At 42.5% G+C, this 72,089-nt stretch overlaps 2 protein-coding genes and 1 long non-coding RNA gene across 3 annotated transcripts in view; all 3 read right to left on the reverse strand.

Moving 5' to 3' along the window:
* Positions 1-20,578: 20,578 nt before the first annotated feature.
* Positions 20,579-33,431, reverse strand: LOC140065892 (5-hydroxytryptamine receptor 3A-like). Its single transcript, XM_072113451.1, has 7 exons — positions 33,411-33,431; positions 32,787-32,896; positions 31,403-31,572; positions 28,891-29,048; positions 27,449-27,653; positions 22,460-22,687; positions 20,579-21,213 (listed from the first exon to the last, which is right to left on the reverse strand). Exons 1-7 carry the CDS (start codon positions 33,429-33,431, stop codon positions 20,945-20,947), a joined length of 1,161 nt encoding a protein of 386 aa, XP_071969552.1. The 3' UTR covers positions 20,579-20,944.
* A 1,750-nt stretch (positions 33,432-35,181) lies between these two features.
* LOC140065666 (uncharacterized) lies at positions 35,182-37,578 on the reverse strand. Its single transcript, XR_011848004.1, has 3 exons — positions 37,477-37,578; positions 37,233-37,387; positions 35,182-35,225 (listed from the first exon to the last, which is right to left on the reverse strand). It is a non-coding gene; the product is annotated as an uncharacterized lncRNA (long non-coding RNA).
* Positions 37,579-57,595: 20,017 nt separating this feature from the next.
* Positions 57,596-72,089, reverse strand: part of LOC140134976 (5-hydroxytryptamine receptor 3A-like) — a 15,367-nt gene continuing 873 nt past the window's right edge. Inside the window, exons 2-9 of the mRNA XM_072155839.1 lie at positions 69,826-69,986; positions 68,479-68,523; positions 67,690-67,799; positions 66,472-66,641; positions 64,815-64,972; positions 63,177-63,387; positions 60,308-60,535; positions 57,596-57,926 (exon numbers count right to left, since the gene is read on the reverse strand). Of these exons, the coding sequence (XP_072011940.1) occupies positions 57,658-57,926; positions 60,308-60,535; positions 63,177-63,387; positions 64,815-64,972; positions 66,472-66,641; positions 67,690-67,799; positions 68,479-68,523; positions 69,826-69,986 (1,352 nt within the window). The 3' untranslated portion in view covers positions 57,596-57,657. The remainder of the gene's footprint in view (positions 57,927-60,307; positions 60,536-63,176; positions 63,388-64,814; positions 64,973-66,471; positions 66,642-67,689; positions 67,800-68,478; positions 68,524-69,825; positions 69,987-72,089) is intronic.

Raw genomic sequence — 72,089 nt, forward strand, 5'->3', positions numbered from 1 at the left:
GCTGCCGGGAGAAGAAGAATATTATAGATTTGGGTTCCATTTGACTCAATCTATCTAACGCCTATTTAACTTTATCTGTTGATCTTGTGAACTTACAGGGACATGAAGAGTAGCAATTTACTTTATTTTATTGTTACTTTACTTGAAAGTATTTTCCAATGTCTTTTCACTCAAAATGTGCTTTTCTTTCATGCCCGGGTCTAAAAAATACATCTTACCATTGACGTTGTATATATACCGGCTGTGGCAGCAAGGTTTACCCATAAACAACTAAATGTATTAAAGAAATGGTTTTATTTGGAGGTGATGTTTCTTCATTTTACAGCTTCCACAGTGGTGGCATATCATGTTATTGTGTCTGAAAAACAATGATGCCCTAGAGGTATATCTATCAATATAAATAAGTCAGGAGGTGGCAGAGCCTGACCGATGTCTGTGATGGAAGCCTGAGCTTGCAGCTTTGTCACATAAGTGCAGAAAAGCCTCCTTTTCTGAAAAAATGTGCTTTAAGAAGCCTAATTGAAGCAGTGCGTTGGGTTGTCTGACGACGCAGGGTTAATAATAATAATACTTCATTATCCCAGAAGGGCATTTAAAGTGTCACCTCAGCAATACATAAAATTGACAAGACAGCACATATATAAAAACTCACATAAAAAGGAACACATATACAATAAGACAGAATAAGAGGTAAGATACCTGTAACACCCAAGACCTGGTAAAAATCTGGTGATGTTGAAGAAATTTGTGAAAAACACAAAAGCAAATTTAACCATGGATGGTGATAATCACACTAGAAGCTACATCCGAATACAGATAGAGACTGATAAATATTTGACTATGGAGCATATATCTGACATTATCTCATTTACGGTGTGAGGGAATGGAATCCATTTTCTTTTGTGTAACATGTATCTATACAAAGATTTTTGGCTCTATTGATAGAAAAGACTCCTATGTACCATTTCCCACCATCCCCCCGTGTACACGGATCATCTTTCAGTTACATCCTCTTGAAGGCTAATGGAATGTGGGTATGGTCAATAGGCTCCTTTGTCTCAAGAACCTATAAAAACTGTCTGCAACCTAAATAAATTGGAATTCTCTCAAACATGTGAAGGTCTGAGTGATTCACCGAGCAGCTCGTACTATACAATGATTTGGACCAACATCACATCGAGATAAAGGGATATTTCCCTGACAAAACATGGCGCCCGAACAGGGACCTGGGTTTGCATGACGCCTACCGGAGAATTTAGGGATAATCCTTTCAGGACAGACAGACCATGCAGCTGCACAAAAAGGTAAGAAGTTTTTTTCTTACAAAATTGCTCTGTCGCTCCTTGATTAGATTGATCCACGTCCGGTGAGTTGCATGCCTATATTGCCCAGTCCAAAGAATCTTGTTAGTTTATTTGAAAACTCCATGTGATGTGTGGTAGTGTATATGGATATTGTGTGAGTTTGAACATGTGTGTTTGATAGCGCTATTGTGATACTGTATTGTACTGGTTTTAAGAACGTGCTAGGAATTGCCCCTACCTAAAGAGTCTCTTAGACAAGCAGCTTTTTGGAACGTAATTCGCTTGAGACAAAGTAGACTGAGTTTGGACAGTCGGACTTTATAAATTTATTTTGTGTGGTAGGTTCCAGAGCTGCTTCATGGAAGGGGACTGCAGTCATCTCTTGACGGGCAAACGGTTTAAAAAAAAAAAAAAATTTTAGAATTAGAAGTGGTTAAAACTGCCCTAAGGAAGAGTGGGGGACTGCGAGGGTGTGCCGGCACTAGAGATATAATATAGGAAAATTATGGGAAAAATTGCTAGGTAGGATGAGAGGCAATTCAGAGGGAAAACCAGACGTACGGATCTTGAATGATAAAAAAAAAAAAAGAAGCTGTAAAATGGATGTCAGAGAATGTTGGAAAAAGGACAAGTATATCAAAAAGATGGTTGTTTGTATGTTGGTAAATGGAAAGGTTCTTAAAAGAACAAAGGCTGGTTGCATAATGATAATGATATGATGGAAATTGCAAGTGGATAGAAGAAAGTTACAGAGGAAGTGACCAGAGGAGGTTATAAAGAAACAGCCATAGGAAATTGTATGTTGTATGAATGTTATGACGATGACGGACAGAAACGTTGGACAGACAAAAGACAACATTTAGTAGAAAAAATTTCTGCCTCCACCCAAAAATGGTGGATGAATTGATGTATGGAAACAAAGAAACAGACTGGCGGAGACATGTGCATGCAATGTGGCACCTAGACCCAACCCCCACACTGGAATATATCCGGTCAAGTCTAGATTTGAAAAAGTGCGGGCTCTGCAGAGAACAAAGACGTAGTGTTCAGATGTTTGTCCTGTAGGGGGCAGATGTTTCTCACTTTGATATACTTTAGTAGACCAGTGGTATGGGTAATGATGCATTGCCTAAAGATCTTTGGATTTGCATCCCACAGTCCGCTCAGCTGTATTTAGCTGTATTTAGCTGTATTGTTGTAACTTTAGAAGACAACTAAGATATAGTACCCAGGGAATAAATGTAGGAGACTGTGCCTGCTTATCTAAGAGTCACCTCTCAGAACTACAAGGTCCAAAAACCCGGGTAGTAACATATTTGTTACGGATTTTGGTCTTCTGTGGGGAGAGCTCCTGGACGGTTGTGCAGTCCAAATTGGATTCCCTGAGCTGACCCTTGCCAGATACTGTAGATGTTCTATGAGTTTATTCCTTTATACCGTCCTGCAGATAATGGCAAAGAGATAAATATGTGTTTTGCCTATATCATGTGTAGTGCTAGTGGTATTTCATCAGTTACCAGATGTGAGGAAAGCACAGCACACAATTGTGGACAATTGTTCATTGTAGGCTTGGACCTGAGAGATCCTGTGATTTATGTTTAAAAACATCAGACATGTAGTGTAAAACTTTATAAATACACCTAAAGTGTGAAGGGTGTGGTCAAAAGTTTTAGCAATTTTGCAATTGGAGTGAACTTAGATGTTACAAATGGTGTGTTGGATTCTTTCTTTGTTCTCTTGGTATGCTGGGACACTTAGTACTACAGACACCACAGGGAGAAGGAGGGGGCTGCCTCCCCCCCTTGTCTCAGTGAACACAGGAGGGGGGGGAGGGGGAGCACATGTTGGAATGTTAAGAGAAGAAAGGAACAATGAGAATGTGTGTTCATTATTGATAACCCCATAGCAGATTTTGGGATTGATTCAGTGCAACATCTGTAATTTTAATGTTTTAACCAGGAGTAAAAGCTCCCTATGATCCCATACTATTAGTCCTATTCAGCAGCTATGACTGAGATTATTATTAGGAGCTTTTTAGGCAGAAGTTATAACACACCTAGAAGCCTCCTACGTCACTGTCTCTAGTGATGCTTCTGCCCAGTATGTGTCCCCAGTATGTGGCCCCAGTATGACTGTATAGGTTATAATAAGATCTAAGGAATTTGTATTCTGTATGGCTCCTATTATACAGCATTGATACATCGGCATTGGTCCCAAAACTGTGTTTTTTCTGGAACATATTGTTCACTTTTTATTGTTCTCATTTAAGTTTAAGCCAAGCACCTCAGAGGAGAGGACACAGGCCGGAAGCTCTGCTGATCGTGTGTCACATGACAACCTGGACCCTTCTTGGTTTTGTATCCTACTGCTGCCTGTGTATAAAAAGCTTCTGTAGTAGTTTTGGATTATCCTGTTACTATCATTTCACCTCTTCATGACTAGAAGCCTTGGTTACAATGTGCCCTCTTTATGATGTATTACATTGAATCCAGCTCCACTATTTTCGCTAGATTCAAAGGGGGGAGACATGAGGTAGACGGGTTGTATTTAAAATTTTCTATTAACTTAATGATAAATGAACCAGTTACCTTTTTGTAATGTCAGAACTGAATATCTCATTAATCTGCATTTTGAGTTTTTTGTAGATGGCTTTAGAAACCAGGAATGAGGTTAATTCTACATCAGATGTGCAGCGGTCACACAACATGAGGTAACAGCAGCAGAACCACTCCTGACCTACCTGTCTGTACAGGAGGCGGAGGTGAAGGCGCTGATGGAGGGGTGTAAAGTGGCAGAGGGGAAGAATGTGAGTCTTGTGGGATTCCTTATGATTCCTAACCTCATATAGTAAGTTTATCAACAACTATGAGACTTTGAAATAGCTGATAGAGGCCTTAGTGTTACAATGAAGGTCCATCCTAGAAGGTAAAACCTATAAAGCTCTAACACATGAAGTGACCATACTGGTTACTAGAAAGCCTAGGGGAAGGAGCCTGGATCAGTACAGTCCGTGACCCTCGCTGGCCCACTAGGGTTATCTATACTCCTGTCTATATAGAAACTGGCTTCACAGGTGAGGAAGCAAGACTGGAGTAACACTGGGACCCCATGGATGGAGGGTGGACTATGGCAAAGAGGTGACAAGCAATGTCTGCCAAGGGCCCTTTACCCTATGATGGTTCACCAGGCTAAGACTCTATATGCTCCGTGGTGGATAAGTATTGAGTATCACTTAGATTCACTTTTGCTACTGTCCAATTACACAAGTATGTTTATATATACCTAGTACAATGTAGGGAGAGTAGTGAAGACCCTCATATATACACTCCGAAGCCGCTCTACCCCTTCCAGAGGTTGCAGATTGACTATATACAGCTACCAAAGGTAAGTAGCTATGAATATGTACTTGTGTGTGTGGACCTCTTTTCTGGGTGGCCTGAAGCCTATCCTGTGACAAAAGCCACAGCAAAAAAACACAGCACAGAAGTTAATGAGGGAGCTAGTCTGTAGATTTGGGATTCCAGAGACCATAGAGAGTGATAGAGGTTCCCACTTTACAGGGGAGGTGATGAGGGAGGTAATGGGAGCACTTGGGATTGAACAGGCCTTCCATACCCCCTATCATCCACAGAGTAGTGGGAAGGTGGAGAGGTTAAATGGGACTCTTAAGTTAAAAATTCAGAAAGCCATGGAAGAGACAGGGATGAACTGGGTTGATTGTCTTCCTTTGGCCTTATTTTCTATAAGGTACACTCCCAACAGGAAAACAGGCCTCTCACCTTTTGAGATTCTCTTTGGATCTGCTCCTAGAATGGGCTTATATTTTCCACAAGTTTTACAGATGTACCATGGAGAATTGACAGGATACGTCCAAGCCCTGCAAAAACATCTAGCTATGGTGCATAAACAAGTTTTTGCTTCTATTCCAGACCATGATGCAGTAGGAGGATCACATAATCTACAACCTGGAGATTGGGTGGTCTTGAAGCGACATGTGAGAAAAAGTCTTGAGCCACGTTTTGAAGGACCATTTCAAGTCCTTCTGACCACATCTACTTCCGTGAAGTTACAAGGAAGCCTAATTGGATTCACGCCAGCCATTGCAAAAGAGTATTGAATCCAGCTGCTCATGAAGATGAATCTGTATCTCCAAATGTTAATATTACTTAAGATACTATTGATATTACCCCTTGGAAGAACTTTCAACGAGATGTTGAGTGGGGATTGGGATAACTTGCTCATTAAGCATCACCAAGTCCTTTTAAAAGATATGAGAGATGATGTATTACCCAAAGATTGTTGGATTTGCAGGTTTCCTTTCAAATGACACCTTTTTCCAACAGGAAGTGAGTGAAATCCTGAAGGTGAACATGCTAGTCCGATGGGTAGCAGAGCTTTTTAATGGCACTTTCGTTGGAGTACCGAAAAACATATATGTTGTATGTGGCCATCAGGCTTATAAATGGCTTCCTAGCAATTTTACAGGAGTTTGTACACTGGCTCGCCTTACTCCTGCCACTTTTATTGTCCCCCATACCAAATGTGAATCTTATTCCCAAGCACACATTACACAAGAGAAAAGCAGATAATCTTCCTAGACCAGACGGACGCCCACATGTGGTGGAGATGGGAACAGCTAACACAATCTTCAGCACACTTTTTATTTATCCTATGATAATGCAGATGTGGGATAAATTGGTAGAAGCCACAGATTATCTAGATCAACACATTTTTCAGATTTTGGGGGCTGTGAATAAGACAAATGTCATCCAGAGACAGTTAATTGTGGTAACCAACCAACATACATTAGTTTTAGATTACATCACTGCGTCCCAGGGTGGCATGTGTCAAGTCATAGGGCCAACATGTTGTCATTACATCGATCCTCAAGGCAACATGCAAATTAAGACGAATTTAGCAAAAATTGCTGATTTTAGAGATAGATGGCTCAAGGAGCATGATAGTAATAAGGACAGCTGGTGGTCTGACACATTCGCATCCTTAAACCCCGCCAATTGGTTTAAGGGTATTTTTGGGTGGCTCATGGGAGTTTTGCAAGCAATATTTCAAATCATTTTGTTATGTGTATTTGTTTATATCTGCATAAGAGTAGTAATCTGGCTTGTTGTAAAACTGTGGCGAAGGAAACCAAGGATTGTGCGATATCGACCTAGGTATACACCTAATTCTACAGAGGGAGTGGTTATACCTATGTACAATTTGGCCAAGAGAGTGTAGAGAACCTACCATTAATATTAGGACCGAATTCATTGTGTTGTGATATAATGTTCAGGATGCTCAGGAGGGAAGCAGGTGAAGAGGTTAGATAAGTCCTGGATGTGTGACTAGCACATGTCAATGTACCACCTGAGCAGTACCTGAAATTATTCACAAAAGGGAGGAATTGTGAGGGAATGGAATCCATTTTCTTTTGTGTAACATGTATCTATACAAAGATTTTTGGCTCTATTGATAGAAAAGACTCCTATGTACCATTTCCCACCATCCCCCCGTGTACACGGATCATCTTTCAGTTACATCCTCTTGAAGGCTAATGGAATGTGGGTATGGTCAATAGGCTCCTTTGTCTCAAGAACCTATAAAAACTGTCTGCAACCTAAATAAATTGGAATTCTCTCAAACATGTGAAGGTCTGAGTGATTCACCGAGCAGCTCGTACTATACAATGATTTGGACCAACATCACATCGAGATAAAGGGATATTTCCCTGACAACGGCTTGAATCTCAAAAAGATCTTCTATGCAAAGTGCTACTACAGGCTCTGTGACCAGTTAATGTCCTGTTGATGGACATTACAATCAGTGTCGAGCAAATATCCAAAGGAGGTTCAATAGATCTGTATGGTGGTCATTATAGCACCTTAACAGGATTGATTATTTCCAAGAATCTTCAAAAAATACAAATTTAATAATAAAACACTGAATGACAATCATGAAACCAAGATCAAGGACGATATTCTCAGCATTAAGGACCTACCTGAGTCATTTGCTTTGGAAGTACACCAAAAATTCCCCTTATACCTAATCGATGAACATTAGGGTCAATAAAATTGTAACTAAAAGTGCCTGTAGGCCCATGAAACCCAGACCTAACCCTAATGACTGACCACATGACTAAGGCCCGTTTCACATTATTCCATGATCACAGCCGTAACTAGTGCCGTGCCGGGTAAAACCACAGCATAGTGATCCATCCATGGTACAATGCTTGTCACGGCTGTGATCACGGCCTAATCACGGCCTAATCACGGCCTGATCACAAAATAATGTGAAATGGGCTTTAATCTGTTGTATTCTGTCTTAAAGAGAACCTGTCACGAGTGACCCCACCACAAACCAAACACAGTAATATTTAAATATCTTTATATGCACTCCACTGTTGAATCTATCCATGGCCATGATTCTTCAAAATAAGAAAAATAACTTTATTGATGCCCTCAGTTACAGTCCAGAGACAGGGAGCTGCAGAATACAGTGAGGCTAGCCCATCTCCTCACTGACACTGCTATTGTTAGGTAGCTAAGGTTGGCTGTAGACATCAGACTTACACGTTTCACATCCTTACTGCGGGTGCTTCATCAGGTCAATTCAAGAGTTTTGTATGAAGTAATGTACATAACTTATCCTACCAGAAACTTATGAAGTGACCTGATGAAGCTCCCACAGTAAGGGTGCGAAACGCGTTGTCTGATAGTAACATAGCTTATCCTACCGGAAACTCATGAATTGACCTGATGAAGCATCCGTGGTAACCGTGTCAATGGTGTTGTCATTTGCTCTTATCTCTTAATAATTCAGGCATCAAATAGATTCAATTTGGATAAATCTTGTAGGCAAAATAATAAAGGAAATCCAACTAATCTGTTAAAATGTCCTTTGATTTCAAGGAACTTATAATGGTTTCTGTTAAATTTAAGGGGAAACTGAAAATTGAACAAATTTTGAAAAATTTATGCAATCACATAAAAGGTGTATAACCCCCTCTATCTGTGTTTTTGAGTGCGATAGGGGCGTACAAACCAATACAGTTAACAATACCAAGACAACTGAGACACCATCAGTTCAAACCAATCCTACAAAAATTTTGGCAAAGCTTCTATGAATCCAATCTTTAATGATTTGCTCATCTCTACATTTAACTAGACTTCTTACACAGTTTTTTTACAGTTATTATTTTATAGTTTATGTAATGCTATGAAGCACCTAGTGTGATGCCCTAACATGATTAACTGTTCGATCATCATGGTTCAGCATGATCTAATGGGCAGACTATTTTGGTAGATCTGGGGTCTATGTGTTTTTTGTCAGACCTTGGCATGAAAACATAAGATGCCTGCAGATCTAGTATACTGCTACTTGTATACAGCTACTACTTTGTGTTGTACTAGCTATAGCCAATATGTAAAATGTACAGGATTGGGTGTCTATTTCACATGCTCATTCACAGGTTGAAAGTAGAGATGAGCGAACATGCTCGTCCGAGCTTGATGCTCGTTCGAGCATTAGCGTACTCGAAACTGCTCGTTGCTCGGACGAATACTTCGCCCGCTCGAGAAAATGGCAGCTCCCGCCGTTTTGCTTTTTGGCGGCCAGAAACAGAGCCAATCACAAGCCAGGAGACTCTGCACTCCACCCAGCATGACGTGGTACCCTTACACGTCGATAGCAGTGGTTGGCTGGCCAGATCAGGTGACCCTGGGATAGACTAGCCGCTGCCCGCGCTGCTCGGATCATTCTGTGTCTGGATGCCGCTAGGGAGAGAGCTGCTGCTGGTCAGGGAAAGCGTTAGGGTGTTCTATTAGCTTACTGTTAGGCAGGAGTGATTCTCCAAGAACCCAACAGCCCTTCTTAGGGCTACAATAACGTTCTACTTTTTTTTTTTTTTATTTGCATCTAGTACCATTTTGTGAGGAATTTGCAGGGGGACTTGCTACCGTTGTGTTTAGCTCTTAGTGGCACACATATCCACCTCAAACACCAAAGTGGGAAAATTTAGTAGGGGTTGGATTTCAATTAGGCACAGTCTGCCATTTTTCCTTTTTTATTTTACGTTTATTTTGTTTAATAACTCAGTGTCATCTCATCTGGCATAGTAGTGTGCTTTCATACTTGGCTAGAAAATAGCCATAGGAGAATCCAAACGGCTTACGCCTACAGTAGCGTTATATATTTGATTTCTGGTTGATCTGCTGGTGGCTGTACTTGCTGCAGTGCATCTACTAGCCAATTGTGAGCAATTTGTAGTGAGACTTGCGACCGCTGTGTTTTGCGCTTAGTGACGCACATATCCATTGCAAAGACCGAAGTGGGAAAATTTAGTAGGGGTTGGATTTCAATTAGGCACAGTCTGCCATTTGTCCTTTTTTATTTTACGTTTATTTTGTTTAATAACTCAGCGTCATCTCATCTGGCATAGTAGTGTGCTTTCATACTTGGCTAGAAAATAGCCATAGGAGAATCCAAACGGCTTACGCCTACAGTAGCGTTATATATTTGATTTCTGGTTGATCTGCTGGTGGCTGTACTTGCTGCAGTGCATCTACTAGCCAATTGTGAGCAATTTGTAGTGAGACTTGCGACCGCTGTGTTTTGCGCTTAGTGACGCACATATCCATTGCAAAGACCGAAGTGGGAAAATTTAGTAGGGGTTGGATTTCAATTAGGCACAGTCTGCCATTTGTCCTTTTTTATTTTACGTTTATTTTGTTTAATAACTCAGCGTCATCTCATCTGGCATAGTAGTGTGCTTTCATACTTGGCTAGAAAATAGCCATAGGAGAATCCAAATGGCTTACGCCTACAGTAGCGTTATATATTTGATTTCTGGTTGATCTGCTGGTGGCTGTACTTGCTGCAGTGCATCTACTAGCCAATTGTCAGCAATTTGTAGTGAGACTTGCGACCGCTGTGTTTTGCGCTTAGTGACGCACATATCCATTGCAAAGACCGAAGTGGGAAAATTTAGTAGGGGTTGGATTTCAATTAGGCACAGTCTGCCATTTGTCCTTTTTTATTTTACGTTTATTTTGTTTAATAACTCGGTGTCATCTCATCTGGCATAGTAGTGTGCTTTCATACTTGGCTAGAAAATAGCCATAGCAATAGGATAGCATTGTTTGGTTTTAAAAACTCAAAAACACAAAAAAAAAAAAAAAACACAAAAAAAAGTTTAAAAAAAATTAAAGCTATAACTCTCATTTTAAAAATGTTTAACCCGAGGGCTAGGGGTAGAGGACGAGGGCGGGGACGTGGCCGTCCAACTACTGCAGGGGTCAGAGGCCGTGGTCCTGGCCGGGGTGAGACACCACCTGCTTATGAGGGAGCAGGGGAACGCCGCAGAGCTACACTCCCTAGGTTCATGTCTGAAGTTACTGGGACTCGTGGTAGAGCACTGTTGAGGCCAGAACAGTGCGAACAGGTGATGTCGTGGATTGCTGACAATGCTTCGAGCAATTTGTCCACCAGTCAGTCTTCCACGCAGTCCACCCATGTCACCGAAATCGCCACTCCTCCAGCTCCTGCACCTCAGCCTCCTCCCCCCCAGTCTGCCCCCTCCCAGGAAAATTTGGCATTTGAACCGGCATACTCTGAGGAACTGTTTTCTGGACCCTTCCCACAGTCACAAACCACAGGTCCGGTTGCTGCTGAGCAATTTTCCGATGCCCAGGTTTTCCACCAGTCACAGTCTGTGGGTGATGATGACCTTCTTGACGTAGTGGAAGTGTGTAAAGAGGTGTCCGACGATGAGGAGACACGGTTGTCAGACAGTGGGGAAGTTGTTGTCAGGGCAGGAAGTCCGAGGGGGGAGCAGACTGAGGGATCGGAGGATGATGAGGTGACAGACCCAAGCTGGGTTGAGAGGCCGGGTGAACACAGTGCTTCTGAGACGGAGGAGAGTCCTCGACCAGAACAGGTTGGAAGAGGCAGTGGTGGGGCCAGACGGAGAGGCAGGGCCAGAGCTGGTGCATCAGCGCCAAATGTGTCAACTAGTGAAGCTCCCGTGGCGAGGGCTCTTGCGGCGAGGGCTAGATCTTCAGAAGTCTGGAGGTTCTTTAAGGAAACACCGGATGACCGACGGACTGTGGTGTGCAACATTTGCCAAACCAGGCTCAGCAGGGGTTCCACCACTACTAGCTTAACTACCACCAGTATGCGCAGGCATATGAATGCTAAACACCCCACTCAGTGGCAACAAGCCCGTTCACCTCCGGCCGTGCACACCACTGCTCCTTCCCCTGTGTCAGCTGATAGTCAGCCCCCTGCCCAGGACCCTGCCACAAAAACCCCATCGTCGCCTCCACGATCCTCCACAGCATCCACCAGCGTTCAGCTCTCCATACCCCAGACGCTGGAGCGGAAACGCAAATATAGTGCAACCCACCCGCACGCCCAAGCCCTTAATGTGCACATCTCCAGATTGCTTAGCCTGGAGATGCTGCCCTATAGGCTAGTAGAGACCGAGGCCTTTCGCAACCTCATGGCGGCGGCCGCCCCTCGGTATTCGGTCCCCAGCCGCCACTACTTTTCCCGATGTGCCGTCCCAGCCCTGCACCAGCACGTGTCAGACAACATCACCCGTGCCCTGACCAACGCCGTTTCTGACAAGGTCCACCTGACCACGGACACGTGGACGAGTGCTGCCGGGCAGGGCCACTATATATCGCTGACGGCACATTGGGTTAACTTGGTGGAGGCTGGGACCGAGTCTGACCCTGGGGCTGGTCATATACTGCCGACGCCGAGGATTGCGGGGCCTACCTCGGTCCAGGTGTTTCAGGCCTACTATGCCTCCTCCTCCTCCCACCCCTCCTCCACCTCCTCCTCCGAACTACCATCCGTGGGCACGGCGCCATCAGTCGGTAGCTCTAGGCACAGCAGCAGTGCCGTTGCTAAGCGACAGCAGGCGGTGCTCAAACTGCTGAGCCTAGGCGATAAAAGGCCCACCGCCCAAGAGCTATTACAGGGCATCACGGCGCAGACTGATCTGTGGCTGGCACCGCTGAACCTGAAGCCAGGCATGGTTGTGTGTGACAACGGCCGTAACCTGGTGGCGGCTCTGCAACTCGGCAGACTGACACATGAGCCATGCCTGGCCCATGTGTTAAATCTGATAGTTCAGCGTTTCCTCAAGACATACCCCAATCTGTCAGATTTGCTCACGAAGGTGCGCCGCATCTGTGCGCATTTCAGGAAGTCCAGCACAGATGCTGCCACTCTCAGGGCAGCGCAGCGCCGCCTCCAACTGCCCGCTCACCGACTGTTGTGCGACGTGCCCACGAGGTGGAATTCAACACTGACCATGTTATCCAGAGTTTACCAGCAGCGCCGAGCCATTGTAGACTGCCAGATGTCAACTTCCACCAGAACTGGTAGTCAGGTCAGTCAGCTTCCTCAAGTCTACAATGAGGAGTGGACGTGGATGTCTGATATCTGTCAGGTGCTGAGTAACTTTGAGGAGTCAACACAGATGGTCAGTGGCGATGCCGCCATCATCAGCCTCACCATCCCGCTGCTTGGCCTGTTGAAAAACTCTCTGATCAGCATGAAGTCGGAAGCTTTGCGCTCGTCACAAGAGACGGGGGAAGAAGATTCCCTTGTTGATAGCCAAAGCACCCTTAGGTCTGTTTCTCAGCGCATATCGGAGGAGGTGGAGGTGGAGGAGGATGAGGAGGAAGAGGAGGAGAATGTTGGCGAGACACAAGAGGGGACCATTGTTGAGTCCTTCACTGTTCAGCGTGTATGGGCAGAAGAAGAGGAGTTGGAGGAGTTGGAGGAGGAGGAAATGGACAGTCAGGCCAGTGAGGGGAGTGAATTCTTACGCGTTGGTACTCTGGCGCATATGGCAGATTTCATGCTAGGCTGCCTATCCCGTGACCCTCGCGTTCAAAGAATTTATTCCAGCACCGATTACTGGGTGTTCACTCTCCTGGACCCACGGTACAAGCAAAATCTTTCCACTCTCATCCCTGCAGAGGAAAGGAGTGTGAGAATGCATGAATACCAGCAGGCCCTGGTTCACAAGCTGAAACAGTATTTCCCTTCTGACAGCGCTAGCGGCAGAGTGCGTAGTTCTGCGGGACAAGTAGCGAGGGAGAGTAGGCGAGCAGGCAGCTTGTCCAGCACTGGCAAGGGTACGCTTTACAAGGCTTTTGCCAGCTTTATGTCACCCCAGCAAGACACTGTCACCTGTCCCCAGTCTCGGCAGAGTAGGGCTGATCTTTACAGAAAGATGGTGAGGGAGTACGTAGCTGACCATACCATCGTCCTAAATGATCACACAGCTCCCTACAACTACTGGGTTTCAAAGCTGGACATGTGGCACGAACTGGCGCTGTACGCCTTGGAGGTTCTTGCCTGCCCTGCCGCTAGCGTCTTGTCCGAGCGGGTTTTCAGTGCAGCTGGTGGCATCATCACCGATAAGCGTACACGCCTGTCGACTGACAGCGCTGACAGGCTGACGCTTATTAAGATGAATAAAGCCTGGATTTCTCATAATTTCCAATCTCCACCAGGTGAAGGAAGCTCAACCTGAATAATTGATCCACTCCTCCTCCTCCTCATTTTCCTCCTTCTCCTCCTCTTTGTACAGTAAAGCAGAGGAAACTGGCTATTTTTTGACAGGGCCCACTGGCTCTAGCTATAGTACTTTATGCATTTAATTTTTCTGGAGGGCCACCGACCCGGTCCTCTGTTTTAAACAATTTTTGGGAGTGCCACATACAAGCACTCAATCTATTCAATTTTTCTGGAGGGCCACCTACCTGCTCCTCTGGTTTGAAAACTTTTTGGGACTGCCACATACAGGCACTCAATCTATTCTATTTTTCTGGAGGGCCACCTACCTGCTCCTCTGGTTTGAAAACTTTTTGGGACTGCCACATACAGGCACTCAATCTATTCTATTTTTCTGGAGGGCCACCTACCTGCTCCTCTGGTTTGAAAAATTTTTGGGACTGCCACATACAGGCACTATCCAAATTAAATTGTCTCCATAGCAGCCTCCACACGTTGTCTCCATTGCTACCTTCAAAAGTCGTCCATATAGCTGCCTCCATACATCGTCCCTTTATCAAACGAGGTGTGTCAGGCAGAAATTTGGGTTGTTTTCATGGATTCCACATCAAAGTTGTTAACTTTGTCGCCACCCAGCTGTGTTATCCACAAAATATACTAATAAACTTTTATCATTTACCAATATTATTTCAGCGCTTCTTGCGCATCTGTTTACATTCCCCTCACCCGCCATATCCTAAACTTATAAGAACGCTACTACACTTGATCTTATACAAAAGGTTCTTAGAAGTGCTGTTTGGGGAGTAGCCTAGAGACAGGGGCTTGGATTGGCGAAAGCTCGCCTGGCAGCGGAGCGCCAACTCCATGCCAAGATCCAACTAACATAGTTTTAACTGCAGCACCTTTAATCTACTACTAGTTCACTGCCTCCATACATGGTCCCCTTATCAAACGAGCTGTGTCAGGCAGAATTTTGGGTTGTTTTCATGGCTTCCATGTTAACTTTGTCGCCACCCTGCTGTGTAATCCACAAAATATACTGGCAAACTTTTATCATGTACCGATATTATTTGAGCGCTTCTTGCTCACCTCCTTTGGTTCCTCTCTGCCACCCATTGGTTTGAAGCCTGAGTCCATTTAGGGTATGTCGCCATGCCACTCTCTAGCCTGCTGCCGCTGCCTCTGCATGCCGTCCCCTATAGTGTCAGGGTCAATTATTGCATGTTTTAGATGCTATCTAGCTTCATTCTGTCACTCTGTCATGGCCATGCTGTTGCCCATAATTTTGGCATAATGGTGCGATTAAGCAGCCTCAGAGGCATCCATGCATGCTGCCCCTGCTGTTTCCTGTCCATTTCCGTGGTGTTTCCATCCTTTTCTGAGGTTCCCAGGTGTTTGGCCAAGCTTCCCTGTGCAGAGCCTTGGTCCCCTTGAAAAATGCTCGAGTCTCCCATTGACTTCAATGGGGTTCGTTATTCGAGACGAGCACTCGAGCATCGGGAAAAGTTCGTCTCGAATAACGAGTACCCGAGCATTTTAGTGCTCGCTCATCTCTAGTTGAAAGGGTAAATGTATTTTCCAAAAGAAATGATGAGAAATCGAAATGGACACTTTGTTTTATTTGTATATCTATTCTATTTGAATAATGTCTACAAGGTTGTGGGGAATATTGAAATATTTGTGGCCTGTAGTAAATGGTTAATTAGATAAATGATTTGGGAGACATTTCCTGTGGCTTTGCATGTTATATCAAATTTCAGGTTCATGGTAATGTATCAAGAGTTTCATTTGTTTAATATTGAATGTAATATGACAATGTAAACTGTGTCAATGAAAAAGATGCTCTGGGACAAATACACATGTAGCCAAGTTAAACTTGACCCTTATCTTTTTATATTGACAGTCACCGCTATCCTATAATTGACCTTTTCCTTTAACTTCAATGGCGTTTGTTGTGTGATATGAATGTGCAGCATGTTATCTAAAGCAATGTAGGAATGGCTAAATGTGTAACTTGCAATGAGTTAGTGGCAAAAAATGTGAAGGATTCTATATAAGAAACTGAGAAATTAGCAGAAGAAGCTGGTCTACTAGAAGAAGCTGTGGTAGGAGCTAGTAGGAGAAGCTGTGGTGACAAAGAGTAGAAGTAGCTGTGGTAGGAATGACTAGAGGAAACTGATGAGAGGTAATAGAGTTCTTACAATAAACTTTGGTAGGAATTGAAATACGCTCTGGTAATAGAGTTAATAGAAGAAGCTTTGGCAGGAGTTAGAAAAAGTTTTGGTAGAAATTAGTAGAAGAAGTTGTGGTATGAGCTAGTCAGGAAGCTAGTGAAGAAGCTAATGCAGGAGTATGAAGAAACTTTGGTAGGAGTAAGGCCCCTTTCACACTTGCGTTTTTCACGTGCGTTTTCTGCGCGTGCTTTTGACGCACAGAACTTGCATTGCACTCTGACCCATTGTAATCAATGGGTTTTTTCAGACTTGCATTTTTTTTCATGCACACACGCGCGTTTTTTTTTAATGCGCGTTTAAATCTGGACATGCTCTACTTTTGCAAGTCACGCGCGTGAAAAACGCGCCATACAAGTCTATGGAGACGCATCAAAAACGCATCGCACTCTGAGACACATGCAAATCCAATGCAAGTGCAATGCGTTTTTTACGCATCAATTGCCATAGAAAAGATAGAGCTCAGTCCTGAGTCTTTTTCCCACGCATTATCTGCGCGTGAAAAACGCATTGAAATTGCATTGAAAACGCGCGTGAAAAACTGAGACACTGAACAAACTCTGACTGAAAACTGATTGCACTCTGATGCAAAATGTCAGTTTTTCACTGACCAAACCCTGATCGCAACCTGATCAAACTCTGACGTGATCTGCAACGCAAGGGTGGAAGGGGCCTTAGTTGAACAGCTATGGTACCAATGAATAGAAGAAGCTATGATAGGAGTTGGCAGAATTAACAATGACAAGAGTTGGAATTCCAGGGTCAACATCTGCAAAGAGTTTGAATGTTCGCTCCGTGTTTGCGTGGGTTTCCTCTGGTTCCTCCGGTTTCCTCCCACACTCCAAAACATACTGGTAGGTTGATTAGATTGTGAGCCCCATGGGGACAGGGACTGATTTAGAAAGCTCTGTGTAGGGCTACGTAGTCTGTAGACGCTACATAAATAAAGGAATTATTATTATTATTATTATTATTATTATTATTATTGGAATAATGTTTGGTAGGATTTAGCTATAGTATGAGCTAATAGAAGAAGGAGTTAGTAGAAAAGGCTATGGTTACTATTAATTAATTCCAGAATTGTGATTGTGAATCACCAACACACCACCATTAGCATTAGTGCAACTAGGATTAGGACAGGTGCACACCAGTTTCTTTGAAGTTTATACCATTTGCCATTTTTTACATATTAGATAGCAGTTATCAAAATTATAAGAAACTTTTGATGTAAAATGAAAATAAGAATATGTTTCAACATAAAGGTTCACAGAATCCAAATGAGACAGGATAGTCCAATATTTCCCTTGTTGCTATTTATACTTGAGTTCATCTCATAATAGCTAGAGACTCAAGATGTTGGATTAATTTGACTTTAACCACCATTGGGCACCATTCTAATAGACAGTCTATGCCTATCTCAGAGTATGGACCTCAGTAGCATTATCTACATGTATATGAAGAAACTCACATAACTCACCAGTGGAAACTAAAATTACACAAACTCCAGGACTGTTTTATTCTTGCTGCTGATTCAGATGTGTTGATCCAGAATAAGTTTTCACCATTTAAGATCTTCAAGATTACAGTCCTACACACTTCATGCCTGTATGTACACAGGGGTGATACCTCCTTCAACTCAACTCAAAGTTTGTCTACTCTTTTTGTGCACTTCCAGTATATTAGGTAGACCTGTAGGCAACTCCTCTCCTCTGTTTTAGGTGATATCACTGGTAAAGCTACAGATCGTAAAGACCTATGCCCTTCCCTTTCACCAAAAGCAAAAATCTTGTCATACATAAAATAGTTAGTACACAAATTAATAATCTTTGACTGTGTCTAAGACACCTGCGTGTGTGCGTATTTTACATTTCTTTGTGTATCATTAGTTATCTATTTAACTCATCATCTTACCTATGGTCTGAATTTAAGGCAAAAATCATGCCTTGCAATTTATGACTACTTAAGTATGTATTTTGAAGCAGAGCAGAGAGGGGCGAAAATCTACTACCATGAGTGAGGCCGTGGCTATCTCCCCAAGAACAAAAGGATTGGTCATGATTAGAGTGGTTCAAAGATTTGGCACCAAACTGGCATTTTTCAAGCACCAAATCGAATTCAAATATCTTCTAACTTGCTTAGGACGAATACTGTAAAATACTGTTGTCATCCATCCAGGATCGGCTCCAGGTTTCAGGAGGCCCCTGGGCGACAGAACCTCATGTGGCCCCTTTCCAGTAAACTCACATGGTGGCATTAAAATTCCGAAGCTAAAACAGTCTCCTGTTCCCTTAAAGATTTCCATAGTTTATTATACCAATCACCCCCTTCATAGGTATTCTATATAAAGCCCCCCCTCACCCCCATGGATTCCATATGTACAGCCTTATGTGGCCCCCCCAGAAGCCCTGGGCCCTAGCGCTTGGCCGGGTGTGCCCAGTGGTGGTGCTGACCCTGCATTCATCCAAGAACAAGAGCGGAGATAGAACTTTTTGTTAAAAATTGTAGGACAATTGGAACAACGTCAAATGTTACAAAAATTTTAGTGATGCTTCAGCGAATAAAAAAAAGAGTATAATTTGCTAATCTGGATTCAAGTTCACTAGCTTCGTCTCTCCTGTTATCTTCCACAGTGGAGAGTCAGGATAACCCCATACACAAAACCCCTAGTTACAAATGGACCTCTGGATGTTGGTAATTTACTGTACTTTAGCCCTGGGTTACAATAAACAGCTGTAACAGTTATCACAGGTGTCTGTAATGAAGCTTTATTGTTAATCCTGGTTCTTATTACAATCTTATTACAACATTTTTTAAATCCAATTGTCACAGAGAACAAAAAAATTTGGCTTGGGTTACAATGGTAAAATATACAGTTCCGACTTATATACAAACTCAACTTAATAAAAAAACCCACAGAACCTATCTACCTGTATCTATCTACCGGGGACTACCTGTAATTGGTCATGAACCGGTCCTTAGAGCAGTGATTTTCAACCAGTGTGCCGTGGCACACTAGTGTGCCGCGACACATGGTCGGGTGTGCTGCGGGGAAAGTTCCCCAAACTATGGTGCCCCCTGTGTTTTGTTTCCCGGCAATGCGCAGCGATGCGCTGTCACGGCTTCTTACAATGTAGGAGACGTGTACAATAACACATGCGCAAGCTTTGAACCTCGCGTGACAAAATGACGTCACCGAGTCCGGCGCATCATCCTGAGAGCGGAGAGACTCTCGCATTTGCCCACCGCCAAGGTAATGCCCACCAATAATGCTGACTATATGAGCTTTTGCATATAACAATGAGAAATACTATAGTCATGAGGCTGGAGTACTACAAGTACCAGCTCATATGCTGAGTATATGAGCTGGCACTTGTACTCTGGCCTCATGGCCATAGTACTTCTCATTGTACCCCTTTATTTTGCAGTATATGAGCCACATAATAATCAGCACCATATACTGTGTGTCTTTCCACCATTCCTGCCAGGATATCCCTTTTGTGTTTATCGAAACAGGCCCAGGTTTCACACTGAGTGAGTAAAATAAATGTAGAATCTATATTATTAACTATATGTATAATATGACTATTTTAGTGTCATTTTGGTTGGTGGTGTTCCCCAGGATTAAGTATAAAAAGTGTGCCGCGGCTCAAAAAAGGTTGAAAATCACTGCCTTAGAGAATACAGACACTGTATGGTGAGGTACAACTTGTCTGTTCACAGCTCACATGACAAATTATTATGTTTTTCTATACCTAAAGGAGTCTTATTAATAGGTATTAGTGATGAGCGGACCTGAACCTCTATAAATGGGTCCCCGAATCTGGACTTCAACCACAATAGGTGCCAGCAATAGGTTTATTTCAAAAACAGATTTTAAGATATTTTTAAGTGTATAGTAAAGGCTATTATTGAACAGAGATTAAATATATTTTTTACATGCATTTTATTTTATTTCTGAAATTCTTATCTACATACAACATATATTTTCACAGAAGGTAAATGTTAAAATAATAGGATATTATGCTAAAAACACCATTTTGTTGTTCTTAAAGTACAATGAGGGTGGCACGGTGGCTGAGTGAGTAGCGCTTGTGCCTTGCAGTGCTGGGGTCCTGGGTTCTAATCCCACCCAGGAAAACATCTGCAGAGAGTTTGTATGTTCTCTCCGTGTTTGTGTGGGTTTCCTCCGGGTCCTCTGGTTTCCTCCCACACTCCAATACATACTGGTAGGATGTTTAGATTGTGAGCCTCATGGGGACAGGGACCAAATTGACATGCTTTGTGCAGTTCTGCATAATCAGTGTGCGCTATATAAATAAAGAATTATTATTATAAAATACATGCCAATAACACTAAAGGTATATAGCATCTTGTCGGATTATAAGGGGCACTAGTAATATAACACAGTATGAGGACAAAACAGTAGATATTACTGTATGGAGCATAAAGGAAAAACACAGTTTTGTACATAATGTGATATTATTCATGTTATTATTAGTGAACAATTTGGAAAATGTTAACCTTTTACAGCACTTTTTGTTTGGCCTTATATCTATCAGTAAATCTGTTTGGCACTATTTTATAATGATGTAGAATTGTAGATAGAGGTGAGATATAGGTAAGGATGGAAGCCAAAGATTAATGGTCAACAAATTACACAGCGACAATTCTTGGATAGAAGAAGACATCACTGTGGTCTGAGCTTAATAGACAATAAAAGGGAAATTGATTATACTACTCATAGAAGATGTCAGATGTGAGTCAAGATCTATTAACATGTTTAAAACTGTCCCTTTACATATAAAATGATTTCCTAGTTTTCAAGGACTTGAAAACAATAAAATAATGAGTCATAAAACTTTTGTCATCATTGTGTCAAACGAGCGCTGACTGAGACCATAAAACTGTAATGGAAACCGTGTAGACAAGTACGACTATAACGTATGATCTGAAAAAGAATATATCAATGATGTATCCAACGTGGATCCAATCACTGGTGACAAATTCCTCAGCATTCTTCTTCAGTTCCTCATGGATTGACACAATTCCCTTGAGAATTTTGAGGAGCACCTCCGAGTCCTGGTTAGCTGACAATTGCTTGTCATTGTTCTTTATATTCTCAGCATTGTAGTTTGCCAGAATCGCTGCACCAAGATAAAAGACAGAAGTTTATATTGAATATAATTCCACTGATTAACCAGATCTTTGTTACACATTGGGGCACATTTACTAGAAATCGGGGGGCGTGGCTGTCAGAAAACCCGACGGATTCGGAAAAACCGCAGAATTAAAAAAAAAATTGTGTCGCTAAAATAGCACTCACATACACCGAGACGGAGGAGGTGGATTCCAGCGGACTTCAGTGCAGCAGTGACACCTGGTGGACATCGTGCGCACGACTTTAGTGAATAACCAGCAGAACCCGAATCGGCGTCGGAGAACGCGCCGCTGGATCGCGACTGGACCGGGTAAGTAAATCTGCCCCAAAGTCTGTATGAAAACTGCTACAATTAGTTGCAGGACAGTTATTGCTACCAGTTAGTATTGGTGCCATACGGTTCAAAGCCGAAAAACAAAAATGATGGACATCTTTAGGATTCCTGGTATTTTTTAAAAAAATAACCTACCATTTATTTTTATATTTGGTAATTGCCCTCCTTGGCAACACAGAAATATCAGTAAAATGCAAAAAAGAACAACCAAGACTTTGTTATATCTGGGCTCTTAAAGGGGTTGGCCACTTTACTTTAAGTGTCTTGTAATTTTTAGAGAGCAGGACAGTAGGTAGCTCACCAATGTACATATTAAAAGTTCTGCTCTTTACATTTACATTTACATTCTTGAAATGTAAAGTAAAGCCTTGGTTCAGAAATGTATTTTACAAACAGAGAGGATAATATGAACGTCCATGACCACAAAGGTGTGAGGCAGAGAATAGATGATAGGGCAGCACAATGCCTTAGTGGTTAGCATTACAGCCTTGCAGCGCTGGGGAACTGGGTTCAAGTCCCAGAGTCAACATCGGCAAAGATAGTGTGATCTCTCCGTGTTTGCGTGGGTTTCCTCCGGGTCCTCTGGTTTCTTCCCACAGTCCAAAACATACTGGTATTTTGATTAGATTGTGAGCCCCATTGGGGACAGAGACCGATTTGGCAAGCTCTGTGCGCACTATATAAATAACGGAATTATTATTATTAATTAGATGATGCTCTATACAGGGGATGCCCTGGCCTTGCATCAGTGTACTATTGCACGTTATAGCTGAAATCTATGCCAGGCCAGACCTAATGCTAATTTTATTTTGGCTATGAAATCACTAAAATGTCGGAACCTCTTAGTAAGTCTGGCATGTCCTGAGCCAGTCTTAATAAATTCCCTGCAATCACTTACCAGTGCTACTATCTTTGTGCTCTGATACATAAGATTCATCAGTGGTTAATGTAATAAAATGATCCTTATCCTTTAAGCAGAGCCACTTCGTCATCTTCTTTAGGACCAGTGTTTTAAGCCATTTAGGGACTGGTCGCTGGAAATGCTTTTCGTGAACTATTCGCACTATGAAAATGCACTCGATCACACTGATCACCAGTAGCACCATGCAAATAACAAAATATGAACCTATTAAAAATGAATTAAAAAGGTTAGGCTAATGCTGGATAATAATGACTTTATACAGAATATAAATAGGGAATATCTAATATATACAGCTGAACATCAGGAAACATCAGGGAACTTAGTCATAGACGAGGATTTTTATTTGAAATGTTACCCTTAATGCTTTCCAAAATACACTTATTAACCACCATATACAGGAGCCATTGTCTGCTGCTGTTGTGGAATTAAGCAACCAATCAGAGCTCAGCTTCTATTTTGCTACAAGTCATTAATCTGTGCTTTGATTGGTAATGGTGGTTATTTATAATTGGTTTTCCTGGCCTTTTGTGGCATAAAAAAGTCTCAAAGTAGTCACATTGAGGTTTTTTTTTGGACTATTCACTGCTAATAAGTCTCATAGGACTACATACACCTCTTTATTAATCTGGTATAAACACAGAACTACTGCTACTGCAACACCTTGCAAAGCCAGATTCATGACTTGTGACTTTTGTAAAAAGTCAAATAAAAAGTATCACAGTCACTCCAGTCCCCCGTTGGTCTGTGCTGAGACATTTTATGCATTTTGAGACTTTTTTGGGACTTTTTGAAAAAAATCTGAATGGCCTCTGAGCTCCAAATATAGACACAGAACTGTCCCAAGGAGCTGGTCTAATAATAAATAACCCCCAATGAGTATAAGATGGCTTAAGTGTGACATAATATGAAGAGAGACAGAGAGAGACAAAGTGAGAGACAGAGACCTAGAGAGACAGAGGAGAGAGAGAGAGATAAGGAGTGGCACAGAGAGAAAGAGAAATAGAGATAGGGGCAGAGAGACAAAGGGAGAGGATGGGAGAGAGAAAGAACAAGAGAGAGAGAGAGACAGAAACAGAGAGACAGGGACAGTGGGACAATGAGAAATAGAAATATGTCATAACACGTGTCATTATGGCAAAAGGTTGACCCCTTGTCCATATATTTACAATTGACACATCTGCAACAAGGAAAGCCCACATCAGAATGGACCGCACGATCCCGAACACTATGTGACCTCCAATAACAAGACTGGTAAGTTTTAAAAGTCAAGGATCAGCACTTCACATCCTGGTACTTTAGACCAGTGTTTATTGATTTCGCTATGTCATTATTCTGGTCATTAAACGTTGAATTAAATGGAATTTTAAGTTTTTTGTTTAACATTTTTAGATTTAAGTAAATCTATTCTATCAGCCTTAACTAGGTTGTTCCATGGGTAGCCCTGTTCCCTAAATTTATTTGCCATACATGATATATTATCACCCCTTCTTTCTGAGTCACTTGTAATACGGTTGACTCTCAATGGTTGGCTATAGGATAGGGACTTCACCATAGCTCTTAGATGGCTACTTTCATATCTTAAGAGAGCGTTCCTGTCTGTAGTCTTGGTATAAATATTAGTTGGCAACTTATTATCCTACAAGATTAACTTTACATCCAAAAATTGCAATTCTTGAATGGAATAAATGACAGTAAATTTAATGGTCTCATCTATGTCATGCAAGTATGCAAGAAAATTCAACAGATTCTCTTCAGCACCAGTCCAAAGGAGGAAAATGTCGTCTATGTACCTCCACCAACTCAGACAATGTTTGAAGTAAGTGGAGGCATAGACGGCATCTTCATCAAGGATGCTCATGACTATATTGGAATAGGTGGGTGCCATGTTTGCCCCTATGGCCACTCCCATTAGTTGAAAATAAAAATCATCACAAAAAGAAAATAATTATTATGCAATACCAAGTCTAGTAACACCAGAATGAAATCCGTTACCTATCAGGTGACATATCATTTATAGTCTACTTCCTTTGGTTACATGTAATTCTCTTGTGTGGTTAATAGATGTATACAATGAAACTCAAATGAAACCAAATATATTTTACAGTCAGGTGGTATACATATTTCATTCAATTTATTGATGAAATTCGTGGTATCTCGTATGGATGATGAGCCAGATATTGCTAAGTGAATTAGTACCTTATCCAGAAAGGAGACTACGTTAGCAAAAATTGAACTAGACCCTGAAACAATAGGCCTACCAGGGGGGCATCTAAGCTTTTATGGAATTTAGGTAATACATATATGATTGGTGTGATAGGATGTTTCATTGTCAAATATCTATACATATCATCATCGATAATATTACCTACTAAAGCTTTATCCAGCATACATTGTATTTTTCACGCCAACATAAACTTTGGATCTGCGTTGATCCACTTGTATACTCTAGTAGCTGCACATTGTCTGTAAATCTCTGTGAAGTATGCGCTAGTGTCCACAATGATGGCAGCCTAGCCTTGTCAGCAGGTTTTATTTTTTTTCCAAATCTGAAGTCTCTTTGGAGTGCTGCTTTTTTTTCCTTCAATATTGGTGATGGACCTGAGGCCTTCATATCTCAATAAAGAATTCTTCATCAGTCATTTGATAAATAAATCTGTGGTTAAACCAGTCCTGTTACATGCAACCAATCAAGAAATTGAATTTCATCCCTAGAAAAAACTTTTGTAAATGTAATATTTTTGTCAATTGCGTTAACATACATATTAAATGGTTCCATTTCCTAATAGAAGCAAGATATCATCTATGTATCGCCACCACTCAACAAAATCCTGAAAGTTGCGGAGCACAGAGGAACTCCTCCTTTTTTATACTTGTTTCCATATGTCCCATCGCTAATCTGTAAAGGGAACATGCTCAAATCGCCGCTTATCTTGCCGCACTGCCCATGCGCACCAGCCAAAAATGTCTTCTTCTTATGTGTAAAAAGGTGACTGGCTTGCAGGTAATCCTGTTCATAGTAATAAATGAATAGAAGGAGACTGGGGGCAGGTCATATTCCAGAAGGTGGGACCCTTAATTTTGAACTTATGATAAAATGACACTTTGCACCCACTTCTATACATATATTATCACTATGTGACTAGATATTGTTTAACTTTCACTAAATACATATACGTATATACTCGAGTATAGCCGACCCGAGTATAAGCCGACCCGAGTATAAGCCGAGACCCCTAATTTTACCAACAAAAACTGGGAAAACCTATTGACTCAAGTATAAGCCGAGGGTGGGAAATTCATTGGTCACGGACCCCCCAGTATATAGCCAGCAATCCCACAGTAGTATATAGCCAGCCCCCTGTAGTATACAACCAGGCGGCCCCCTGTAGTATACAGACAGCCTGCCCCCAGTAGTATACAGCCAGCCCTGTGGCGGCCCCAATGCGCAGCGCGGCTCCCCAATGTCAGAGCGGGTCCTCTTCTGTCTTCTTTCTTCTGCAACAGCCTGCAGCGAGCGGCCAAGCCACCTCCTGGCCGGCAGGCGCATACTATAATGCGGTTGCTGCTGACGTCATACTATGCGCCGGGAAGAAACATGGCCGCACCCTACAGGCTGTTACAGAAGAAAGAAGACAGGCGCGGAAGACAGAAGTGGAGCCACGCTGACATTGGGGAGCCACGGTGCGCATCGGGGCTGCCGGAGGGTGAGTATACAAGTTTTTTTTTAAGTGCTGGGCTCGTGTATTGACTCGTGTATAAGCCGCGTTTTTTTGTGCTGAAAAACTAGGCTTATACACAAGTATATATGGTAATCATGTTATGTTTTTAATCACTATGCATGTAATGTGTTGAACTTTGTTCTGACCAATGGGATTCACTGTTGGCCCTTAAATAGCTGGTATGTTTTCACTGTGATTATGCTTAAAAAAGCTGGTTGCTATCACGAAACAATGGAATTGCAATGGAATAAAGTGCTGCCTATTTCCAGATTTATTTAGATAGATATATACACTCACCGGCCACTTTATTAGGTACACCTGTCCAACTGCTCGTTAACACTTAATTTCTAATCAGCCAATCACATGGCGGCAACTCAGTGCATTTAGGCATGTAGACATGGTCAAAACAATCTCCTGCAGTTCAAACCAAGCATCAGTATGGGGAAGAAAGGTGATTTGAGGCCTTTGAACGTGGCATGGTTGTTGGTGCCAGAAGGGCTGGTCTGAGTATTTCAGAAACTGCTGATCTACTGGGATTTTCACGCACAACCATTTCTAGGGTTTACAGAGAATGGTCCGAAAAAGAAAAAACATCCAGTGAGCAGCAGCTCTGTGGGCGGAAATGCCTTGTTGATGCCAGAGGTCAGAGGAGAATGGGAAGACTGGTTCGAGCTGATAGAAAGGCAACAGTGACTCAAATCGCCACCCGTTACAACCAAGGTAGGCAGAAGAGCATCTCTGAATGCACAGTACGTCGAAATTTGAGGCAGATGGGCTACAGCAGTAGAAGACCACACCGGGTGCCACTCCTTTCAGCTAAGAACAGGAAACTGAGGCTACAATTTGCACAAGCTCATCGAAATTGGACAGTAGAAGATCGGAAAAACGTTGCCTGGTCTGATGAGTCTCGATTTCTGCTGCGACATTCGGATGGTAGGGTCAGAATTTGGCGTCAACAACATGAAAGCATGGATCCATCCTGCCTTGTATCAACGGTTCAGGCTGGTGGTGGTGGTGTCATGGTGTGGGGAATATTTTCTTGGCACTCTTTGGGTCCCTTGGTACCAATTGAGCATCGTTGCAACGCCACAGCCTACCTGAGTATTGTTGCTGACCATGTCCATCCCTTTATGACCAGAGATTGGTGATGTTAAGTTTACTCTCATGTCAACCTGATTTGTTCTCCTGCTTTCTTCATTACTTTATTAAATAGAGAATTCATTTAAATTATACATAAGAGTTTTACCTATTAGTGGCGTTCCAGAGGGAGGAGAGCTATCCGATACCACAAGCAGGAAAACAGAATATCCTAAGAGGAGGGTGATCTTGAAAGCTGTTCTTTCTCCGCTTTCCGGGGGTAAATAAAATCCAGCAATATTAAGGATCATGAGCAACAAGCTGGGTAATATCAGGGTCACAATATAAAACACTGGTTTTCTTTTTATTATTATCTAAAAAAAAATATGAAGGGAAAAACAGCAAAAAGTTTCATATTTGTACAAGATTACACCAAAAATAAGTTCTCTCCCCTCTATTAGAAGATTAGTACCATAAGTTATACATTAAAGTTAATGTCCTTAATAAAGATTTTAATTTTAGTTCTTGTGACTTTAAGTTATTGCATTTCTAAAAACAGATCCTTTTCTTTGATTTTAAGCAAATGAAGGCAACAAATTTTGCTATGGAAATCTTCACACAAAACTTATGGTTGACTTTTCAATCAACTAAGTCTCAAAAATATTAAAGGGGTTTTCTGAGAGTAATGAAAAAAAAAACTAAAGGTGGCCGGAGGGGGCTGCGTAAAAAAAAAAAGATCTACTTACCTTTCGGTGCCCTCCCGTATCTCACGCTGCTGTCGCTCTGGTCCGGGCGCCATGTAAACAAACATGGCCGCCGGAGCAGCGCTGGACTCAGCTTCCAGCCGGACCCGACAACCTTCCGGCCCCCATACACAATGCTGTGAATAGGGACGGGTAGGAGTGGCGGGACACCAGAAGGCGCCGGAAGATCTTTATTTTTTTTAAGCAGCCCCCTCCACTTTTAGATTTTTTTTCATTACTCTCGGACAACCCCTTTAAGTAAGACAGGTCAAAAGCTTGAGGTGCCATTCACCAGCTGCAGGAGCACTCACTGGTGGGTTTTTAAGTTAACCTTGTGCCAAAATCATAATGGATTTCAGCTATAGTCTTGGTTTTCTGGGGGAGATTATAGTAAATATGGTGAGCTGAAGCCAAATATTCGTGCAGGGCATAATTCCAACAAAACTGTCAGAAAGTTGGCTTATTACATAACTTCTCCAACAGAAAACTGGGAGAAAAACATAGTATATCCCCCCAAACGTCTCACCTGACCTTCTGTCACATCAGCACTTTAACCTCCCACTGCCTAATGTCATCTCACAATAGCATTGAAAGTTTGAGCGAACTGTGGGAGAGGATATCTCCTGGACAGTGTAACAGCCTTTGAAGCTACAGCATGGAGGGTCTCTAGTAACAACCCCAAGAGCCCCTCAGGCTCATTAGCATAACTATAAGAGTTGATTTTAGAAGGAAGGAGGCTGTGAATAACAAATATATACGAAGATTGCCATAGTTGCCGTGCCTGGATCTATGACCAAGAGCTCTTGATTCTTTAGATTTAATTTCACAAATAAGAAAAAAAAAAAAGGACAAGGAACTATTAACTTACGTAGAACAAAGTCTCCCCAAAGCTTTGGTTGTAATATGTCATTATTTTGGAGCTGGGGACTACATTGAGAATTTCCCATTCCCCATCACTCGCAAACATACTGGTAAAGCTCTTCAACATGTTGTTATCTATTCGAAGACGAACATTAATATCTTGTGCTGAAAATGAAAAAGTTAAAAAGAAAAAAACTTACTTGTAGGAAAACATGGATCATAAACTGGGGTGAATATTCTATATATGACAAATGTATAATTAGTGGTCATTCCTGATAAAGAAAGCCACAGCTTCAGAGCCACCAATTATGGAGAACAATACAATCTCTATTTTAGTAACCCTGCTTTATTTCGGTGGGGTTTTTCTGCTGGTCACATGTATCTTAGTGGTTTTTCCTTATTGATACATGTGACTTTTGAGGAGTTACGGTCTTTAGAAAATTTGCAACTTCTTAAACTAAAGTAAAAAAAAGTTAATAAAACGTATTGCAAACAGCTGTATCTATTTCCTACACCTGGTAGGGAGCAGTTGCAACTTTCAAACACTGCAGAAAAAACAAAAATGTTACAAATAAAGAAGAAAAAGTCAAGCTAAAAATGAGATCCATGTACTCCTGTGACACTTTAACCCCTTTCTGCCAAAGATTTTTTTCAGTTGCTCACTTCCTGACTTGCAGAAACCATACTCAAAGAGGACCTGTGAGAGTCATTTGGGAACATAAACCCATTACAGGTCCTTATGGCTGTACGTAAAAAAAAAAAATTATGTGATGTGAGTCTGATGAGACACATCAGAAGATCCCGCGCCGCGATAATGCCCCAACTTCATTGCGCATGCATCTATGGATCTCACGCAATGAAGCCAGGGTGTACTACACCAACTTCACTTGCTGCCGTGCAGTCACTAAAGGGAAAGAGGAACAAGGTGAGTATAAGATCGCTATATATGATCACTTAAAAATACTACAGGGAAATCTGGGACACCGTAAGGACCTGTGGGTGGTTTATTGTGCCAAATTACCATGACAGTGGGACCGTAATCTACGTGGTACTCGGTTTTCATCAGAGCCCGCCGCAAAGGGGGTTGGTCTTGCTGTTACTTGGTGCCACCAGGTTGTTCCACAGGCGCGACTTTGTCCGTGGTGGCAGCCAAGGACGAGATACAGAAACAGCAGGTGGTCAAGGCAGGTGACAATGGTTCAAGGTCAGGGACAGAGCAGGAGGTCAGAGCTGGCAGCAAAGGAGCAGAGTTGGGAATGGGTCAGGGGTCACAACAGAAGGTCAACCCACAACTCTCAGAATAAAGCTTTCTCAATGACATATAGCGCAAAGATCCAGTGGGGGATGCTGGGAGAAGCTGGCCTTAAAGGAATCCCAGAAGTGGCCAGCAGCAATCAATGGTGTACAGGCACTTTAAATTTGCGAGTGCTGGAGTGCACGGGCCCTAGGGAGCGGGGAGTGAGGATGGGGAGAGAAGCGGACACCGCCACAGAGAGGGGCACGGGTGTGCTTGCAATCTGAGATGGGGATTACAGGGCCACCCTTGACAGAAAGGTTCCCTTTAACATCTGTTTCGAATTTAATTATTTTTTTTTGTTTAGCCATCCTCCTTATAAGGTCTTCATTCATTTTCTTCCTTGAAAAGACCCCCCCCCCCCATGCAATCACAGCGATTCTCTATTTATATAGGTTTTGCTTATTGTGATTAAAATGCACCCATCAATGCACCCTTATTGTGCTTCAAAGGACATCTACCATCAGTTTCCCCGATGGTAGAGTAGTACATCTTACAAGGTCCTGATGAATTGTTCTGCTCAGAACTTGATTTTTCATAACCCTGTACACCATGCTTTCAGCAATATAGAGTTATTAAAATAATGCTAATCAGGCTGAGGTGCTCCCCCATTACTCTTCCAGTCCCGCCTTGGGCCTCCTGGTCCCGCCCCTGTTCAGAGTGCAGAGAGCAGGTGATGTCAGTGACCAGGTAGGACTGAAACTGTAATGAGTGAGTGTATATATTGTAAGCGAGGCGCTCGGAGGTGCAACGGAGACGTAAGCTGTAGCGCCTCAGCCTGATTAGCATAATTTGTATAACTCTATATTGCAGAAATCACTGCATACGGGGTTAAAAGAAACAAAGTTCTGAGAAAAACATCAGAACATGAGGAGCTTGTAAGTATCATCATCAGATGCTATTCTGATAAATTTTCTCCATAAGATAAAGACACCATCTGTAAATGGCTACCAAACCAGTATCTGTACCCAATGCTGATTGGTTATATTGCAAGGCCTGTTAAAGGGTCGCACATTGATTTATTTGGTAGCTACCTCTAGTAGGTGACTCGAGAGGAAGCTTACTTCCTTTTAACTTTTAACCCAGGAAGCATTGTTACACTGACTGGGAAGAGAGCCCACATCCCCAAGTATAAAATATTCTATCTTAATGGTAAGACCTATATTCATTATGACTAACTAATAATTGACTATTCCAAAGTAGATGTGTTTCTGCAGAAACTTACATGTATGGCTCCAGCTAGTGAACGTAAGGGAGCAGTTGTGTTGATCAAATGGAAAATAATAGATGTTGAAGTTGCAGGTAGATTTGATTTGAAAGGGCTTGCTGTAAAAGACACTGCCATTATAGTCAATGTAGACATAGGTGTCCTCTGGAGGCTTTTTCACATCCACCCTGTAAATCAAATTATAGTTAGTTGCTGAACTACTTCTATCAAATTATCAATAAACACAGAAAATCTGAGATATGGAAGATAATGGGGGAATTCCCTGCACTAGATGAGGTGTGTTCCTTCACCTCGCAGGTTGTGCTGGGTACATGAAGAGGTTTGTGCGACCTGCCTGGCATAGGACTGCCCTATGACCTGCGTTAGGAGCTGGTATGGGCTATAGCTAATGTGCCTAGCTAGTGGTGCCGGCTGGCCCAAACCTGTACATGCTCCTCCCTACCCACTTACCATAGATGTGGCGTAAAGGGAGGAGAAGTATAAGTACCAACCATGTCTTTAAAATCCCTCCCTATATGATTTGCAACAAGTCAGTAAAATGGGGTTTATGAGAGGGAGTTTCTGTATTTATTTTGGTGCCGGTGATCATCAAAGGGCCTTGACATTGATACTGTGAGAGCAGGGGTCTCACAGAAGTGGCACTTTGAGCGCTCTCAGTGGGCACTCAGGCTGTTGCCCCAGCACAGAATTCACCAGACAGGACTTGAGGCCCAGGTAGCCCAAAACGTGAAGCATCTTGGTCTAGCTGAGACTGCAGGAAGAGAAGGTGAGGACATGGTCAGATTATCATTGGAGCCATTGAAGCTCCTGCTCTTGGCCCCTCAATTTTTCATTTTCAGGGAAGCTCCAGTGGCAATCTGAATTTTCCCACCTTCTGTCAACGATATTGGTGTCCTCAGGACCCTTGAAAGCTGTGGTATAGTAAGGAGCAAGAAGATTTTAATAATTTAATGCTAGAATTGCCGTGTTGGCACTTTGCAATAAATAAGTGGGTCTGGTTTGCATTTTGGACACTCGGTCTCTAAAAGGTTCGCCATCACTGCTCTAGGTGCTAGAATATTCTTTATGTGCTTTGATGTCAGTTTTTATGTGCTTTTTGTTTTTTGGGTCCAGTGTACTCTTGTTTACCTAACCCTGGCTATGCCTGTTCCCGTGTCCTACTCCTATGAACCAAACGTTGCACTCCTGTGTGCTATATCTGGCAAACATGAGTGATCGCTCACTCCTGTATAATGAACGCTGCATAGAACACACGGCAATAGAATTTCTCCAGGTACCTAATACTCCATCTTAATACTGACTATAAACAACAATGCCAGTGATTGCATTGGATTCCAGATATGAGAGCCAACAGTAATAAAATGTGGTTATGTATACTTACATTTCAATAACCATTATATCTGGTAACCATATCCAATGTGTTGGTATTGAAATTTTTGTAATATTATCAAACTTCTCTGGATCCCAAGTAAGAAACTCGTCAACCCATGACTGTACAGCATAAGAGAGAAAAAGCAATAAATATCTCACCAAACTTTTTTTTAAGGTTCACATTTTTTTAAATTTAAATTTATATTTTGTTCCAAAAAGTAGTCAAGGAATCGGGAATGGATCTTTGGATGTGTAGCCCTTCTCTGCATTACACAGTGCTAATAGATTCTGACTCAGGTTTATTGTGGATTCTATAAACCTCCCTGTCCATGTCACTTTTTGGATTTCTACGACCCACACACCACTATGGGCATGTTGGGGTGTAGAACGGGCAGTGAGTGGGGCGGGTTCCAGAGTCCACACCAGAATTAAAGCGGAGAGTAGAATCTACAGAATCTAAAAAATATCCAGAATATTACACTGTATGATTTGTAAAGAATTGATTTTAGTTTTATAGCTTGAGATAAATATTTGATTACTTACCAAGCAGCTAGACTTCTGTCTCTCTCCGACCTGTTAGTTTTTCTTTAACAAGCTCCTCCCACTCTGCACTTATTAACAGTATTAATTGCACCTGTTTGAGCTCATTAATCATTATTCAAGACACCTGTTCACACATCCAACCTCTCCATCATGGGCAAGACCTAAGTGCTGTGTAAGGACACCAGTGACAAAATTACAGACATGCACATGGTGGGGATTGGCCAATAGGTAAGCAGCTTGGTGAGAAGGCAACAGGTGCACAAGATGACTCCCAATCTTCCCAGGGCTGGGGCTCCATGCATTGTGGGATGATTCTGAGAATGGTCAAAAATCAGCCAAGAACTACACGGGAGGACCTGGTCAATGAAGCAAGCTGTCACCACAATCTCAAAGAATACAATGTTGTGGATTAAAATACTGCAGGGTCCCCTAGCTCATGTAAGCACATGTAAAGGCCTGTTTAAAATTTGCCAATGACTATCTGAATGATCCAGAGGAGGCATGGGAGAGGGCCATGTTGTCTAATGAGACCAAAATAGAACTTTATTATGGTATCAACTTCACTTGGTATGTTTAGAGGATAAGTACTACTCCTGGAATATCATCCCAGCTGTGAAACATAGGAGTGGAAAAATCATATTTTGGTGTTTTTTCTGTGTAGGGGGCAGGGCGACTGCACCGTATTGAAGGGAGGATTGATGGTTCATGTAAAACAAAATTTTGGCCAACAGCCTCATTCCAGTAAGAGCATTAAAGGTGGGTCATGGCTGGGTCTTCAAGGATGACAATGACCCAAAAAACACATCCAGGGCAACTAAGAAGTGGCTCTGTAAGAAGCATTTCAAGATCCAGGAATGGCTTCATCTGTAGACCATAACCCAATTGAAATTTTTTTGAGGGATCTAGAGCTAAATGGTTGAAAAGATCTCTATGGGGAGTGGGCCCAAATTTTTGCACAGTGGGGCTCCTTTACTTACCCGGTCCTGTCGTGATCCAGTGGCGCGTTCTCCGACGAGGATTCGGGTCTTCCGGCGATTCAGCAAGCTCGTGCGTGGTGTCACTGCTGCGCCAAGGTCCGCCGGAGTTCACCATTTTATTCCCGGTGCATTTGAGTGCTTGATTTTGCGACACACTTAATTTTTGAAATTCCGCGGTTTTTCCCAATCCGTTGGGTTGTCCGACGGCCACGCTCCAAGATTTCTGTCGCGTGAAAGGTGGCGCAATTGTGTTGAAATCCGATCGCATGCGCCAAAATCACGGCGGAATTCGGCGCAAGACGGAAAAAGTCGGAGAACCCGACGAAAGTGTGGCTACGGAGCCCTTTATTTAAGGTATTTAAGAAGTGTCTGCACCACTATTGTGGTGCACGCAACCCTTTTGTGGCGCAGTTGCGTAGCTTCCATACGGCACAAATAAGGGGGTGTGCAGCCGGTTAGTCCGACTGATGCGGATTGAGCGCATATATAAAAGTACATCATATACACACACATACAGTATATACACACCATGGACACATAAAGCATATACATATCACAGATATAAATACATTTACAGCATATATACATCACATATTATAATGTTATAATGGTGCACATCCTCCATTTTTTAGTGTGTCAGGTCGAATGATGGGGCCCCCTGATACTGCGGGCCCCATAGCAGCTGCTATGGCTGCTACCACTATAGGTATGCCCCTGATATTGATTCTGACACTCTGTGTAACTATACCATGTGAGTGTTGCTAGTAGCATTATTATTCCCAGATTGCAACATGATTCGGAAAAATTTCCTTAAATCGATGTGTTACATAAAAACTAAACATTTATATCTCAAGTTTGTTAAGAATATAAAAATTGGAATGTACCTGTGAATACCAGCTGTACGTGGAGAACACTTGATTTCTTTCATCCTGATGACATGGGGCGAGACATAGGTTTATGATAATTTGTACCAGAAGAAATAAAAAATTATACATAATGTACAAAGCCAGAACTGCTCAGAAGTCAAATGCAGAAATTGAGGTTTCTGTCGTGCTGTGCAATGCAGGATGTCCACAGCAATGCCTGAGAGGGTGTAGAGGGTGCACTAAGGGGTCGATAAGATGTTTCTTACAGGGATATCAGTACTATGAATATATTGGGCCCCGCATCGGCACTGGAATATGCCTTTATGTCCAGAATTTTGGGGAGTGGTGGACACAGTACAGCTGAGCCACCAAACTGGTGCAGACACTTCATAAATACATGTGTAAGTCAGACAGAAAACTGCCCTAGCCAGTATGATAAATGTGGACCATTATCTTAACATTCTACTTTGGGGTCCAGCAGCTTTAAGTTACACCTTTGTGTATAACTATTTCAGACAGAGAATGAGTTACAAGCTGCATTTGTTGTCTCATGTTATGTGTAGTGATAGGATAGACTGAGAGGCTTAGGAGCTCTGAAATAGTTAATAGATGGGAGTTGGGGAGAAGGGTCAGGAGAAGGTTCGAGAGCATCTTGGCGGGCCAGTGGGGTAGTAGCTGATTGGCTGAAAGAGGAGGGGTTAGAGGGTAATAAAGCTTGGCCCATGAGGGATTCTGGGGTCTTACTTTCATAGAAGCACAAGACGTCCGCCCACCCTTCCTGCTTTGTTCAAGATCATGACAGGAATAGAGAATCCTGGTTTAAGGACAAGGTTTTACCGATTGTATTGGTACTGTTATTATGTTCAAAATTAATAAAGCTGTGGCCACCCCACAATTTCTTCCTCTAAAGATCAGTCTGGAGGGGTAGAATCACGTTAGATGCCCATATATTGGGCCATAACGAACCAAGAGATAAGGTCCGTGGAGAACATAGTATCGAACTGGATTTTTATCTGCAGCTCACATTCCCAACTATATCTTAAAAGGGAATTAGTCATTAGTTTTGACCGTAAGAAAATGGTAGACAGGGCTCGCTATAGGCACTAGAGAGCAGTATAACTATAGCTTTGTGTGTGTAGTAAGTAGCAACTGGGCTGTAAAAAGTGAACTTTTAATCCAGATTTGCAGCTTCTGCAACTCCAATGGGTGGATCTTTCAGTCTGAAGAGCTTTCTGTTCTTTGCAATGAACTGTTCCAGAGCCCCTCCCCACTGCTCTGAAAGACTGCTGAAAGTATCTAACCAAAATACAGTACAGTACATAATTTATAATATTGGTCATATTTTTTTTATATAACAGAGGGTAAGCTACAATGAATATTTCATACCCTGCCTATGGGGGCTGTTTGCGAAAAATGCAAATACATTTCTCAGGATGCGACAAGGAAAACAATGGCTCCTTAGCTAACTTGTAAGGCAGCCCCCTTCACAGCAAGCATGACTTGATGTTAAGGGGTCTGCCTTACAAGTTAACTAAGGGGGATATAAGTAATAAAAGGCAATGATAAAGCAATACACAGATCTCAATCTTATATTGATTTACAGTATCCAGAGGAAAAACTACTGAGCATAAGAGTTCTAGTATATCAGTGTATTTCAGTAAAATCTCTGTTTTAGGGGTGACTAGAAGCCCCCGCCAGCCCCACCCGTGCTTTCAACCATGGTTTATAAAGAGTGTAAAAATAAAGTGCGCCTTGCAATGCAAATCCTTGGCTCCGGCATTGGGATAATCATGTTCTGCTTTTGTTTCATAACATTTGATTAAAAACAAATTAGTCTTCGAGCTTTAAATTGGGTTTGCATGATTTGCTATTGTGGCTTTCCTCCTGTGAGGAATGATAATAAGATTTCCTGTAATTTCCAGTGTATTCCTCTATATTATAGTAACAACCCAGCTTTTTCATTGTTCCTCCCCACTACATACATAAAGCCTCAAATCAACACTCGGAGGGATCTAAAATACTAAGTTTGGGAAAGGCAAGACAAAATAAGTAACAAACTCTAAGACTCACCACTTCCAAGATGGCGTAGATATTGAACTCTTCTATATATACATCGGTTGACTTTCTCCAGTCTTGCACAGGTCTCACCCCCTTGTTGTACCCATGCATTAGATGGTCTATAAGTCTTACGTGGTGCGGTTTTAGAGATGGTTTGTTTCCCTGGGCTGAAATGCAGGTTAGTTTGGAGAATATAGTATATGTATAGGTAGGTGGTCTATCACCTATATAACACTAGTCCTTCATGTAAACTTACCTCTGCATATTTTGATGAGAAATAGAATCCATATCCCCAGTGAAGTCCATTTATACTGCATTTCTTGAGTTTTTCCAATAGATTCTTAATGCCGATAGTCAGTGTGATCCTAGTATCTCATTCGGCTTGGTAGTTCTATATCCAGTGTCCTCCCTGCCCACCCACCGCATGACGCCAGACGCTCTCTAATGCCGGTCTTTTCAATTAGTTGATCACTACATTAAAGCCATGTCAGCTATGAGTGTGCAAATGAAAGTACTTAATAGTATAATGGAAATGTAATAGCCCCTTGTGGTTGTCAGACAGGATCAGGGAAAAAGTTTACCTTCTCGGCATAGAAAAAAAATGCAAAAACCTGTGTAAACACCAGAGCCAGATAACAAATGTATAATGGGGGATCAATTTCTACACGTGTCATCTTTGTCATCTGAAGACGATCTGTAAGCTGGCAGTCATCTGTGTTGTTCCTCTGTTATTTCTCCAGAAGATATGATATCTTTGAGCCTATCATTTGACTTCTTGTCTCACTATGATCTAATACTTTCCAGCCGGTGCAGACAAATTGTTGTTCTTTTTTAAGGATTTGATAAATCACAACAAGTTAGATGAAACCGTGAAAAAAGTACCACCTATATCCGCAATTCAAGATTAAGGGTGCTGGGGGCCCCTAGGCGCAAACTGTTGGGGGCCCTCCCCACAAAGTTAGTGTTGCTAGTAATACATATATACATCACCCCTAGTAATAAGTATATGCATGGCCCCCACCCCCTGTAACACATATATAGATGGCCCCCACTCCCTGTAACACTTATATAGATGGCCCTCACCCCCAGTTACACATATATAACCCCCAACCCCAGTAACACATATAAAGATGGCCCCCACCACCAGTAACTCATATATAGACATCCTTTAACCCCCTTCTCTTCCCTTGCGGTGCCGTTTGTCACGTCACTGCACCGCCAAAGGCAGGACAGCGATGTCCTGTGTTCACTGATAGTTCAATGGCAGAGCAGGGAACCTATTGTTCCCTCGCTCTGCCATACACCGAAGTGTCTTGGATATTGCCCACTTCTCTGAATTGGCTGTCAAAGCCGGTTCAGAGGCAAGTTGGGTAGCAGGACCCGCGTAAATTGAGGAAGATTCTGGTGGCGACTCCCCGTATCACCCACACTTGGCCCCTTTAAAGGCAAAGTGGTGAGCCCCCTGGGCCGTCTGCCCTTGGAGATCTCCCTATAATCCGGCCCCGTCTATCCGCAACATAAGCTGAGGCTAAGTGCTGAGGCTGAGGCTAAGTGCTGGCAGTTTCTGGCGTGGTTCCACAAGCTGATAAGCTTTCTAAAATCGGGCTTACCTATGTGTGGCCACCCATCATTTTCAGCCTGAGTAAAATAAATGGTATTTCATTTTGTTTTTGTAATATGTTTTCAAACATAAAAACACCATGCGAACGTGTTGCTTTCCAACTTTTCACCCATTGAATCTTCTTACATGAACTTTGCGATGGAAGCATTTGCAATGTTCTCATTTTCCTCCCTACCCAAATCTTCTACTCACACTTCAAGTTTTCAGATTTTATTTTCTATTATGTCATTTAAAGAGATACTGTTAATGTATTTAATGGTATGTGTATGTGCTTCTTTAAAATACCACTATGTAGTCGCTGGAACGGCAATCATCAGCACTTTCTGTGTTTTAAAGATGATGCAAGCAGGGGTAGCATCGTGGAACCTGCAACCTCTGTGAGAAGCGTGTGGCATGCACGTGGAGCAAGAAGCTGTACAAATGTTAGAGTTTTATGCATAATGGGGAGATGGGGAGATGGGGAGATGGGGAAGGGGGAGAGGGGACTGCTATGCCCCATATCAAAGAGGGTGGGGTGATGCTGTTCCCCATATCAAAGCTGGCGTTTGCTGTACTCCATATCAAATAGGAGTGCAGTGCTCCATATGAAAGGTGGGTGTGAGGTACCCCCTATTTCAAAGTGCGATCCAGTGCTCCATATGAATGGGGGCTGGGGGGTGCTATGCCCTATATCAAGGGAGGGGGTTGCTGTTCCCAATATCAAAAAGGAGGAGTGACCTATATCAAAGGGTTACATTGTAAACTGGGTGCGCTTGCTCCATTTCAAGGGGGAGGTACTGTGCTCTATTTTAAAATAGGTGTGCTGTCCTCTTTTTCAAAGTAAGTGGGTGCTCTGTTCCATTTTAAAGTGGGGTGATGTGCTAAATCGATTAATAAGGACATGATGGTGTTAAATATGAATTAATGAGGGATCAACTATATGGTAGTATATACTAAAATATTGAGGGTCAAAGTGGATCATCTGTATAAGCAAAGGACACATTCTGGTCAGTTTTGAGTGGCAAAAGTGACTGTCGAGCACAGTAAGGGACATAGTTGTTATCTAGGAGACAATACACTTTAAATGTCTGTGATATTTTTAGGGAAGCAGTGTGGAGATGTTCCCTCAAAGGCTTAAGTCACCTGGCCATTCAGGAGAGTGAATGTCCTTCTCCTGCAAGAAGACACCATGATGCACTGTGCCTGTTGAAGAAGGATTGGCAACGGCAAGGAGTTCGCCAGATAGAAGACAGAACAGACGAGGTCAGCAAAGAAACAAAATGAAACAACTATAGCCTGATTTGAACAGTGAGTGATGTCTGCCTGTAGGTAGTGATGGTTGTCCAGGCTCCTAATTGTATGTTTTGATCTCTTAGATCTTTTAGATTGGGTGGAAAAATAAAGTAAGAAGGGCTATTACACTGTTATCCCAACATTTACAGTCTCTAGCTGTCCATGTGATACTCTCCTGATGCATCAAAGTTAATTCCATTTGCCTTTTTCCAGTGGATAGAAATTTGACCATGGCCACATGCTGTAACACTGTGTTTTTATCCACTGTGGGTAAGCAAATTAATTGTGTTAGCAAATTAATAGAGACCAAACCATTTGCATAAGTGAGGGGGAACATTATGCTATCTGAGAGCAACTAAGGATTGAGGTTATGGCTCAAAATTTATTTTAATTGTGGTGTAACTGCACATTTTGGTGACTTGTATATTTGTACACCACAATGTACAATTTGGGAGCCCCTGTCAAATTTTACCTGTGGGCCCCATCGAATTCTAGTTAGACTCCTGACTCGATGTGGCAAGTTGTGATAAATCCACCACTATGACTCCTAGTGCTTCAATCTGATTTAATGACTGTCAATGGTAGAGAAGGGGTTTCAAACCCTAGACCAACCCACAACAACCGTCACATACAAGCCTTGCAAATCCTATTGGTTAGGGACTTCTGATGGACAACTCATACACTGACTGAGTGCACAGGAAAGAAGTCCAACACAGACGGAAAGACAACAGACAGCAAGCAAAGTCAGACAGAAATAGGTCAAGATGGCGGTTATGCACAGAATTGAGAAACAAGAGAATGGTCAAATAATGAAGCAGAGGTCGGATACACAGTGTAGTAAAGTAAGCAGAAAGCAAGCAGAAATGAAGAAAGTATCAGGAAGAAATTATCAGGAGACTAGTAAAGCCAGCAGGCTTTAATGGAACTGGGAAGATATATAAAGGATTCCCTGGTCGCCGCCCCCAGCAGCTGACTGAATCGACTCTCTATCACTTAAGTTAACCTATTGCTGGACGGAGCTGAGCTGCAGAAGAGGGTGTGGTTCAATTAGTCCCATTACAGAAGCAACCTTAGCCACAGTTCACATACATACAGTAGCACATAGAGGGAAAGCCAACACATTCTGCAGACAGAAGACAATGCTGGCACAGATGTTACAATGACCTGATATGACACAAATTCTTTTCCAACATCGGTAACAAAAGGAGCATTAAAACAAAAGTGGAATATCTATGAGAATACCTTAATAAAGATAAAAATCAAAAACAAAAACACATATAGTAAGACTGGCACATGAATAATTAACAATGTTATTTGCATCTAAGATATTCAAGCTTTTACATTGATGAACTACTATACTTTTCCTACAAATGATTATCCAATTGTGCCAACTTCTCCGAATATATTCTAAACATCTTGTAGTCTTGTTCACTTAAAAGTCCTCTGAGACCTTAATGTACATTTCTGAGGTGCCAAGCAAACCTCAACATTGTGTTATAGGACCACAGGGATTAGAATACATTAACACTGTACAATATAATTACAATACACAACCCATTAGTATAAAAATACCATAACCTGGGAAAACTTTAGTGAATGATGAGACTATCTACATGTCTACATTACAGATGTTTCCAAATGAATCGGAAATTTCTAGCTTCTTTACACTTAATATAATGGGGGTCATTTACTAAGGGTTTTTCTGACCGGTTATCCGAAAATGTCCGATTTCCGACAATTTTCCCTGAATTGCCCCAGGTTTTTGGCACACGCGATCGGATTGTGGCGCACCGGGGCCGGTATGCACGCGACGGAAATCGAGGGCGTGGCCGTATGGAAAACCCGACGGATTCGGGAAAACCGCCGCATTAAAAAAAAAAGGTGTCGCTTGACACGTGCTTACCTGCACCAACGATAGGACGATGAACTTCAGCACAGCAGCTACACCTGGTGGATGTCGGAGGAACTACCTTAGTGAATCCCAGCAGAACCCGAATCCTCCGCAGAGAACGTGCCGCTGGATCGCGAATGGACCGGGTAAGTAAATCTGCCCCAATATATCTTATCTATGATCTAAAATATCAACAGGTCAATGTAGCCAAAAAATATTGCAACATACATAAAAGGTATCGCTGCAACAAATATCAGTATGGATATATATTACTGCACGATAATGCGTAAAAAATAGTAAATTTATTATTGCAGGTTAAAAATATAGTACCATAACTCATTATTAGACAAATAAGGATAAAACCGACATGGGATACAACACATAGGGGCAGATTTACTTACCTGGCCCATTCGCGATCCAGCGTCGCGTTCTCTGAACAGGATTCGGGTCCGGACGGGATTTATGAAGGTAGTTCCTCCGCCGTCCACCAGGTGGCGCTGCTGCGCTGAAAATCATCTGAACGCGCCGGAATACACCAAGCTGGACCAGGTGAAGGTAAGCGCTTCCCAAGCGACACATTTTCGTTTTTTAAATGCGGCGGTCTTTCCAAATACGTCGGGTTTTCGTTCGGCCACGCCCCCCGATTTCCGTTGCGTGCATGCCAGCGCCGATGCACCACAATCCGATCGCGTGCGCCAAAATCCTGGGGCAATTCAGGTACAATCGGCGCAAATCGGAAATATTCGGGTAACACGTCGGGAAAACGCGAATCGGGCCCTTAGTAAATGACCCCCATAGTGTGTGCGTAGCTGGTATGGAACCCCCAGACGTATATAATGCTCAACCTCAACCAGCATCACATACAAATAGTAAATACTACTTACATCCTCCTGACAAAGGAGTTTGCTCCGAAAAGCACTGAATTTGGGACACCATATTTTGTACCCGATTTTGATGTAAGTAGTATTTAGTATTTGTATGTGATCCTTGTTGAGGTTGATGCTTGTATATGTCTTCATTATGGGTTATCTATTTACTACCTCACTATTATAGTGGTTGTGAATTGCATTGTTGGGTGCGTGATATTTTGCACTGACTTATAATATTATACATGTGTGTGGTGGTTCCATACCAGCTATGCACACACAATGGGGGTCATTTACTAAGGGCCCGATTCGCGTTTTCCCGACGTGTTACCCGAATATTTCCGATTTGCGCCGATTTTTCCTGTATTGCCCCGGGATTTTGGCGCACACGATCGGATTGTGGCGCATCGGCGCTGGCATGCACACAACGGAAATCGGGGGGCGTGGCCGAATGAAAACCCGCCGGGTTCGGAAAAACCGCCACATTTTTTTTAAAAAATTGGTCGCACGGGCCATACTCACATGCACCACACAATGAAGACGATGAACTCCGGGGCACCTCGGCGGACTTCGGCGCAACAGCGACACCTGGTGGACATCGGGCGCAGGACCTTCATGAATCGCCGGAAGATCCGAACGCTCGTCGGAGAAGCCACCACTGGAACGCAAATGGACCGGGTAAGTAAATGTGCCCCAATGGGGCTCATTTACTAAGGGTCCATGTACTGCACTATTGTCGGAATATCCGACGCTTTCCAATGTGTGACGCATTTAGAAGGGGTTTTTGTTGCAATCGATCGGATTTTGCTGCATCAGCGATGGCTTTCACGCGACACAAATCAGGGGGCGGGCCATCGGACGATCCGACGGATTCGGACAACACGCGGGATTTAACATTCAAAATTCTGTCGCAAGCCATGCACTTACATGCACCGGGAAGAAGATGGTGAACTCCAGCGGACCTGAGCGGGAAGCGGCACGTGCAGGATATCGGGTGTACGATCTTAGTGAATCGTGGCAGCTCCGAGTCCTCGTCGGACAACGCGCCACTGGGATCGCGACGGGAAGGGTAAGTAAATGTGCCCCTATGGGTTTTATCCCATGTCTTTATCTTTTTTTGTCTAATAATGAATTATGGTACTATATTTTTAACCTGAAATAATAAAATTACTATCTTTTACGCATTATCGTAATAAATGAAATGTACATTTCCCCGTATGTACATTTTGGTTTAAATAAAATATCACAAGATGTTTGATGAATTTGGCATATCGTATATCATTCCCTATTTTTCTGCTTCACGCCTCCCTAATACCATTGCGTGAGCTATACATCCAGCCCAAGTCCAGGTCATCCTTTTAGCAAGACAGAGTTCAGCAGAGATATCAAAGTGAAACTAGAAGGAGAGTGAGAATCAAATGAAAATAGTGAAAAAGGACTTCCCTCCTGTAAATACATTACTGTATTTTCCAGCGTATAAGACAACCTTTTAACCCCCGAAATCTTTTAAGAAGTTGCGGTTAGTCTTATAAGCTGGGTTAAGGGGAACACCGACGCTAGAACCGATCGCGGGTGTGAACTCTTTAATGTTAAGCTTTGCCGGCAGCGCATGGGCGACTCACCTTTCTCCGCTGCCCTGAAGCAGCGACCGTCATCTTCTTTACTGCTGTAAACGCAAAGCCGGCCTGTACAGTCGGCATTCACAGAAGTAAAGAAGATGAGGGCCACGGCTTTGGGGAAATGGGGAAAGGTGAGTAAATTTTTTTTATTTTCACTGTGGCTCTGTGACTACTATGGGGGAGGGGGGGGGGGGGGCACTGTGGCCAGGGCCGCATCTGCCATGAGGCGAGATGAGAATCTCGCCTCAGGCGGCTGCCTGTAAAAGGCGGCGAAATTTGCCGCTCTAAAGTGGGCGATTCAGGCGTCCATTAACGCCCGAATCGCCCACCAGCTAAATAAATCGCGCCTGTCTCTTTAAGACACAGGCGCGATTTATATGCGGAGCGATGCAGCGCCTTTCCGGCAGCTGCGCGCTCCGTCCTAAGCAGTGACACAGGCGTCATGACGTCATGCGCCTGTGTCACTGTGCGGAGCCGCGGCTCACAGGAAGACCGGAGTGAAGGCCGCGTGAAGACCGGAGCCGCGCCGAGGGAGCAGCTGCCTGCAAGTGAGTAGGATTTTATTATTTTTCATGTACTTTAATTAAATGTGGGGAGGTTTCATGTTATACTGGGAGGGGGGGTACTATATAGGGCTAGAAAACGTTTAATACTGGGGGAGGGGGGGACGCTATAGATATCATATGGGGCCATAATTATTTTATACTAGGGGGGGGTGCTATATGTATTATTTGGGGCCATAATTATTTTATACTAGGGGGGGGATGCTATTTGTATTATTTGAGGCCATAATTATTTTATACTGGGGGGGGATGCTATATGTATTATTTGGGGCCATAATTATTTTATACTGGGGGGGGATGCTATATGTATTATTTGGGGCCATAATTATTTTATACTAGGGGGGAGATGCTATATATATTATTTGGGGCCATAATTATTTTATACTAGGGGGAGAGGATGCTATATTTTATTTGGGGATTTGGGGCTATAATTATTTTATACTAGGGGGAGGGGATGCTATATATATTATATGGGGCCATAATTATTTTATACTGGGGGGGAGATGCTATATATTATATATCACTAAGCTGGGGGCTGTATATGGGATACAATATATTACTAAGCTGGGGGGCTGTATATGGGGTACAGTATATTACTAAGCTGGGGGATGTATATGGGAAACAGTATATTACTAAGCTGGGGGGATGTATATGGGATACAGTATATTACTAAGCTGGGGGGATGTATATGGGATACAGTATATTACTAAGCTGGGGGGATGTATATGGGATACAGTATATTACTAAGCTGGGGGGATGTATATGGGATACAGTATATCACTAAGCTGGGGGCTGTATATGGGATACAGTATATTACTAAGCTGGGGGGCTGTATATGGGATACAGTATATTACTAAGCTGGGGGGCTGTATATGGGGTACAGCATATTACTAAGCTGGGGGATGTATATGGGATACAGTATATTACTAAGCTGGGGGGCTGTATATGGGATACAGTATATTACTAAGCTGGGAGGCTGTATATGGGATACAGTATATTACTAAGCTGGGAGGCTGTATATGGGATACAGTATATTACTAAGCTGGGGGATGTATATGGGAAACAGTATATTACTAAGCTGGGGGGCTGTATATGGGATACAGTATATTACTAAGCTGGGGGGATGTATATGGGGTACAGTATATTACTAAGCTGGGGCTGTATATGGGATACAGTATATTACTAAGCTGGGGCTGTATATGGGATACAGTATATTACTAAGCTGGGGGGGCTGTATATGGGATACAGTATATTACTAAGCTGGGGGATGTATATGGGATACAGTATATTACTAAGCTGGGGGGGCTGTATATGGGATACAGTATATTACTAAGCTGGGGGGGCTGTATATGGGATACAGTATATTACTAAGCTGGGGGGATGTATATGGGGTACAGTATATTACTAAGCTGGGGGGATGTATATGAGATACAGTATATTACTAAGCTGGGGGGCTGTATATGGGATACAGTATATTACTAAGCTGGGGGGCTGTATATGGGATACAGTATATTACTAAGCTGGGGGGCTGTATATGAGATACAGTATATTACTAAGCTGGGGGGCTGTATATGGGATACAGTATATTACTAAGCTGGGAGGCTGTATATGGGATACAGTATATTACTAAGCTGGGGGGCTGTATATGGGATACAGTATATTACTAAGCTGGGAGGCTGTATAAGGGATACAGTATATTACTAAGCTGGGGGGCTGTATATGGGATACAGTATATTACTAAGCTGGGGGCTGTATATGGGATCAGTATATTACTAAGCCGGGGGGGCTGTATATGGGATACAGTATATTACTAAGCTGGGGGGCTGTATATGGGATACAGTATATTACTAAGCCGGGGGGGCTGTATATGGGATACAGTATATTACTAAGCTGGGGGGCTGTATATGGGGTACAGTATATTACTAAGCTGGGAGGCTGTATATGGGATACAGTATATTACTAAGCTGGGAGGCTGTATATGGGATACAGTATATTACTAAGCTGGGAGGGCTGTATATGGGGTACAGTATATTACTAGGCTGGGGCTGTATATGGGATACAGTATATTACTAAGCTGGGGGATGTATATGGGGTACAGTATATTACTAAGCTGGGGGGCTGTATATGGGATACAGTATATTACTAAGCTGGGGGCTGTATATGGGGTACAGTATATTACTAAGCTGGGGGGCTGTATATGGGATACAGTATATTACTAAGCTGGGGGGCTGTATATGGGGTACAGTATATTACTAAGCTGGGGGGCTGTATATGGGATCCAGTATATTCCTAAGCTGGGGGCTTTATATGGGGTACAGTATATTACTAAGCTGGGGGGCTGTATATGGGATCCAGTATATTCCTAAGCTGGGGGATGTATATGGGGTACAGTATATTACAAAGCTGGGGGATGTATATGGGATACAGTATATTACTAAGCTGGGGGGCTGTATATGGGATACAGTATATTACTAAGCTGGGAGGCTGTATATGGGATCCAGTATATTCCTAAGCTGGGGGCTTTATATGGGGTACAGTATATTACTAAGCTGGGGGGGGGGCTGTATATGGGGTACAGTATATTACTAAGCTGGGGGCTGTATATGGGGTACAGTATATTACTAGGCTGGGGGGCTGTATATGGGATCCAGTATATTCCTAAGCTGGGGGATGTATATGGTGTACAGTATATTACTAAGCTGGGGGATGTATATGGGATACAGTATATTACTAAGCTGGGGGGCTGTATATGGGATACAGTATATTACTAAGCTGGGGTATGTATATGGGATACAGTATATTACTAAGCTAGGGGGATGTATATGGGGTACAGTATATTACTAAGCTGGGGGATGTATATGGGATACAGTATATTACTAAGCTGGGGGGATGTATATGGGGTACAGTATATTACTAAGCTGGGGGGCTGTATATGGGGTACAGTATATTACTAAGCTGGGGGGCTGTATATGTGGGGCAAGATTTTATTTAAGCTGTAGGGGATCTGTATATGGGAGCTGTATATAATTTAATTGGGTGGTTAATAACGAGGCCTTTAAATATATGAGAGCAGGGATAATGAAGGGATGTGTTATATGTGGGGAGAGTGCGGTCAGTTGTGTTGTGAGGGGTATATATTATTTAGGAGCGCAGTGTTGTTATCCAGGAGACTTCATACTGTAAGTGACTGTGGTATTTTTAGGGACGCCGGGGGGAGATGCTGCACGGAGCTGAAGATATCTGCCCGTGAATTCACCTTTTATACGTCATGGATTGGAGAACCCGGAATAAAGTTCTACTGATGGAAGAGATTGTCATCTATAAGGTACTAGATGCCACTAATGACTCCCAGAACCTGTAGTCAGTCACACAGTGTCAGGGAGCTGCCTGTAGGGTTGTTAATTGTTAGTAAACTTTAAGGATTTACTTAACAGGGGGACGGGGGGGCAGCATTTTAATATTCGCCTCAGGCAGCAAATATGCTAGAATCGGCCCTGACTGTGGCTACACTGGGAGACACTGGGACTACTATGGTGGTCGCGCTAACAGCTGTAGGGGCAGTTTGGCTATCGTGGAGGGCTCTATGGCAGCTGTAGAAGGCACTCTGCCTGCTGTGGGGGGCACTGTGGCTGCACTTGGGGATACTATACTATACGGGGGGCCTTTTAACAGATGTGGGGGCACTGTGGTTACCATGGAGGGCACTGTGTCTGATGTAAGTGGCACACATAAACATGTTCTGTATCACCGTGTCTCATCTCTCCAGCGGGAGCACCCACTTTTCCTCCTTTCCACCTGCGCTCCAGCGGTCATAGCACCGCATCTCATCTTCATTTCCACTTATACCTTGCATTCCGTGCCTGATGAAGGTCTGAATTAACTAGACCGAAATGTACAAAAATATAATTTTTTTTATTGGACTGCTAGACTGTTTATTCTGGATTAAGTAAATTCTCCTCAATTTTTGACCTAATTTCAGTCAGAGGTATAACTGTAGGTCACTATATTCACTTAAATAGTCTACCCTGTGTCTGTGGTAATATTGGTTGTACCTACCTTAGGAGCAAACTACCTTGTAGGGTAGTATCCACTTAAATGCAATGAAGTAGAACTTTGACCAAGCGTCAAGCAAGTATTTAACTTAGCATTCAGACAGAAAGATTTCATTGGGGGGGGGGGGGGCAGGATGGAGGAAAGGGGATCATGGAGCAGTTTCCTGGTCCTCTAGTGAGTTCAAGCTTTCTCTTTATCAAATAGAAAATAGAATTGGCCTGTAAAATTGAATAGATTCATGTCTGATCAGGGAAAGCTGAAGCCTGGAAACCAAGATAGTGACTCTTGAACCTACCGCAAATCTATTTCACTGCTCACACAGAGACAATCTCTGTGAACTGTGTATTTTATAATTGTAAATGCAGCCAAAATTTTTGTCTCTGTGACAATTGGATTGTAAAATTGTTGGATTGCCATAAGAACCAGGATTAACAACAAAGTGTAATTCCGACACCTTTAATACCTCTTAAAGCTGATCATTGTAGCCTAAGGCTAAGGAACAGTAAATTACCAACATCCAAAGGTCCGTTTGTAACTAGGAGTCGTCTGTAAGTTGGGTGTTCTTAAGTGGGAGACTACCTGTGTATTTATATATCTCACCATGCTATGTTATTGCTCATACAGAATGCTGGGATGTACTTGGGGTAGGTGTCTGGGATGGAGCGGTAGTGGGCCAATAGATGGAGACTAGCACTAAACATTGTAATTTGGGCTGTGGTAGCAGACTCTTATAGTTAGAATTGTTAGGTTGTGGCCCATGATGGACATATCGGACCCTAAAACTATATAAACTATCAAAGCCTATGTTATAGTTGTGTGTTCTGTTTACTTTTGCCTCGTCTTTAGGCCTCTCGGTCATCACTACTTAAGCTACAACCGTAAATAACATCTGAATCTTTAAGACGCAGGGGCCATTGATAGTGGCATGATTCCATTACGATCCTTGCTTCATTTTCCATACGGTGCAGCTGCATTGTTTACGTGAGTAGATGAGTTTTTTAATTTTTATATACCAATAGTTTCGAAAACAAATAAAGGGGACACAGTACTTAAAATTTATGGAGCAACTATAACGTAATTGATAATTATGTGTGTCTTGGAGGAAGGGTATGGGGTCTTTATATAATATAATAATGTGAATAATGTTAACACTGTTTATAAAGTAAAGGCAGGAGGGGGTAACATATAATTATTAAAGTGATTGTCCTCATGTTCCTCATCTTCAGAAGAAAACTGGCGTACAAGCCTGGGGAACTTCTCCCCCATTAAGTTTGTCACTCTCTGTAGTGCCACCTAGAAATGATTACACCAATTTGCAATACATTAAGCAGTCGTGTGACAGTAGTGCAAATTGGGGCGCATTTACTTACCCATCCGGAGTAGTTCACATAGTACGGAGTGTCCGATGATAATGCACTCTCACTAACTAAGATTGTGCACCCGATGTCCTGCATGTGTCGCTTCCCCGCTCAGGTCTGCCGGAGTTTACCTTCTTCTCCCAGTGTATGTAAGTGCATTGTCTTGCGACAGTATCTGAATCTTAAATCCCGTACTCAGTCCGAAGAAGTCAAATTGTCCGACGGTCTGTCCTCCGATTTCTGCCGCATGAAAACCAGCGTGCCACAATCCGATTGCGTGCGACACAATTCCCAATTAAATACCTGTCACAGCAGCGCAAATCGAAAATACAATGAAAGTGCGATCCACGGACCCTTAGTAAATAAGCCCCATTGTGTCTAGGATATGCACAGATAAAATATAATGGGGCATATTTATCAAGCTGTCTGAAAGTCAGAATATTTCTAGTTGCCCATGGCAACCAATCACAAACCCTTTAAAATATTCATGAGCACTAATGAAATGAAAGCTGAGCTGTGATTGGTTGCCATGGGCAACTAGAAATATTCTGACTTTCAGACAGCTTGATAAATCTGCCCCAATGCCTGTAATTAAAGGTAAAGTGCACCTAAAAGGAAAAACTTCTTTACTGTACACATATGTGTGAATTTCACAGGCTGCAAAACAATTGATCCGTTGTCCATTATTTGTGGCCCATGTGTCATCGGAGTGTGAGTTCCGCTCGTTTGCAAATAACCACAATAATGGGGCACATTTACTAAGGGTCCGAACACCGCATTTTTGTCGGGTTTCGCGATTCTTTTTCTTTTTGCCCTGAATTGCCCCGATTTTTTGGCACACACGATCCGATTCGCCGATCCGCATAGGCGCCGTCTTGTATACGACAGAAATCGAAGGGCATGGCCTTCGGACAACCCAACTGATTTGGACAAACCGCAGAATTTAAAAAGTAAATTGTGTCGCAAGATCAGCACACACAAGCTGAAGAAGGTGAACTCCAGCGGACCTCAGCGGGGGAAGCGACAGATGCAGGAAATTGGACGCACAATCTTAGTGAATTGTGGCAGACCCGAATCCTCGTCGGACAACACACCTCGGGGATCGTGACAGGACGAGTAAATAAATGTGCCCCAAATGACTTACGTACGTCTGAGACTGTCCAATTTTAGCTGATTTTAGCCGATAACATCACTTGATGTTATCCAGAGTGTCAGGCATCAGATATACTTGTTGTTGATTTGGGGAAATAGTTGCAGTTCCTTGCTGAGCGCCAGGTTTTGCCACTTCATCAAGACTGTAATAGACAGATTTTTTTTTTATTGTGACGCATGGTCTTAATGACTCCACATTCATGAAGGCAAAATAGAACTAGGAAGACTTGCTTTTTGTGGGTCTTAGTGTGCAACACAAATTGCACCAAAAAAAGTAATGGAGAAACTGGAAGAGCAGGAAAAGTGTTGGGATTCACAAGTTGCGCCAAAATTGAGCAACAAAAAAAAACTGCTGTGAGTGTTGGAACACGAAGCAAATTTGTGACAAAGACTGATAATAAATATGGAGCACATGGCACAAGCAGGTCGGCTCCAGGTTTCAGTAGGCCCCTGGGTAACAGAGCCTCAGTGGGCCCCTTTGCAGTGAATTCATGTAGCAGCTATAAAAAATCAGAAACTAAAACAGTCTCTTGTTCCCTAAAATATTGGCTAGTTTATCCCTTTAAACATCCCCTTGTGGTTATTTTTATATAAAGTCCCCTCACCCCTATGGATTTATTAGATACAGCCCCCCTCACCCCTTTGGATCCCTTATTTACAGCCTTGTGTGGGCCCCTCCAGCAGCTCTGGGCCACGGCACTTGCCCAGGTATGACCAGTGCTGGTGCCGGCCTGGGTGCAGCAGCAACAAAGTGACCTCCAAAAAACTTGCGGAAATCATATGAAAAATGACCCCTATTGATTGTACTGCTGCTCCACACAGGGAGGTAACTTGAGGCATCATGATCACTACAAGATTTATCTGGATGTTTCTTTACTATCCATACAAAAAATCCAGGGGTAAGCACATTACTGAATATATCACTGCTACGCATCTCTCCAAATATAACACCGGCTTCTTGTATTTTCTTTGGTGCTAACATTAGTTTATGTGACGCTCTGAAGGTGTTAAAGACTCTGCAGTGTTAGACAGTTATGTAACCTTTTTAGTAACAATTTGTTAAACCTGTGTATTCATTATGTCTATTTTGAGAGCTTTGAGTATTGCAGCATTCACAGTTCAGCTCCACAATCAAAACATATCCTTGTACAAGATCTTGTTAACCCCTTTTACTTAAAGGGGTTTTTCCAATGTCCTATGGATAGCGCCTAAATTGCTAAATTGCGGTAAGGGTCTCAGTGATGATGAGATCACAAGGACAGAACGTCACTCTCTGAGATCAGCAGAGCAGCCGGTTGCACATGGCCATGGAGCGACGAGAGGTTCGACAGGGGTACATCGTGCCTCAACGGACCCCCCCAATTTGTGATCTGTGGGGGTCTCATCACTGAGACCCCCCACTGATCAGCAAGTTAGGCCCCATCCTTTGGATAGGGCTTGACTTGTTTAGTTGAAAACCCCTTTAAGCTCATTTTTGCAATCTGACATAAGTCGATTAATATGTTTATAACTTTTGAATACTTTAACTTACCAAAGTTATTTTGAGAATTTGTATTTTTGAGAATTTGTATTTGTTTTTTGAGAATGTTGTACTTTACGGTAGTAGTAAATTTTAGCTGATAAATGTTGGATTTATATATAATTTTTTTTTTTTAAATGGCCAACTATTTAAAAAATTTACTTTCAAACTATTGAAAGTTTATTTAACTTTTTTGTGGGGTGGGTGTTAAAAGCATCAATTCTGTAATTGATTTTTGACTTTTTTTTTGGTGTTCACTGTACACCTTAAGTAACATGTTATCTTTATTATGTTTGGGTCAGTGTGTATAATGCAATACCAAATTTCTATATTTTTGCTTATATTTTCTCATTTATGAAAGAATGTTTAGAAGCAGGAAATATATACCAGGGAAGCTTATAAAGTATTGCTTGCTTACAAAGCCATTTTTACCATTTTGAAGCTAATAGACTATGCAACACCCCTGCCAATACATAGGCAGGCTGGTAGTTGCGAATAGCGCCCTCTGTGAAGTTTCTAGAACCTGGTCATTATGTAATAGCAGCTGTAGATTCTGCTTGGACAGGCAATATTTAAATGGGTGTAAGATGTTATCCAATTATGTGGCTGTATTGTGAACTGGAGTGTGATTGGCGAGGTGCTACCACCTGACCAGGGGGTTTGCCTGTCAGTAGTAAAGACCACAAGGTCTGAGTGAAGAGAGCAATAGAGTGCACAGTACACCTTTAGTGCTGTCACAGAACCCAATCCCAGGACTAGAGTCAGGAGACTCTAATCCAGAGTTGCAGCTTCCACAGCTTGGACACAGCTCCATTTCCATTATCCCTGCGTCTACTACCAGGCTGGTGCTTTATTCCTGCGGACCCCTCTCCATGACCACTCCAGTGCCAGAATCCAGATCTGCTGTTGACCATTTAGGCCCGTTGCCTGCTACCTGTTGTTCAATAAAGAACCATGAGTTGATTTGCACAATGTTGCCTCCGGCTGTCTACCACCATCCATTACCCAGGGACCAATCTTACAGACACTCAGGGGTTGCCCCAAGAAGAACCAGTACATCAGCCTCTCCCTTCTTAATTCTTGCACACACCACCTGCTGGAGAGTTGCCAGGCTGTAGGACAGTCCCCCGGTCCCCATACCAAGCACCGTGACATCAGCGCGCCCTAGACCCCAATCACCAGCCACTCCAGTATTCAGGGCCCCGGCTACCTCCAGGCCCCAAGAAAAGGCTAGACACTGGTGACGGATGTTGCAACTATATTTAAAGGAAATCTACCACAGGATCAAAGATTGTAAACCAACCACACTTGCATTCAGGAGTGTTCCCCACCATGGCAGGATCAACTCTGGCATGATTACCATAAGAGGCATAATACAAAGTTACTGATGCAGGCACTGTCAGCAGTGAGATTAACGGAGTCACTCGCTGACACAGCGGCAGTCGGTATTACATGTGTGTCAGAGCGGGGAGGCGCTAATGCGCTCCACCAGCTTTCAAAACCTGACTGCCTCAGTTTTGTGCTCTTGGAACATGGATAACTGTATGCCCGTTCCACTGACTGCAAAGAACAGAGATTGTGACATCAATTTTTGCCCCCGCCCTTTGCCAGTTTTCAAAAAGGGTGTGGCTAGAGCACAGGAAATGTAGGCCAATGACCTTTATTTTATCACTAATGTATTATTATACTTTGCAAGGTATAACTCTGACCAATACCATCATGTAGGAACAGGATCCAGAAATTGGTGGCCAGTGCTGGAACGGAGGGGGCACATGTTTTATCCCTATGCAGTATTACGGCAGCTTTCAGCATCAGTCAGATAAACCATTTATATGTAATTATGTACATCCCATTACCTTTTAGTGGTAGCATCCTGGGTGGGTTTATGTGTTCTCCATATGTTTGCATAAGTTTACTCTGGTTACTCCACTTTCCTTCCAAATACAGTACCAATAAATGTAATTTAAATGTGAGTAATGTAGACAGGGACTGTTGTAGATGATAATATTCTTTGTATGTGTGTGAATATGTTGTTGCTATATAAATTAAAAAAAAATCGCTGACCTGTTGGGAGGGGTCAACAACGGTCATACCCCAATTTGGGATGGCTTATGGGAGTAATTTCACAGAGTTTTTAACTTATTTTCTCATATTGCAATAATCGATTGTCCAGTTGACAGTTGATACAAATTTTTTTTTTTAAAAACTCAAACATTCCAGTTTCCTTTTGTGGTTTAATCCACTTTAATATGCAGTAAGGCTAGAAAGAGCTCTGGAGTTTCATTTACACATCAAATAACATGCATTTTTTTTATAAGATTACCTCAAACTTCCAGTATTCCCATAGAAGAACTTCTGGTAAGCTAAGCAGGCACAAACAAGGAAGAATTCATTATGGGGGTATTCCCACAAAGTCAAGTTTCTTATATGTACTCAGGATAACAAAATAACACATTCTCTAATTCACTGCTATTAACAAAAATGCAGCATTTCACAGAAATGTCTCTATCAGTCCTGATGTACACAATTTCAGTTGCCCCTAGTCATGAGCCTGTAACTTCTCACTTTGGGTTGGGTGGCCGCCATCTTGGATTTCTGTGTGAGATTGTGGAGCTGAGATTTCTGGAGGCTGATCACCTCCTGCCAGGAGAACGTGAGCAGAGAGAGAAGTGCAAAGTACAAGGAGATAACTGATCCGGGGGAAGGGGGAGGCAGGCACATATCTATGAGATGTAACAAAGCTCACAGTGTGACACTGTAAAAGTCCATCAGCCTCTGTGTAATAGGCATCTCATCATCTCTGATCTGTCTTATCTCTCTTCATGTATCAGTGTGTTAGTACAGTGTCGGAAGCCAGATGAAAGTGCATATACACCTTATAGTGCATATACATTATATACCCTGATATTGTAACCACATTGTCACACCACAAAACTAGATGGGTCATAATTTTTCTGCTTAGAGAGGCCCCGCCCACACTCTGGGATTTTACACTGAGCAGCTTAGAGAGTGATAGGAGCTAAAACAGCAATAAAACTGAGTAACATTGTAAAGTAAGGGGTTTAAATGATCTAAATTTTTTGGCATATGTATATTTATAGCTATCTCTCTTATCTTCTCACACTGTCAGCATGGGATTAAGTTGGTGGAAGTAGATGGGGCAAAGAGGCAGGGAGAAGTATGTGGATGTAAGTGGGGCACAGATGCAGGGAGAAGTATGTGGGTGTAGGTGGGGAACTGAGGCTGCAAGAAGTATGTAGATTTAGGTGGAGCACAGATACGGTGAGAAGTATGTGAATGTAGGTGGGGCACAGAGGCGGGAAGAAGTTTGCGGGTGTAGGTGGGGCACAGAGGGAGAAGTATGTGGGTGTAGGTGGGGCACAGATGCAGGGAGAAGTATGCGGGTGTAGGTGGGGCACAGAGGCAGAGAGAAGCATGTGGGTGTAGGTTGGGCACAGAGGCAGGGAGAAGTATGTGGTTGTAGGTGGGGCACAGATGCAGGGAGAAGTATGTGGGTGTAGGTGGGGCACAGAGGCAGGGAGAAGTATATGAATGTAGGTGGGGCACAGAAACAGAGAGAAGTATATGGGGTTAGGTGGGGCACTGATGCAGGGAGAAGTGTGCGGGTGTAGGTGGGGCACAGATGCAGGGACAGGTATAAAAATGTAGGTGGGGCACAGAAGCAGGGAGAAGTATACGGGTGTAGGTGGGACACAGATGCAGGGAGAAGTGTGCGGGTTTAGGTGGGGCACAGATGCAGGGAGAAGTATGTGGGTCTAGGTGGGGCACAGATGCAGGGAGAAGTATATGGGTGTAGGTGGGGCACAGAGGCAGGGTGGAGTATGTGGGTGTAGGTGGGGCACAAATGCAGGGAGAAGTATGCGGGCGTAGGTGGGGCACAGATACAGGGAGAAGTATGTGAGTGTAGGTGGGGCACAGATGCAGGGAGAGGTATAAAAATGTAGGTGGGGCACAGAAACTGGGAGAAGAATGTGGGTGTAGCTTGGACATGGAGGTAGGGAGTGTGTGGGACAAGTAGGCAAGAAGAATTAACACCATATATCATCATATATATATATATATATATATATATATATATATATATCACAACATTACTGCCTATCTCTGTAACCACACACAGCTGTCTAGATGTTATGCTGCAGCACAAGAAGAATTATGTGGATGGACACAGAGGTAACAACTAGTACTGTAAGCTCCTGGGACAAGGACAGAATGAAAAGTATTGTATGTGGTAGTTGATGGAACAAGGACACAACGAGAAGTATTGTATATCATTTTGAGATGAGTATTTATTATTTCTTTTTATAAAGCAGCATGATTTGGGTGCACTTTTAAAAAATTCTTCTAGTATCTACCATCCTGATTAAACGGCTGTATTTATCAGACTGTGATGCAGAATATTTTTATATATATTTTATTTCGATCCATGGGACAGGATACTTTGTCAGTATTACCTGATAACTGATATAACACACTAGTAGAATATGGGTCTGCACCTCATGTTATAGGGTTAGGTGATATGACCAACATATTGTCATAGTAATAGTATAAGCCAGGACAGTTATCAGATACAACCAGAAAAGAAATTTATCAAGAACATATCCAATCAGCAGCCATTCCTTGGTAACTCTATGATTATGTTGGTCCTGTATATGTTGACGGATGGTTGTTATTTCATTGAAGATGCTCTGCAGTATCTCTGCCCGTTCTTTATGGTCCGGAGATGTGTGTATGGACAGGTCAGCATTCTCAGTATATCTGTCCAGGTTATCTGTGAGAAGAAAATGTCAAATTATCAAACTCTGCACAAGCCAAGGAGGAATCGCAATGGACATGAAATCAAAAGACAGAAGTGGGGTTAATTTCATACATAGCACTTTTTAATAAAAATGTGTCCATCTTCATGAATATGTGACTATGTACAGATCCCTCAGTAGTATTAGCTCTGTAGTATAATGAAAGCAACCAGCATTGTATAAAATTTACAATAAATGTTGTGAAGTTAACAGTTTTATGTCCTTCTCTTAGTAAAAGGAGGCATTGTTTTCCATTTAACACCTTGGAAAACTTATTTGCATTCTTCCCAGAATTCCCTAGTGGAGCATCTATTACTTTAAGTCTCCATACGCCTTTAAAGGGAACCTACCACCATAAATCTACCTATAAAGGTAGATCGGGTGGTAGGTGGATCAATGGGGCGTGAGGATAGCTCTTTTAAGGGCTAATCCTCACGTCCCCGCACTTTTTTAGTAACTTTTATCAAACTTTTATGCTAATTTTATTATGCGGCTACTGGGGCGTGGAGTAGCCGCATCTGAGGTTACACGAGGCGGCTACTCCACGCCCCGGTAGCCTCTTTTCTCCTCCTACTCACCATCTTCGGCGCGCAGCTGCTCGTAGCTGCGCGCCCTCGTCCGACGATCCTGCAGTCTGCGCATGTGCAGAACACTAAGCCCGCGCCTGTGCAGCCCCGGCTTCGGAGCAGTGACCGCGCAGGCGCGAAGATGGTGAGTAGGAGGAAAAAAGAGGCTACCGGGGCGTGGAGTAGCCACCTCGTGTAACCTCAGATGCGGCTACTCCACGCCCCAGTAGCCGCATAATAAAATTAGCATAAAAGTTTGATAAAAGTTACTAAAAAAGTGCGGGGACGTGAGGATTAGCCCTTAAAAGGGCTATTCTCACATCCCATTGATCCACCTACCACCCGATATACCTTTATAGGTAGATTTGTGGTGGTAGGTTCCCTTTAAGGTGGCCTTAATTGGCAAACTCTCCATGAGGAGAACACCTACTGTCTGGTCCTTCTCTTAGCACACACAGCTAATGCAGGCCAAAGTCACCGGAACAAACAACTCTCTACAGGCGGATGTCACTTTGTTGGCGCACAAATTATACAATCCTATGTCCCTGTTAACTACAGTCTATGGCATATCATAGTGTGTGCCAGCACAGTAACATGCGGTAAAGAGGTGCGGCTCTCGTTCCTCCCCACCACCCCTATTAGTTGTCCTCATCTTCCACTAGACGTGTCCCACCACCACTATTCATTGATGGACGGTACATGGATCTTTACAGAGGCAGTTCCCCAGTCATAAGAAATTTGTACTCTAAAAAAACTATTTATTGGTTGATCAATATACTCCTCCAGGGTTGTATTATAGGAAGGGCTCTAGGGGCGTGTGGGACTGGTGTGGCAACTAGGACTAGTAGTCAGTACTACTGCCACTGTGCCAGCTAGGCCAGCAGCTAGGCTGACATGTAAGGAGGAGAAAGTTTAGAATATTAATGTTAATTTAGATTAGTAATGTGTGCCATGTGTGTCTGGGTGACATTCAGTTGGGGCCCCCAGCAGATTTTGCACCCAGGGGCCTCCACCTCCCTTAATCCAGCTCTGTACTCCTCTATCATAGGGCTATCACTGAGCTGCAGCACATTCACGTGATCAAGATATGGAACCCAAAAAAACAATTTGCAACAACAAACAATATAATATACGGGCGGCCACCCGGTTACATACAAGATAGTTTCCAAAGGTTTGTTCTTAGGTTGAATTTGTATGTAAGTCGAAACTGTATATTTTATAGTTGTAGATCCAGACAAAAAAATGCTTTGCCTCGTTGACAATTGTAGTTTCAAAATTTTTTGCTGTAATGGGACCAAGGATTATCAATAAAGTTTCATTACAGACACCTTACAGCTGATCAGTTCAGCCTGGGACTATAGTAAAGCATCCAGAGAGCTTCACCAGAGGTCACAGTGAGCAGAGGGGTCCGTCTTTAACTAGGGGTCGTCTGTAAGTCAGGTGTCCTTAAGTAGGGGACCGCCTGTATACATATATGTTGCACATGTTTGGTGAATAATGGAAGTCCTGCTGCTTTTTCTTCTATTCTGCAATACATGCAACCCTCTTCTTCTGATAAGTAAGAATCCTGTTGCTTAGACCACCAGTGATCACAGTATTTCACACAGTATTTACTTTCCAGAAGTTTAGTGATCCCTATTTGTGACCCACAAAAAGCACACAAAATTCTACCAATTGCGTAGTGTGATAGTTCCTATAAAATTGTACCCCATATAATTACGGATAATTGTCTTATGTAACCTTTTCCTGCGGCATTCACTCGACATCACACGCAATGCACAGTGACTCACCATTACTAGCGTCCTCCATCTCTTGTAGGGTCTCTGAAAACGTATTTGTTTTATTGGACCAGTTTTTGTCCTTCATGCACACAATGACGCTTAACTTTCCTAGGACCAGCTTCTTTATCCACGTAGGAACCTTAGTATGGATATTCTTCTTACTGACTATTCGGACTATGAATATACTTTCAGTCAGGCTGATGACGAGTAAGGCCAAGCAGACTAGGAAATAGGAATCTGGAGGGGAGATAGAGAAAGAATAGAACTAATAACTAATCAGATACATGTATGATGCATTCGGTACAATGGCGATTTGGACTCAAAGTGTTGAGCTCATGCAAAAAGATATAAAATATTATTCCTTGATAAGAAAAGTTTAGCCATTAGTAGGGGAGACTATAAAATTAAAAAAAATAGCTGAAATATATGAAAACTGGTGCTATTGTCTTCGTACAGTTTGCCTCACTAATGTGCAATGTGTGGCAGATGATCCGACAGTGGTGCATGATGTTCAATTATACGGCACAAATGGCACAATTTGTGAAGGTTTTTTAAAATTTTTGGTGCACTTTTATACTGTGCACAAAAATGTCGGATTTTAAACATATATGTGTTGCAAACTCCTACGAAGCACTACCACGCCCTTTAAGTGCACAGTTTTTTAAAGTGTTGCACAAAGTGCAACTCCAACACAATTTTGGCGCAAACATTTAATAAATACACATGCAAGCACAAAAGACACTTTTTCATAGTATATAAATATAAGGCTGGGGAAAGTCCATCAAGTTCAACCTTTCAGAATTAAACAAATGTTTTTACCCTATAACCCGTGATATTTTTTCTCTCCAGAAAGGCATCCAGGCCTCTCTTGAACATGTACATAGAGTCCGCCATAACAACCTCCTGCGGCAGAGAGGTCCATAGTCTCACTGCTCTTACAGTAAAGAAACTTTGTCTAGGGTGATGGCGGAACCACCTCTCATCTAGACGTAGAGGATGCCCCCTCTCTTTGGGGATGGTAGGTCAGCCTCTCCTCTAGGTGTAGAGGATGCCCCCTGTCTATGGTGATGGTGGAACCACCTCTCCTCTAGGTGTAGAGGATGCCCCCTGTCTATGGTGATGGTGGAACTACCTCTCCTCTAGACGTGGAGGATACCCACTCTCTATGGGGATGGTAAAACCGCCTCTCCTATAGGTGTAGAGGATGCTCCCTGTCTATGGTTATTGTAGAACCTCCTCTCCTCTAGGTGTAGAGGAAGTCCCCTGTCTATGGTGATGGTAGAACCTCCTCTCCTTTAGGTGTAGAGGATGCCCCCTGTCTATGGTGATGTAGAACCGCCTCCCCTCTAGGTGTAGAGGATGCCCCCTGTCTATGGTGATGTAGAACCACCTCTCCTCTAGGTGTAGAGGATGCCCCCTGTCTATGGTGATGGTAGAACCACCTCTCCTCTAGGTGTAGAGGATGCTCCCTGTCTATTGTGATGGTAGAACAGACTCTTCTCTAGGTGTAGACTATGCCCTGTCTATGGTGTTGGTATAGCCTCCTCTCCTCTAGGTGTAGAGGATGCTCCCTGTCTATGGTGATGTAGAACCGCCTCCCCTCTAGGTGTAGAGGATGCTCCCTGTCTCTGGTGATGGTATAACCTCCTCTCCTCTAGGTGTAGAGGATGCCACCTGTCTATGGTGATGGTAGAACCTCCTCTCCTCTAGGTGTAGAGGATGCCCCCTGTCTATGGTGATGGTAGAACAGACTCTTCTCTAGGTGTACAGGATAAGCCCTTTCTATGGTGTTGGTATAGCCTCCTCTCCTCTAGGTGTAGAGGATGCCCCCTGTCTATGGTGTTGGTATAGCCTCCTCTCCTCTAGGTGTAGAGGATGCCCCCTGTCTATGGTGATGTTAGAGCTGCCTCTCCTCTAGGCATAGAGGATGCCCCCTGTTTATGGTGATGATCGAACCCCCTTTCCACTTGGTGTAGAGAATGCCCCCTATCTATGGTGATGGTAGAAACTTCTCTCTTCTTGGTGTATTTGTACATGGTAATGAAAAGCATTTTTGGTACTTACTTTGAAAAAACACTGTCGCAGACACAATAATATATCTGGTTCATTACTTTATCATATACTTACCTTGTTTAGCCCCTCTGTTCCATCACTGCAGCTCTGGATCACTGGCCCTAACGGTGGTCTGCAGCAGTCACATTCTTTTAATAAGTTGTCATATCAGAAGCCAGCACTGACTAGAGCTGTGGTGCTGGAATATGCTGTTCAGTTCTGGGCACCAGTCCATAAAAAGGAGGCCCTGGTGCTGGAGAGGGTTCAATGAAGAACCACAAAAATCACTAGGGGTATGAAGGGTCTCAGTTATGAGGAAAAATTAAAACAACTAGATTTATTTAATATTGAAAAGAAACAACTACGAGGGGACATGATTCATTTATATAAATACATGAATGGTCCATACAAACAATATGGTGGAAAGTTGTTACAGGTTAAATCACATTAAAAGACAAAGGGGCACTGTCTCCGTCTGGATAAAACAAGGTTTAATCACTAGAGGAGACAAAGCTTCTTTACTGTAAAAACTGTGAATCTGCAGAATAGCCGAGCTCAGGAGCTGGTCACAGCAGGGACAGCAGACAGCTTCAAAAAGGGTATAGATGCCTTTTTACATCACAATAACTTTGATGACTATGTTATAATATGGAATTATGTTCCCTTATATTCCTTCCTCATCTAATACTTTCCCTTTTAATCCTTTGTTGAACTTGATAAACATTTGTCCTTTTTCAACCGTATAAACTATGCAACTATATAAGAGACGTTCAATACTGAATTGCCTTTTTACTGTATTGTCTATTTTGTATATATTCCTACTTACCTATTATAGGAGTAGTGTGAGCAGACGCCGGTAATGTTTCTGTAACTATAATGAGGAAGACTGAATAACCCAGTAGAAGAGTGATCTTGAATGTAATCCTTTCCCCGCTCTCAATAGGGAGGTAAAATCCAATAATGTCCAAAATCATGAGAAATACACTGGGAATTATCAAGTTCACAACATAGTAGAGTGGATGCCTTTTAAAAATGATCTGTGTAAAACAATGACACAAAATATATAATAAATATTGTTTGATAAATATGTGATTGCAACATTTTTACATTATTAGTCCTCATGTACACAAATGTGTGATTTCTTGGGGCTGCAAACCATGGACCAGTGCGTCATCAGCAGGGCCGGCATCTGCACTGAGAGTACCTGGGCAAGTGCTGGGGCCCAGAGCTCCTGGGGGGGCCCACATAATGCTGTACATAAGGAATCCGTGGGGTGAGGGTACTGTATCTAATGAATTCATAGGAGCCCAGGGGCCTACTGAAACCTGGAGCCGACCCTGGTCATCAGCATGTGAGATCCATTCCCACATCGATAATCATAGAAGAGACCGACTGAACTGAAACTGGAGAGGCAATAGCAGCAGTACTGTAGTTTGCAGTCTGGGCAATAGTCTTACAACATTTGTGTGCACTGGAGCTTACATAGTATAACATTATTTCTAGGAAATCTACCGTATATACTCTTGTATAAGCAGAGTTTTTCAGCACAAAAAATGTGCTGAAAAACCTCACCTCAGCTTATACACGAGACAATTAAAAAAAAAAAATTTATATACTCACCCTCCGGCGGCCCCGATGCTCAGCGCGGCTCCCTGATGTCAGCACGGCTCCTCTTCCGTCTTCCCCGCAGCTCCTCTTTTGTCTTCGGTAACAGCCGGCATAGACGCGGCCATGTTATCTTCAGGACGGCGCATACTATGTCGTCAGCAGCGGCCGCGTCATAGTATGCGCCTGCCGGCAGAGCGCATGGCCGTATCTCTGCCGGTTGTTACAGAAGATGGGTTTTAGATAGGGATTTGGATGAGGGTGGCCCTCTGTGTAGCATTATGTACAGAGGAACTTTCACCAATGATACAGGGCCTAAGAGACGGTGAGCTGGCTTATCTATTTTTTGAACCTTTTACCTCCTCCACTAAGCACTTTCTCTTATTTTTTACAAATACTTGTCATTTTTTGTATATTTTTTCTATGGTGGCACAATAAGGAATTCATAAAAGTTGCAACCAACATTTGGAGAGAAAAATGGAACTGGACCGCACATCCACACATTATCCACATCCACACATCCACACATACAATGATTTATTGCCACTAGGCTACATTTACAGAGTGAACTAGAGGTTTCTTAGTTAAATTTTGATCAAAGCCCCTAACCACTTCACGGTGACATCGTTTTGGTGGGTGCCTACACTAATAAGGTGCAACACCACATGGCGTCCACCACCGCTGCAACACAGCTCCAGCAGGGACCAAGACCCAGCAGCCCCCTAGTCTTTCAACATATGAGAGTAAGTAACTAGGATCTCTGTTGCAGGCAAATACTGTAATACAAAAAAAAGGTCTCTTTTAAAGAAGAATCTTTCCTTATAAACATTAGGATTGTTTATAAAATGCTGTGACTCACATGGAACATTAATACTGCGTAATCTTGATCTTCATCAGTCTCTAGTCGGTAGCTGGTATGTACCTGGACAAGTTCCCATTCTCCTTGATTGTAAAACTTAAGCAAATCCTTCTTTAAATTGTTGGCTGAACTCCATAAGGACATATTGATATGTTCAACTGGTAACCAAAGAGATTTTATATTAACAGTGAGGGATAACCTAAAGCAAATGGGACTCAATATAAAATCTGTTACAATCTCCCCAACTATCATGAACAGAGAAATACGAATTTCTCAAAAAATCTTGGCAGAAATTCTGCCTGAACCAGGACCAAGTGTTAGGCTATGCCAGAAAGGGCTTCAGGAAGTTTGATAGGACTTCATTGCAGTGGAATTTCTGCCAATACAAGGTGTATCCCAGACATGGCCTAGGGAGAGCGGGCCCTTCTGCTCCCAGACTTTCAGGAAAGTTTTAGCCTATGAACTGTGTCTTGTGCTACATTGGGGCAGATTTACTTACCCGGTCCATTCGCGATCCAGCGGCACGTTCTCTGCGGTGGATTCTGGTCTTCCGGCGATTCACTAAGGTAGTTCTCCCGATGTCCACCAGGTGGCGCTGCTGCGCTGAAGTTCGTCGGAGTGCACTGAAGTTCACCGTCGTGGGTGCAGGTAAGCGCGTGTCAAACAACACTTTTTTTTTTTAAATGCAGCTTTTTTCCGAATCCGCCGGGTTTTCTTACGGCCATGCCCCCTGATTTCCGTCACGTGCATGCCGGGGCCGATGTGCCACAATCCGATCGCGTGCGCCAAAATCCTGGGGCAATTCAGGGGAAATTGGCGCGAATCGGAAATTTCCGGATAACCCGCTGGAAAAACACAATTCGGGCCCTTGGTAAATCACCCCCATTGACTTTTATGAGACTTCAGGATCGGCTTATACGATTGCACAAACCAAGAAGCCCAAGGAGGAGTTGCTGATCTGCTGATCATTGGGATTTAATGGGGTTTTCCCACGAACTGAAGTTAGGCCCTCTCCACAGAATAGGGCCTAACTTGCTGATCAGTGGGGGTCTCAGCTCTGATACCCCCATTGATCAGCAGGTTAGGCCTTATCCCGTGGATAGAGTCTAACTTCAGTTCATGGAAAAACCCCTTTAAACTGTTAAGACCCCACCCCCAATGGTCATACATTTAGGATCCAACAGGAAAGGAATAAAAATTAGTTTCGCAATCTCTTTAAACCAATAGTGACTAGTGGAGAGCAGCATCCTGTAGGAGGTGCCTTCATCATATTGCCATCTCTACACAGTGATGTCATATAATTGTTATATTATGTATTTTATGGCTATTTTCCATCAGAAAAGCAGTCAGATTCTTCAGTGTGTATCTCTAAGTAAGTGGTAAGAAACACTCATTTATACTTCTTAATTAAGTGTTTCCATGCATTAAAGTAAATAATACTAAGAACTGCCCTGTTGCCCTTCGAGGCTGTTATCTTCATGTTTTGATATTCAGTTGTATTGATTTTATGCAAACTAGAAAGTCACTATAAATGGTTTTCCATTCATTGACCAATTTGGGTCTCATGGTACCCCCCTTTCTAACTCCTTTCACATAACCCCTGTACATAAATGGATTTTGATATACCTATATATTTCAGGTAAATTGTGTAACTTACTTGAGTGCTGCTGGCTGCGAAAGCTCAATGTACAGTTGTGGCTGTCGAAGGGAAAGAAGTAGGTGTGGAACATGCACATGGTTGATACTCTGTTGGTTTTCTGATATTTTACCAGTCCTGTGTTTTTAATGTAAACAAAACTGTGTCCGAGGGGTTTTCCTGAATCCACACTGTTGGAAGAAACCAAATAACATGGAGTTCACAACAAGGATCTGAATGCTGGATGCTGGTCAGGTCACTACATAGATCTGCTCCTGTAAGGACACAGTGGGGCACATGTATCTACTTATTCTTCTTTATTTACAACTCTTCGTAGCAAATTTGGCAACTTTATTTTATTGTATTACTCAATTTCAGATGAGAAAGTTGCAACCTTTTTGGCGGAAATCCAAACCCGCCCTTTGCTACTTGTACTTCCCTACTTTCATCCGCGTCTCTATCTCTGCCTGCTGTAATCTAACCCAGTGGGGGAAAGTGCTCCTGCACAGTGTAAAAGCCTGTGAAGCTGCAGCAGGGAGGGTCTCTGTTAACTCCCCCCCAGAGCCTTTCTGGCTCATTAGCATAATTATAAAAGTTGATTTTACAAGAAAGGAGGCCATATAAGAAGATTACCACAGTCACGGTGCCTGGGTCTATGAGTATGTGTCAATTGTTTATCATGATGGACTCTGATGGTAGATTTCCTTTAAGATATATGTGCCCCAGTGACTAACATCATAATTCAAAGTTTGGTGAATCTCCATGTTGGATATTATTTTGTAGGTTTCATACTTATGGTAAATTTCTCTAAATTATTCATATTTAGGCTAGGTTAACAACACGTTTATTTGATAGGCTCAGCACATACACCAGGAACACTCCCAATGTATATGACAGACCTATCCTTAGACATATACTGGCATATGGATGTATCCTTTTTGCCTCTGTCTGCACAGTTTATGTCTTATTCTGTAGAAAACAGAAGAGGGAAAGCCCAGGAAGCTGCGCCTTTCTATCATACTTCCTCCTGCCAAGCAATGTATACGCTCAGTGGAGGCAATGGTGGACGGATGCAACATATTGCATCCCTCTCATGGCCTCTGCTGAGCGTATACATTACTATTTATTAAACACTTATAGAAGATGTAACTGAGCAAGTTGATGATTCAGTGACCAGAAATGGAAAAATTTACATATTTCTATAATTTTTTTTTGAAAAGGTGTTAAAACTATACTCACAATTCACTGATCATTATGTCGGGGACCCATATTTTCTCCGAAGGTATGGAAATAATAGTCATATTGTCAAAGTCCAATGGATCCCACTGCAGAAATTCATCTCTCCAGTACTTAAAAGAACAAAAAATAAATGTATATAGAAAAGCAGTAACATATAATATAATACAATATACTACAATAGCCAATGCACAAAGCCACAGTTATCATAAAGCACATAATAAATGTAAGTCTTAAAGAGATTGGCTATTTTATAAAACTTTTTTATGTCCCTTTATTAAGCTCCGCCCCTGCATTATATGTGGACATGCCATTATATTACTATAGATATAATAATATAGTAGCTATATATAGTAGATATATAATAATATATATATTACTATAGATATAATAATATAGTAATTCTGTAATATCTTAGATTTCCCTGTTGTTCTGCTCCTTTGTTTTTCATCCCACAATTTGGGGGGGGGGGGGCGGAGTTACTAGTTGTGGGTGTGTCCCTGCACAGGTTGGTATTATTATCTCAGATTGTTCTCAACCCTAATTGGCAACACTCATTTTGCTTCTTGCATGTAATTGTGTTAAAGTTATAAGAAATGCTACATAATGAGAAATGCAAGTATTTACTAAAGCAGGAATATTACGAGGGCTGTTAGATCCTCTACACTGGCATAGGAAGAAGGGAAGAAATGGCACCCACCACCTTGGAATCTTCTTCGATGCTTATTAGTTCATCCTCTACAATGCAAAATTGACGAAACCTTCAATAAAAGGTTATAAAAATGTTCTTACCCGATTATATAGGAAGTGTGTGGCCAGCAGCTGATTCTTCTCATCCTATGGATTAAACATATCAAATATTAAAATATGTGGATACATCTGAAAATATTGATGGTGTTCACTGTTACATGGCAAGAGGGCTGTATTTAAGGGAGGGCACCCAGGGTGTAAGCCCCCGGGCCCCCACCACTAAGTAGGGGGAGGAGGACCTCACCATCCTGCCTGCTTTCACCTCTGCTGCATTATTATCAATATTGGTGCCCCAAGTGCTATGCAGTGCAGTATGTTATATACTCCCTTGTCAATCCTTTTTCCTGATCACCCTAGCTTTATGAACAGAGGGTTTGAGCCTCACAGATGAGGGGTGGATCTGTGGATATGTGGCAACTGTATTATAATGTTCTGCAGCAGTTGAGGGGATTATTATGATATTCTGCAGCAGCATAAGTATGTATTATGAAGTTCTACTGCAGCTTGGATGTGTAATATGTTTTCAGCAGCTGAGGTGTGCAATATCATGTTCTGCAACAGCTGAGGAGTGTATTATGTTGTTCTGCAGCAGTTGAGGTGTGCATTGTGATGCTCTATAAGAGCTGAGGTGAGCATTATGATGTTCTGCAGCAGCTGAGGTATGTTTTGTGATGTTCTGCAGCAGTGAAGGTGGGTATTCTGATGTTCTGAAGTAGTTATGGTGTGTATTCTGATGTTCTGCAGCAGCTAAGATGTGTTTTATTGGGTTCTGCAGCAGATTAGGTTTGTATTATGAGGTTATGCAGCAGCTGAGGTATGTGTTCTGATGTTCTGCGGCAGCTGTAGTGTGTGTTATGATGTTCTGTTGAAGCTGAGGTGTATATTAAATGCGGTCATGGGGTTACTGGTGCGTGTATTATGAGGTTCTGCAGCAGCTGAGGTGTTTACTGTGAGGTTTTGCAGCTCCTAAGGTAAGTATTATGATGTTATGCAGCAGATCAGGTGTTCACTATGAGGCTCTGCAGAAGCTGAGTGATATATTACGATGTTCTTCAGCAGCTGAGGTGTGTGTTATGCTGTTCTGGAGCAGCTGAGGTATGTAGTATGAGGTTCTGCAGCAGCTGAGGTATATATATATGAGATTTTGCAGCAGTTAAGGTGGAAATTAAGTGTTTCTCAATAAACTGTGATTTGATGGTGCTAAAGAAATACAGATTTTTCATGTATTACGTATTCAGCATCAGTTTGGGGGCATTCATTTTACAGAGAATTAATGGAGGGTCCCCACCATTTTTTTCGCCCAGGGGCCTTATTACCAGCTTTTTAATAACTTGAACCCCATAGATTACATGCGAGACTGGAATATTAGCTGTAATCCAGTACACTTACCACAGAGAGAATGGCGTAAATGGTGATGTCTATGTAGACGTTGGTGACCTTCTTCCAGTCCTGGACAGGCCTCACTTTGCTTTCGTACCCATCCATGAGGGACTGATACAGAAGCACTTCAGTGGAGTTCTCCTGCTTAGAGTTTGATGTTTCTAGGGTTCCTAAAATCAGCCAACAGTGACAGAGGTAGCACATTATACCTCTACCTAGTCTTATAGAATTTGTTATATTTAGCATTCATTTCTAGGGTTAATGTTTCCTTAAATTTGTTATTCAAGATCTGTAAAAAATGTCTAATAACGTGACCCAGTTCTATTCCCTCGAATTCGAATATGCTGCAGTACTGGATGCGTCCCGTAGGAAAGAGTGGCGCTGTTTCAGAGAAGAAATAGCTATATGCAGTGAAATACTCCAGTTTACTCTCTCCAATAATGTTCAAACCTTAGAGGGGTTGTCCAGTTTTAGCAGGTAAATGTTATTGTTTACTTTAATACTATAATATACCTAATATACTTTCTGTATCAATTTCTCATGGTTTTCTAGATCTCTGCTCGCTGTCATTCAAAGGGAAGTTTCATTGTTTAAGTCCTGTGGATAAACACCAGTCTCATCTGATGTCACACAGGTGCACAGCTTGTTATCTCCTTGGTCATGTGATGTCACACAGGTGCACAGCTTGTTATCTCCTTGGTCATGTGATGTCACACAGGTGCACAGCTTGTTATCTCCTTGGTCATGTGATGTCACACAGGTGCACAGCTTGTTATCTCCTTGGTCATGTGATGTCACACACGTGTGCTGTTCATTATATCCCTAGCCATGTGATGTCACACAGGTGCACAGCTTGTTATCTCCCTGGTCATGTAATGTCACACAGGTGTGCTGTTCATTATATCCCTGGTCATGTGATGTCACACAGGTGCACAGCTTGTTATCTACTTGGTCATGTGATGTCACACAGGTGCATATCTCATTATATCCCTGGTCATGTGATGTCACACAGATGCATGGCGCGTTATATCCCTGGTCATGTGATGTCACACAGGTGCACAGCTAGTTATATCCCTGGTCATGTGATATCACCCATATGCACAGCTAGTTATATCCCTGGTCATGTGATGTCACGCAGTTGCACAGCTTGTTATCTCGTTGGTCATGTGATGTCACACAGGTGCACAGTTGGTTATATCCCCAGTCATGTGATGTTACACAGGTGCACGGCTCGTTATATCACACGGCTCTGATTACTCTTTGTGATTTAAAGAGCTGTGCACCTGTGGGACATCATATGATCAGGGACAGATTTCTATGAACTGGAAGTAAACAATGAAGCTTCCTTTATAATGACAATAATAGATCTAAAAAAAACGGTGAGGAATTGATACAGAAAGGATATTGTATAACTTTTCATCTCATTTATTAGCTGAAACTGGACAGCCCCTTCAAACATTCTCAAAGTGTACAATTGCTGTCAAGGGTAAAATCTAAGAAATGTAAAGAGTTTGTCAAAGTTTTAATTATTTTATTAACTTATTATCTTATATTGGCACAACGTTGGGAAAACGGATAAGGAGGGGACTAACCGGCTGAGCCCTCTCCCTACAGGCTGGGTGTTTGCTGCATATTGCAGCAAACACCCACAGGTAAAACCCGCAATTAGTGCTAGCACTGTACACAGATGTTAAACATTTAAATGACCCTGGCAAAGCTTCTGGAGGCATTAAATCCCGCCATTTGCACACCATTTGCCTTTGTGCCATTTGTCTGTTGTCCATGTTTGTTGATTATCGGAGACACAGTGATTGGTTGCTATGATCTCTACTACCCTTAATGGTATACAAAATAGTAAAAAAAAAAAAATTTCAAGTTAAAAAAAAGTAAAAACTCATAAGTTTAAATCACCCCCTTTCGATAGAATTGATATAAAAGTAAACAAACAAAAACCTCATCAACATGTCAGGTATCGCTGCGTCCCAAAAGTCCTTATCTGTCATAACATAAAATTGTCTGTTCCCGGGGGTGAACCACCTAACAGAAAATTGCACCCAAATATTCAAAAAATTTAGCAAAAAGTGCTCAAAAGGTTGAAAAGTAAACAAAATAGCAACAAAAAATGGCACCGTACACAGGCCTATACACTGCAGTATGAAAAAGTTATTGGCATCAGAACATAGTGAAATGAAATTTGAAACAAAAAATGAAAGGCGTGAATACAAGCATTTTTTTGGGGGGTTCAATTTCACCACATTTGGGATTTTTTGCTG

The sequence above is a fragment of the Engystomops pustulosus genome, chromosome 6, assembly GCF_040894005.1.
Source record: "Engystomops pustulosus chromosome 6, aEngPut4.maternal, whole genome shotgun sequence".
NCBI lineage: Eukaryota > Metazoa > Chordata > Amphibia > Anura > Leptodactylidae > Engystomops > Engystomops pustulosus.

Excerpts from the sequence above, each read along its gene's own strand:
- LOC140065892 (XM_072113451.1), bottom strand. The coding sequence starts at position 33,431 with ATGATTAATGAGCTCAAACAG. Across the intron at positions 27,654-28,890 it reads TTGGGGAGACTTTGTTCTAC|ATAATAATAAAAAGAAAACC; the intron begins GTAAGTTAATAG and ends ATTTTTTTTTAG. Across the intron at positions 22,688-27,448 it reads CTCTGGAACGCCACTAATAG|GTTCATATTTTGTTATTTGC; the intron begins GTAAAACTCTTA and ends CATTTTTAATAG.